At 33.5% G+C, this 70,952-nt stretch overlaps 9 protein-coding genes across 16 annotated transcripts in view; 4 read left to right on the forward strand and 5 right to left on the reverse strand.

The window, feature by feature from the left end:
* Positions 1–17,033: 17,033 nt before the first annotated feature.
* LOC119633903 (lipase member H-A) lies at positions 17,034–29,084 on the forward strand. Its single transcript, XM_038027718.1, has 6 exons — positions 17,034–17,279; positions 25,977–26,125; positions 26,190–26,305; positions 28,343–28,661; positions 28,718–28,919; positions 28,993–29,084. The coding sequence occupies exons 1-6, from the start codon at positions 17,059–17,061 to the stop codon at positions 29,057–29,059; spliced, it is 1,074 nt and encodes a 357-aa protein (XP_037883646.1). The 5' UTR covers positions 17,034–17,058; the 3' UTR covers positions 29,060–29,084.
* Positions 29,085–30,290: 1,206 nt separating this feature from the next.
* Positions 30,291–33,907, forward strand: LOC119633168 (zinc finger protein 182). The gene is made up of 2 exons (XM_038026522.1): positions 30,291–30,584; positions 31,574–33,907. Exon 2 carries the CDS (start codon positions 31,582–31,584, stop codon positions 33,793–33,795), a length of 2,214 nt encoding a protein of 737 aa, XP_037882450.1. The 5' UTR covers positions 30,291–30,584; positions 31,574–31,581; the 3' UTR covers positions 33,796–33,907.
* On the reverse strand, positions 33,890–35,918 carry LOC119633169 (replication termination factor 2). The gene is made up of 2 exons (XM_038026523.1): positions 34,914–35,918; positions 33,890–34,853 (listed from the first exon to the last, which is right to left on the reverse strand). Exons 1-2 carry the CDS (start codon positions 34,980–34,982, stop codon positions 33,987–33,989), a joined length of 936 nt encoding a protein of 311 aa, XP_037882451.1. The 5' UTR covers positions 34,983–35,918; the 3' UTR covers positions 33,890–33,986.
* Positions 35,919–36,245: 327 nt separating this feature from the next.
* LOC119633167 (protein SMG8) lies at positions 36,246–40,759 on the forward strand. 6 transcript variants are annotated; one of them, XR_005246858.1, is made up of 13 exons: positions 36,246–36,378; positions 36,448–36,586; positions 36,683–36,957; positions 37,015–37,145; positions 37,219–37,484; positions 37,542–37,820; positions 37,878–37,924; positions 37,980–38,079; positions 38,132–38,502; positions 38,574–39,241; positions 39,300–39,454; positions 39,533–39,964; positions 40,025–40,367. XR_005246858.1 is itself a non-coding variant. In XM_038026518.1 (12 exons), the coding sequence occupies exons 1-12, from the start codon at positions 36,329–36,331 to the stop codon at positions 40,733–40,735; spliced, it is 2,700 nt and encodes an 899-aa protein (XP_037882446.1). In that variant the 5' UTR covers positions 36,246–36,328; the 3' UTR covers positions 40,736–40,759. The 6 variants fall into 6 exon arrangements, 3 of the variants coding, with proteins under 3 accessions (XP_037882446.1, XP_037882447.1, XP_037882449.1); XR_005246857.1 differs by having other exon boundaries at positions 39,533–39,638; positions 39,698–40,367; XR_005246856.1 differs by having other exon boundaries at positions 39,533–40,075; positions 40,176–40,366.
* Positions 40,760–40,941: 182 nt separating this feature from the next.
* LOC119633171 (protein dpy-30 homolog) lies at positions 40,942–41,543 on the reverse strand. The gene is made up of 2 exons (XM_038026525.1): positions 41,320–41,543; positions 40,942–41,263 (listed from the first exon to the last, which is right to left on the reverse strand). The coding sequence occupies exon 2, from the start codon at positions 41,257–41,259 to the stop codon at positions 40,960–40,962; it is 300 nt and encodes a 99-aa protein (XP_037882453.1). The 5' UTR covers positions 41,260–41,263; positions 41,320–41,543; the 3' UTR covers positions 40,942–40,959.
* Positions 41,544–41,877: 334 nt separating this feature from the next.
* LOC119633170 (ER membrane protein complex subunit 3) lies at positions 41,878–42,881 on the forward strand. The gene is made up of 2 exons (XM_038026524.1): positions 41,878–42,126; positions 42,184–42,881. The coding sequence occupies exons 1-2, from the start codon at positions 41,978–41,980 to the stop codon at positions 42,788–42,790; spliced, it is 756 nt and encodes a 251-aa protein (XP_037882452.1). The 5' UTR covers positions 41,878–41,977; the 3' UTR covers positions 42,791–42,881.
* A 54-nt stretch (positions 42,882–42,935) lies between these two features.
* Positions 42,936–43,856, reverse strand: LOC119632911 (cilia- and flagella-associated protein 20). Its single transcript, XM_038026065.1, has 3 exons — positions 43,725–43,856; positions 43,479–43,670; positions 42,936–43,409 (listed from the first exon to the last, which is right to left on the reverse strand). The coding sequence occupies exons 1-3, from the start codon at positions 43,806–43,808 to the stop codon at positions 42,936–42,938; spliced, it is 750 nt and encodes a 249-aa protein (XP_037881993.1). The 5' UTR covers positions 43,809–43,856.
* Positions 43,857–43,991: 135 nt separating this feature from the next.
* LOC119633275 (nuclear pore complex protein Nup107) lies at positions 43,992–46,744 on the reverse strand. The gene is made up of 2 exons (XM_038026736.1): positions 44,445–46,744; positions 43,992–44,383 (listed from the first exon to the last, which is right to left on the reverse strand). Exons 1-2 carry the CDS (start codon positions 46,693–46,695, stop codon positions 44,022–44,024), a joined length of 2,613 nt encoding a protein of 870 aa, XP_037882664.1. The 5' UTR covers positions 46,696–46,744; the 3' UTR covers positions 43,992–44,021.
* Positions 46,745–52,065: 5,321 nt separating this feature from the next.
* Positions 52,066–70,952, reverse strand: part of LOC119633279 (protein phosphatase 1 regulatory subunit 14B) — a 40,664-nt gene continuing 21,777 nt past the window's right edge. For 2 of the 3 annotated variants that reach the window (XM_038026747.1, XM_038026748.1), the window contains 4 exons: positions 56,635–57,148; positions 56,394–56,468; positions 52,247–52,288; positions 52,132–52,173 (listed from right to left, as the gene is read on the reverse strand). In XM_038026747.1, the coding sequence (XP_037882675.1) occupies positions 52,132–52,173; positions 52,247–52,288; positions 56,394–56,468; positions 56,635–56,850 (375 nt within the window). In that variant the 5' untranslated portion in view covers positions 56,851–57,148. Of the gene's footprint in view, positions 52,174–52,246; positions 52,289–56,393; positions 56,469–56,634; positions 57,149–70,952 lie in introns of those variants that run through there. The other variant, XM_038026746.1, reaches the window with a different exon arrangement.

Consider the following 70,952-nt stretch of genomic DNA (forward strand, 5'->3'; position numbering starts at 1 on the left):
GAACAGGAAATCAGATATTTTTTAAATATACAAACGTGCAAAAAGCCAGCACTGAAATGAGGTGAATGCAGTTTTATGATGTGACAATTTCAGCACAAGTAGCTCAGTTAGTTTGTTGCGGCTGCGAAACGGAAGCGGAAACAACGCGACAGAGTCAAGTGCCTGCCAATATATAAACAGTTTGTCTGGGTGTCGCAGTTTATTTTCGTACCAACGATTTCTTAATGATATTTGCAAGACCATCTGAGCCTTTATGTCAATATTCGATAGTAATTTATTTATAGCACATAAATTCTTTTTTTTTTTTGCTTCACTCTCATAAAAAAAATTGTCTGGGCAATCCTTTCCCTTACAATTCAGATAGATATCGTTCGAAGTTACCAAAGGCAAGACAATAGGTAGTGGGGTGTGAATAGGTATCCAGCTATATATATATATATATATATATATAAATAAATGTATATATATATATATGTATACATATATATATAAATAAATATATATATATATATATATATGTGTGTGTGTATGCGTGTGTCTGTGTGTTGATAAAAATTGGCAAATCCCATTTTATGCCACCGCTCTATACCATAAATCTCTTTTAGGTTCTAACACGCATACCAATAATAACGAAATGGTTTATTGTGGTTGTTGTTGTTGTTGCTGCCGCTGCTGCTGTTGCTGTTGCTGCTACTACTGCTGCCGCTCCCCACATACTTCATTTAGTTAAGCAATGAATAGCATTTTGGCAATTTTTGTATTTTGTTATCCTTTAATATGCAAAAGAAAAATATGTAGAAACTTCAACTCCTTAATTCGTCTATATATCTCAACCGTTCTTGATTGGTTTGTTTATTGTGTGTTTTATTGATGCTGTTGTTTGTTTAGAAAGCATGAAACGAGATAAGGGGGTTATGTTTTGTAAATAAACCGAAAAAGTGTTAATTAACTCTGCCTATCTAAGGCGTGCAATAAAATACAAAAATAATAAGTTTAACGATTGTTTAAATGTGATTTTCGTATGTGAGTTTTGTCAGTCCTTTGTAAAGATTGCATTTTGCGTATACTAATATCATTTAAGAAGGATATAAAAGTCTTTATATAAATAAAATATCTATCCATAGGAGCACATAGCTGAAACAAAGGAAATAAATTAAGTTTACAACTATTTTCGACGCCAAAGGAGATATATGAACATGTTAGGTTAAAGCTGAGAAATTGCTTATTGGTAGCGCATTAAATGTGTACAAATAAATATATTTATGCGTATCTGTGTGATAATTTTTATTTTTCAATTGATTTGGAATGTCATCTTGAAATTTCTTGTTAAGTAGCTGAAATAAGCATAAGTAGCAAAAATAAGAAACGTTGATATTCGAAGCACGCTTTTTTGAAAAGGTTCCCCCATTTTTTGAACATAATAGCATAATATATACGCGGACGCCACTGATGGCTATGAGTCCGTTAGAGATGTGTTTGCGATTCATTTTTTTATTTGCTTACACATGAAATTCAACTAATTCAAAATAAGCTAAGCGTTATGAGTAAACAATTACAAAGCATATGAAAAAAATAAACAACAAATAAAAAAACTATAGTGGGCCATCGCCGACAGTAAAATTCCGTATATCAAGCTAAAGTTGTTCATACAAAAACTCTTTGAATTAATTCTTTGAGCTAAGTTGTATGGAAAATGGTAGAAAAAAGCCGAGACACATCACTGTACTAAACTTTATCAGAAAATTTTAAAAAAGCTATCTATAGATTGAACACAAGAAAACCAGATGGACAGACGAACAGATAAACTTGCTTGGATTCAGAAAATGATTCTGATTCAATTGGTAAAATAAAACGCGAATCTACTTCAAGTCCTTTTGCGTAATGCATATATCCGCACAAACTTCATATATCGTTGTATTACATGTGGTGTAGGTTATAACAATTGAAATGTTTGCTTTAAGAAGGCAAAAATTTTCTCATATATTTTTAGGCTAGAAATTCATTAATTCTTGTCTTCTTCTCTACTATGGATGTTTTATTCTCAACACGTAATTCAATGGCAATAATTACTGCTTACACTATTTACCTCTGATCGTTACAGTACACGTAGAGCACAAGATTATAAAACGGGCATATAGACAGTAAAGTTTAGCAAGCTTAGCTGAGTTCAGCAAGATAAAAAGTGGCTCCATATATCCGCACAAATTCAATATAACCTTATGCCGCAAGTGGTCTAGGGTGCAAAAATGAAGAATATAGAAATAAATTAAGTAAAAAAAAATTTTTTTTAAATAAGAGTTTATTTAAGTGAGATAAAAAATGGTAATTTCCCCATCACTTTTATGGGACTACACAAGAAAACTTATATCGCTTAGAATTTTACTCATTTTTCTTAACGTACCAACATCCTGTGTGCTTAAAAGTGACTTAGACAACATTTATTTTCCATTGTTTAGTTCATTTACATAAAAGTTTATTTTAAAACCAATTTTTTTGTCTAATTTGTTTTGTACTATAGTTTGCGTCCGAGTCTTTTTGTTTGACACCCATGTCAAGGGGATTGTTAAAGATTATCTGGTACGTCGTGACGGTTAAAGTTCTAAAAAGAGACGATCCATTCTGTAATACAGATTGTGCTACGTTGCATTCTATCGGAATTAATGGATGCACGCAATATTGATCAGGCATACGGAAGGGCGTGACACGAAAGCAGAGTAAATGAAATCGTGTAAAAATCAAATTATATATAATAAGATCATATGCAGATATATGAAAGCTACATTTTAGAAGTTTAACCAAGAAAAATTGTGCTGAATAAAGTAGAAAAGAAGTTAACTAAATTCTTCAAATTAAACAAAAAAAAACAAACTGAAAAATATTCGAATTTAAAAGTTATTTATAATCTCAAACTGTGAGTGTGAGAAACACATGGTTTAAGACTTAGCTAAACGTTTCGTACAGCTGTTATATTGACATCCAGATGACACCACTCTGCTCATAAGAGATTGAAATCAAATCAATTTAAATATAATGTCTAACTAAAGGGTTATAAATTTTGATTTTATCCGAAACAATTACATGACAAAATAGTCCAAGCCACTTGAATTTGTTTAAAATTGAAACGAGGATATTATTACGCCATTATTATATTTTTGTTAGAAATAATAATAAGAACGCTTCCGCTTTGTAATCATTTCACAGAATTTGACGCCATATTTTAAGAAATTATTAACAAAATATTTGTTTGCCCATACAAATAATGAGAATGAAACAGCAAGCAGTCAAATGGCTGGTAATTAACATAACGTCCGTAACAATCTTTTCATTTGAATTTTGAAATAAACTTTGAACCATCTTGTGATTTATTAGATGTGTGCAAAAGTTTTGGCTAGCGGCGAAAATGATAAAAAAAAACGGGAAATAACCGTATACATAACGGTTGAATTTTTTTTGGTTTTGATCTTCCTCTACATAAAATAACAAGTATTCCATTTAATAAGCGAAAGCCGACGCTAATCATGGAGTGCTCAATATACTTCTTCTTCCAAATTCATTACTTTTATGGTTTATTTGAAGGAAGCTGCTGCCGAATCCCACCAAGTACGTTCAGAAGTTTATGGTGATGCTGTTTCATTATTTATTCACTTCCACTTCATTATAGTACTGGGTGTTTGCAAAAATTTCGATCAGCGGCTTTTATAGGTAAAAAATGATAAAGAAATGGGAAACACCAGTGTACGCAACGGTTGAATGCGATGGCTTCGACATTCCTCTACATACAATAACAGTTTTCCATTTAATATTATTGATTTTTTCAGCGTGCGCCGACGCTAACCATGAAGCCCTCAAAATTTTTCTTCTTCCAACATCATTATTATGTTCTTTTGAAGAAATCTGTTGCCGAGGCCCACCAAACACGTTCAGAGGTTTAAGGTCAGGCGGCTGCATTTGAAAGAAATAATCTGCTCCATTATATCTCAATTGTTGGTTTTATGTTCAAGGGTTTAAAAGTGGCGACAAGGATTCTGTATATATATAGTGTACCAGTTCTGTTTCCAAGTGATAAAGTGATCAACATTTTTGCAAACACTTAATAGTAATCTTCGGTTCTATTTTACTCCATTACCGCACTTTAAAAAAGAATTTTGTAAGACACAAAAATCCCATCTGCAACTTTTATATATCACAGCGTAACTTTTTTATATGTATATGTGCTTGCCCTTTGCAACAAGAAAAATTCACATACATATTGAAAAAGAAATTATTGCAACAAAGATAATAAAATCTATTATTTACAAATTACAAGTGTTAATACAACCCATTTGAATAATGCTTGAATGTTTATAGCATTTCGTTACAAGATAAACTTAATTGATTTTGTCAATTACTCCGTTTATGAACATATTGAATGAAATGTTTGATTGCAGCGAAAGAAGAACGAGGAAAGTAAGAAAATGGCAAGAGTGACGAAAAAATGAAATCAGGGCTAAAGCGTATATGTGATTTTTATTTAATTATTTTGCGTGGCAGTAAATTCAACTAAACTTAGAAGGAATGCGACATACCTACAATATAATGACAATATTTTATTTGAAACTCCATTTCAATGTAGACGATGACATTCAATTCCATATCTACAGATATAATATAATTTACCTAAAATAATATTGAGAGCTAAGAGGCGGAGCAATGTGGGAGGAATAATTGGAATCCAAAGTAAACTCATATTAACCACAGCACTTTCTATATAAATGTAAAACTTGGTCTAATAAGAGATTTTCAATGGCCCGCCTTCAGATCCCATTTAGATTCCATTAATAAGTATAAAATATTGGCAATCTGTTTGCAATTTAAATGCTATGACTGAAGCCATGAGCGTCAAATTTCGTTCTAAGACATCTTGAGCAACTGTCTCAACGACAGAGTAAATAATGCAAAATTGGGACCAGCGAAGGGGGAGAGGGAATTCTTTGAAACCCGTGAAGGATCATTGAAATCTAGCGTACTGAGCAAGAATGGTGATGAAATACCTCCTTAAATAAGTATCATTAAAAAGATTATTCCAAGGATCAATCGTCTTTGCTCTAGACGATTAGTATCCCATCCCCAGCAAGGCAAATAGAAGAAATTGTTTTTGAATAGCCTCGGTCATGTCAAGGTAATCATTGCAATTGGCAGAACAAATGATAGAAGCATATTCTAAGGCTAACGGTCTTACCAATATATATAAAAAGACTCCTTTCGTTCCATAAGGATCGTCAAAGTCTTTCCTATAAAACCTAATTCCTAAGGCCTCGCCTTGAGCCGAACCAATTTGCCATGAAGCTTGAACGTTAGTTTAGCATCAAACACTACACCAAAGTCGTTGACCGATGAGACCAATTCCAAAGCGTCTCCATCTAACCTATAGTTAAAATAAAAGTAGTGGGAGGCACTCTCCCGAAAGACATGACTTTGTATTTTTTTCAATCGTTAGACTTGAAGTCTGTCATTAAATTTTATCGACACGAATTTTCTGCATATAAAGAATGTGATCAGTCTGTTGTGGACACTCCTATAATTAATATAACTTTAAACAATTTGTATGCATTTGCTTGACAAGATATCTATGCTGCTCAGCCAACACATATGGCAATCAATTATTCGACAATTATTCCGCTACTATTAGCAATAATGCCTTTGGTATGTTGCTCTACTATCAGTCTATTAGGCAATCAATTATTAACTGAACATATTCATTTTCCCGGCTGTTTCTTACCTTCTCGCTTTAAATACTTTGCCTTTTAATTATGTGAAACAGCAGCATCCGTCGTTATGTAATTAGTTATTTAATTTTTTATATTCTACATAAAGTAACATAAAGAAGAGGAAAATCGTATGTCTTCCCATCTGATATTTCTGATTATTTTACTTGTAGACCAAAAAGTTTCGGCCTTTAGTTGTTGACAAATGATTTTGTTGACTCCATTTTTTTTTTCCTTCATATGAAGTATTTTTTCTTATTTTTATTTTTTTATATATATATATATTTTTTTTCTTCCCCGACGTCATTTAAGCAATTTTGTTAATTAAGTACGAAAATAGTTTATTTACACATTTTCACTTCCAGAGTGCTGGCAGGAAGTTTTCAAAAGTTAAAAAACTTTCATTGAGTCAACTTTTCTCTTCTTCTTTCAACGTAAAATTTTGTTTGTTTACATTTTATACTTCTTTTACTTTTTATAATCCTAGTTTCCTTCGTTTTTATTTTTTTATTTTTTTTTTTTTTTTTTTTTTGTTTTTTTCTTCTTTAATGCAGAAGCGGGAAAGGGAGACAAAGCACAAAGACGGTTGTTATCAAACATACAAACGTGCCGTCGTACTCAAGTGTATAATTAATTTAGAAAAACCTCTTAATATGTACATAGACACACAACTGCACTAACCAAGACAATAGCACTAATCATAAAGTTATACACGCTTACAAGGACACCAAGCGAAAGACAGTTATTACAGTAAAACGTTATACTTATGGTATGAAATTGATAGTTGAGAAGAGGTAATTAAAGAAAGAGACTACAGGCACCTAAGAGGAGACGCATTTAAAGTGATGCAAAATATTTAAATTAATTAAACTCTTTATTTATTTATTCATTTACTTACAATAGAAGTTATATTCGGCTTAAATCGTTTTTCTTTACACTCCTTACCAGCTTTGATTAGACATACTGCAAATGTCTTTAATAAATCATGATTATTATTTGTTCATTCTGTTTCTGAGTGATGTCGTTCTAGAAATAAAACAAAATTACACTAATTTATGACATTTAATATTCTCTTGACATTTAAGACATTGTTGTTGCTGGGGGAATAGACGGCGACATATTTCGATCGTTGCTTTGTGCGCTATATAGCAAGCGATGCAGAACTACGGACAGACAGACTTACTTAGTTGCTATAAAGAGCGCTGTATACGTAATTTTTTCATACATATTTTTGATCAGCATGTCAAATGTCCGTCTGTCTACCTGTCCGTTTATCTGTCTGTGTCTGTAATTTATAACTGATAGTTATAAAGAATGGAATTCTTATAGGGAATATCATGCATCTCTCAGAAGATTCTCCAACCCGCAGTGCATAGCTTGATGTCAAAACCTTTAATAGTTAGAAAGCTCTTTTGACTGAAGCCGTGCGAAGGAAGATGACATCGCTAGGTATAAAGTAAACAAAGATGAGATTCCAATCTAGTTTTAATATACTCGCGATTGTAGCGGAAGTGTTAAATGATCTAAAGTTGCAGACCCTTTTTTAATTTTCGCCTTTACTACCATTTTTCACGCCGCTTATTACGTAAGTGGATAAACTGATAATCAAATGACGAACCGTTTTAAGCAACAGTTAACTGACTATTAAAAAAGTGAAAACTATGAGAAATGATTAGTTAGTTTGTTTTATTACACTTTTAGTTAACTTACAAAAATAATTAATTTCTTATCTATGAAAACAAACAGAAACGAACGAAAGAAAAGAAAAAACAAATTTTATGAAGTAACAAAAAGCTATTTTTAAAGAAATTATCGCCAACAGCCCAGCCCGGTCGGTAGACGTGCAATTGCGCCAAAAACAATTTACTTAAAATGGAACAAGAAAACGATCAAATCATAACGAATATCGCAAATCATTGTTGTTATGTTTGCAAGTGTTGCTAATACGTCACTATCAAAAACAAGTTTCATATCATTAAACAAACTAACCATGAGAAAGAGAAGAAAGAGGGGTTTTAAATGCTTCCAAGTCCTCTACATATATGCAATAATCGTATTGATAATTGTCGTTGATGTAGCTGTCATGGTCATGGAAACTGGATTTCTATAGAAATATAAGAAAACTTCCAGTTAGGTTAAACCTTTTATAATAATTTCATGTATGCGTTCAGATCGGAAACTTGCAGTAGTCGAATCTTTATGCTTTTCATTCATAGTACATTTCCCATATGTTTTTTAAAATACCTACCCTAGCCTAGTTTGTTATGTTGTTAGTATGCAGATCTTTCTAAAGCAAGGCAAAGATATTTTAAAGCAAAAGCTGTACATTTGTGTAGATAAGTGAAATTTCAAGCTTCTCTCCCTATGCTGAATATTTTTTCAAAGCTTTGTTAAGTTCTTTGCTAAATTGCAGGCTGAGCAGACTTTAGTTTTTGGCAGACATATGTCGACTTTGCGAGGATGCTATCCATTTTCAGACCTTAAGGATGCCTTTTAACGGAAGTAGTCTCACCTGAGTAGCCGAACAGGTAAAGAATCTCGACTGGCAAATAAATGATGGTGGGTCCAACTCTCAAGTGCGGTAGAGTTTTAAGTAAGGCTGATAGCCTTAGACGCTATAAATAATAATAAAATACATTTTCCGCAAATTTTTTTATTCTATTTAGCTGAGGCGGCCTTGCTACTATTTATTTTTGCATCATGACAATACAACCGTTTTGATGCCAAATTTTATGGCAAATTCATCCGATTCACTGGGCATTGAATTGGGTATTGAGTAAACGTGTACCTGGCTTTAGTTGACAGCAATTGTTCATCGACTATTGTGTCTGCGCCAGGTTTAAGACAAGTCTGGCTGTTCTCAATAAATTTCTCCTATACTTTATTATTTAATGAGTAAATTTGACTCATATCCGCCAAAAAAAGATATGAGACATATGGGCCTTTCCTGCTGAAGGGTAGGGAGGAAAGGCAAATTAGTTTTTGTATACATTTCTTAACTTTATTGAAAACCACCACAAAATTATCTTAGTGTTTCCAAATAGAGAGCATTAAAATTGTAAATAGATCGAATGGACTCGCTCCGACAATGTAGTCTTAATAAAATAATTAAAAAATTTTCCCGTTTTATTGTTATTAATTTCATAGGTTTGATCTTATATCCGCTTGAATAATTGGTTTGAATACATTCTTTCAACATGAACCTTAACAAATTTTTTAAGAGCAATGGCACATACAAACACAGCAATTAAATTAGGTTTCTTTGCTCTTAAGGCCTTTTCACATATATCAAGAAACTGTAATCTGGCACACGGCATATTAAGTTTGTGGGAATGTATACAACACCCAGAAGGACTTGAGCCCCATCTTTTGTTAAACTAATCGATTGAAAAAATGATACCGATGCGAAGCTGTCTGTTCTTTTTCCCGCCTGACCGCCTGTCCGTCTGAAAACTGCCCATGTATTTTTTGTTGTAATTTTTAAAATATTTTTACGAAATTTGATGTACTAACGTGTTTTGGTCCAATGAGGAACGCTATTGAACACTTTTCCTCCTCACTTTAACACCTTATTTTAGAAAGTTCATATATAGGGATTCTTATGAGAGGTAAACATTTATATGACGAAAAGTTAACATAAGAAAAAAAGGTGAAAATCTTCAACAAAATAATTAAGTTTGCTAGTTTTGGTCAGCTGATGTTTAGGGCACCCTCCAATAACCGGGCTTGCATGAAAAGTATGTCTTTAGATGAGAATAATGTACACGCTTTGTAGTATTATCACGAAAACGCATGAGTAACGATATTAGACGTAACGTCGTAAGATGTTTAGTGGTCGGCGTTACCCAAATGTGTTGTTTTTACTTATTGTATTTAGCATACCTTGTACACTATAATTTGCACACACTGCAAGCTATATGTAATAACAATACAAATTTTTGCCACCGCACTACGATGATTTTTACTTTGTGGTAAACCATTTCCATCGACTTATTTTATAATAATTTTGATAATAAACTGCCAAAATTAATTACAAGTGTTTTTATGTTAAATGATTTTTATCCGGATTAGATCATACTTATATATATATATATATACAATTCGTCTACCCAAAGATAAGTATATTGGCAGACGCAATTAAGCGCACTTCTTGGTATTATCAGAAGGACAAATTTAATATGCTTCATTATGGTTCCTTAAATGCATATATATAAGCATATAAGCAAGACAGCAAAGTTGGTTAAGTCAAAGCAAATAGAAACTCTTTATTTGTCTTAAAGCCAAGTGTAGACATTTACCACCTGAACTTAAAAGATTTTCTAGAATCAATTTATTGAACTTGATTACCTCATAACAGTTTTAACACCCTACAACGACCAATAATTTCAGAGTCAAAATGTCTCTCGAAACACTTGATTAGTCAACAATGAGATTCAGTACAGTCTCTGTAATAAAAAAATAAACTAACAATCATAAGAACGCACTACAACCTCATCCGGTTCATTTCCATACTCTGCGAGACGTGATGATGCGTTAAGTAGAGTCACAAAATTGTAAAACTTTCTTAATAAACAAAAGTTTCAAAATTTTTCTTTCAGTTATACATCGTAGCAAATGTTCTTCAGAAAATGGCCGCAAATATGTCAATGAGTTATATGAAGTTTGTAGGGGCCAAAGTAAATGAATTTTTCTTTTTTTGTCCCATACCTAATGATAAAGTTTCATATGGATACGAAGAGAGGGCAGTATTAGCCATACCGATCATAAAGACAGAGAAGAGAAGCTTCGATCAAGATTGAAGCGAGTGAAACATGTATCCATAGACAAGACAGACTAGACAGACTTTTTCCTAAATACATTAGTCTGTAATGCTTGCATTAAGCACGAAAGACAGGTTGACTATAAGAACCTAAGATAAGAAGGTATAAGACAGAATGGTAATAAAGCATAAAAGAAGGAAAACACATAAGTTTAACACTACAACACCCGTCAATTTCACTGAACTTTCCATTTTAATCTTAAAAGTTTTCCGTAAGGAAGATATCTTTAGATGTTATATACCGATTTTTAAGATATAGAATAGCAAATATATAAATACCTATTCGTTTCTTCTGGGCCATGGGCATTTTGTGGATGCGTAAGCAAACCAATCGGGACCGATCTGCACCGGACGTGCAGGTAATTCTTGTGAATATTTCGGTCACATTGCCCCAGTTATCATAGATGTGCAACGTGACTGATGAATTTAGTACGCTTTCATTTTATATAATGATCGATACTCATCCTCAGCTACTTCGTATATAAATAAATAATAAATTTTCTATATACAAAAAAAGAAATCTTTTGCTTTCAGGCGCACTGAGCAGAAAAAAGCAAAAGCAAACGCGACAAAGCAGGAAACGAAAACGAAGCTTCAGTGCCTTACAGAAATTGTCGCAAGCAACAGCGATGATTATAAACAAGAACGGCATTCATCTGTCACAACTCTTCAAAGTCGTCATGCGAAGAGAGCGAAACATGTACAAGAATTCGCTACCACTTCGCTAATGTAGGTGAAATGTACAAGATGACAAACGGACGGAATAACAAAACCCATATGAGTACATTCAATATCGCTTTGAATACTAATAGTGAACGAAAGGCATGAATGAAATGTATACGATAGCTTGTTAGATATTGACTGCACATATTATATATATACTCGGTAGTAAATCTTATCAACGCGTATGTGGTTATCGTGTATTATATATAAGTCCGGTTTTATTATTGCAGGTAACTCAAGTGCACATAAAAATAAAAAGCAAACATAAAATTATGCTTTATTTTCAATTTAAAAGATTTATTACGTCGAACCGTCGCCGTCGAACATAGAGGAAGTTCAGCACAAGTTCAAGACTTAAGTGAAAGGGGCGGGAGTAATAGCTTTATGTTATTGGTTTCTTTTCTTTTCTTTTTTTTTTTTTTTCTCTCTTTTATTAAGCGCACTACAACAGCTTTTTAACACGATATAATGTAAGAAATCATAACAACGCTTGAACACAAAAATGCCCCAAAAAAAAAAAAACAAAAAAAGAAAACCCTTACCCTAGTAGTAAATGGATGAATAATTTTGTATATACATATGTACTTAGTGATTGCGAAACTTTAACAAGATAACATTTTTTATTATTTTTGTTTAACGAATTTTTTTTTTTTTGTACTTACTTTTTGTTATATTGCCTTGATAATCATTGCAGCGATGAGAAATTTGAAAAGCGCTTGATAAGCGATTTTAAATGAAATCAAGTTTTGCATTGTCTTTAGTTTTGAGGTTACATATACCTCCGTCCAGTTATACTAGCAAGTTTTCCTTGATTTGCAACAGCAAGTAAACGGCTGCACCAGCCGGTTATTTTCAAGAATCATCTTCGTCTAGATATCTGTTTATATGCTTTTAGGACATTAGTTCAACAGTTAACATTGTATCGGTTCGCGGACAAGCCATAAGTAAAAGAACGAAACATTTTCGCTTAAAATGTTTTGTCTTTTAGTAATCATTATTTGCAATATTTCAAAAGGTGATTATTTTTTTAATAAATTCTAACAAAGTGTACTTATATGCGGTAATAAGTGTTGGGCTTTTTTTTTTTACTCAGCGCAGTTGTTGATCTTAAATAGAGAAGACATTAAATTGCTTATACAACGGCATATGAATATTGAACCGCTTTATTGTCAATTTTTGCGAGCTGATTTTTGTCCTCATAAATATTTGGATTTTAGGCTACATACACAGTAAGTCGACATTATTTATAAAACAAGAATATGCGAAAGTTGTTCGTTCACAAGTTATCCTTACTTTCCCCACCTACTTCAGCTAAGAGAAACAGCCGTAAATGCCGAATTTCAAATATGCCTCAGCAGTTAACTAATACCACAAAGTCAGGCGAGGTCGGCAATTAATTACTCTGCACTACTTCGTTTGCTGCAATTCGTTATTTATTTGCTTAAGAAAATACCAAAAATTATTCTTAGATACATCTTCCATGGTAGGCTTTGTATTAAGGAGGGGCCAAAATTAACCTTCACTCAAAGGCCTATTTTCATAAGAAGTAAAAAACTAGTTTTTGTTACCATAAAAGACATTTTTATGTACCGCATGCTTGGTATAATTAATTTTTATATCAAATTAATATTATCAACCGATTTTCATCAAAAAGGACCGATGCCATGGATTATGCAAAAAAGATTGAACGGACGTGAGACGAAAAAAGTTCGAGACTTGCTTAAATAGATATCAGAAAACGCTTTTAAACGGATAAGTATAATAAAAATTGGCTCTACCTTAAATCCTTCTGAATATTGCATACATCCACACAAATCAAATATATGCCCGCAGGTGGCATAGTGTATAAAAATATGATAACTTTCAGATTAATTTGATATCTCTATTTAAAGAGCAAAGAATGAATTTTAGAAAATCGAAAACTCTAAGCCTAATACCACCTTGGCATAGTAGAATACGTCTTACTTTCCTTTTAGAGCCATTTCGCCCCAAAAAAAAAAATGTGTTCCAATATTAGTAATCTGTGCAAAAAAATTGTGCTCCTAGTTCTCTTTACCTACTCATCTCACTGTCAAATGTCGGTTACTGTATGTATGTGTTGTGTAAAGTCAAAAAAATAATAAGTAATACAAAAATAAAGTTAATCGTATCAAGTAGTCTTCAAACATTTTCCTCTAGTCATCTCGCTTGTCACTAAGAAGAACAAAAGACTTAAGACACAAACGCGATCTTGTATTACAAAAAAGTTTGATAAAAAAATGTTTCAATTATTTATGAGCGCTATTTGTAACAACTACTTATTAACACAATGAGCACAATGAACAATCATTGCATCGTGTCAAAGTAAATCATTACAACATAATCTACATCTCATGCATACAATTAATAATATCTTACACCCGCGAAAGATGAAGATACACAGGTTTTATCATTTCGTTTGTAACACCTGCTAATATGAACCTAAAAAATGTGTGTTGGTTTATTCAATATGTGATTCTGAATCGATTTGGCACGATCCATATAATGAACTGTTGCTTGGGTCGCTCATACTAATACGACAGCAGGACATGAAACTAGGCTAGAACTCAGCGCTTAGGATCAAAGATTACAAACAGGTGCACGGGATTCATAAAAGAAATTGAAGAATACATAAAAGACAAAAATTTCAAAATTAACTTATCAGCCGCTTTGATATTCTTAATGATATATCGAATTAAAAATAGATGCTACTTGTCAGAAACGTCTGAAAGTTTAGTGCGAAAATAATCATGAGACTTATGATTTTTGCATATTTTCTTGACTTGGCGGATATCGGCGGGGTCTCTCGCCAAGCAAATATAAGTTTTTACCAATTTGCACTCACTACTAGAGAATACCAATTTTATCATCTAGCAATACACATAAGCGTAAGATGAGCATTAATTTCTATAACAATTTATTCGCTAGAGTCGGTCCCTTCTTTGTGAGCATTCTCCAAATTCCCCAAGAAGAAGAACTGAATTTTGAAAAATGTATGTCCTTTTAATGGCCTTACATAAGTTACATGATAAACAGCTGATGGAATTCGGAAGTCATAATCAAGTCATGCAGATACTTGTCAGTAAAAGCTAATGCAATCTTACAAAAAACTGAAAATTTCAAAATGTTTACTCAATATATCTTAAGCTACAATGGATATCGATTGGAAATTTGTTACAATCTCTTACGATATGAAAAAGATCATGATTGACCTACATTTGTGAAAAAGTCTTTCGATTTTTACCCGTTTGCTTGAGCTAATGGTCACACGCGATATGCTTCAGCATATATGTGTGTGTTTTCTCACTTGTTCACTTGAATTAATGCAAGTCAAATAGTTTATGAATATTTGAGTAATAATTTCGTAAACAAGTTATAAAGAAAAATATATAATTCAACTCATGGTTAAAAGAAATAAAACAAATGGGAAAATTATAATCGGATGTGACCAAATCTATTATACCCACCACCTCTAAGACTTAAAAGCCTATAGGAAAAATGGAAAAACTATTAAATTTCTACACATTATGATATTGGCTGGCTGGCTGGCCATAGCTGACTTTTTTCAAGCGTTACAAACTAACTAACTGGAATTTGGTCATGTATTTGCGATATTTTAGTAACAAATAATCCGAAAAGAAGAGTTGTTTGGGGGCATAGACTGTACCATAGGCGTGTCTTTCGACCGATTTGGTCCATTTTCATCACTTAACTTCATTTTTCCGGCCAACAGAATGTTTATCACAAACTACGCAAACACAGCTAGACGGACGGACGTACTTAAATCGATTCGGAATTGGTGAGGCGTTTGAAGTTTCCTTTTGTGTGTTTCAAATCTTTGAAAAAAATGAATATACCGCCATCTTTCAGTTGTTGGATATAAAAAAGTTCAGTTAATTAAATCTCATCACATAACAGCAAAAACTTTTTATATATTCGTATGTGAACACATATGTGAATAAAAAAGTTATAATGGTCTCAAGTAAAAATGAAATGAACGGGCTTCCTAACACGTAATTGTAATAAAATCCTACATTATATTCATCGTTAACCGGAATAAGTAACACAAAAATAAAGTTTGCGAGCCCAACTCATAATGCAACAGACGCACTCGCTCTGAACGAAAAATACCCTAAATTAATTATTTAAAACCTGCGCTTATCGCACACTTAGTCGCTGTAATTTCAGATGATGTGTATATGAAAGCTCTGACCCACTGTATCCCACTGTAATACAATAACCATGAGGATAAGCTATAAGTTTTTTTTTTTTAATAACAGGCAGACAAGCACAACTCTTTCTCTCTCTCTTATCTGAATACATTTGCGGGGAATGAAATCACCTTTCAATGAGGCATCTTGATCCAGGCTCAAATCAGGAGAACTTAAGCCTGCGGTCGAGTCTGCACAATAGACAGTAGTCAAGTGTGAACTACCTTCTTATGCAGCAACCTTAATAGCCAGAGATAAAAAATTTAATAAAATGTTTAATACGTTGCCAAAGCAAACGTTGTTGTCTTTATTTATCTAGAAAACGGACTGAAGTCTAAACAAGTAAGAAAATTATATTCGATTTTGACCGAATCTTTTACACTCATCTATAATCGGTAGAGAGCTCGGCTAATTTTTTCTTTTTTTTTAAATAAAAGTTTTTGTCGCACAGGTTTGTGGGCGCTGTAGGCATGTCCTTGGAAGAGTTTAATTCACTTTCAATTTCTTTTGCAAATTTTGAAGCGAAATCTTAATTTTCGTTAACGGGGAGAATGTTTACCGCAAATGCTATAAAGTCGCGCAGACAGACGGATGGACAGACGGACATACTTAAGTGCATTCTAAATTTAAAATTTGAAAGAATTTATGTACTTTAGGGTGTTTTTGAAGATTTTTGCTGTGCTTTATGAAGGTATTGAAATGATACACTATAACATTGGGTAGGCGTGGTGATTTTTTTCCATTTTTGTATAGGCAGCAGGGCATTTCAATTCGATAACTTGACGTTGGCGGCCAGGAGAATGTTTACAACAGATATTACCCGGCCAGAAGGACAGACAGACATGCTTAAATCGATTTAAAGAATATATATGAACATTGTCGAGTCTCTGATGGTTCTTTCTGGGCGTTGAAAATATTTTGGTAATATAATTATACCCCTCATCGTTCGGTATTGGGTATAAAAAAAATCAACGGATTTATTTGTTCAAATTCCGATACTTTTTGATTCAAGTGTACGCATGCGCCTTCTATACAAATGAACAGTTCATTCATGCCAACTGTGTCTGGGCCGATTAGCGGATGTCTTTTTGCAGATGAGTTGAAAAACAAATGCAATTGATTCGCGATGATGATGATGATGATTATGATCATGATCATGACGATAATGAGGTGATGATGATGATGATGATATTACCAACAACACTAGTTGTTATGATTAAAAACAAAAAAAAAAAAGAAGCGCTCTATCTGGAGAGACTGAGAGAAAACAATATAGCAGTGGAGCATTACCAGGAATTCAAGTGTATCGAGCAAAATTAGCCGCAAGTTGAGTGGCAATCAAATCAACTAAACCGTTGGGAAATAAACACTAAGTAACGGTAACTGAAGGAAAGCACACACAATATGCGATTTTAGCGGCAAAATTTCAAAGCGGAAAAAATTTCGAGTAAATACAAAAAAAAAAAAAAAAAAGACGAAAAAAAGAAAATTCGAAACTAAATTACGTGAAAGTGTTGTTTTTCCACAAATTTTATTAAGGATTATGTTTAGAAAAAAAGTGCAATTTTCCACAATCAAAATGCATTTTTCAACTGCAATATATACCGTCTTTATATGCATTTGTGCTGAAGCAATCATTTTGAATGATATTGACTTGAAAAATTTTGTTCGCAGCGGTGCTTTAGATGTAAATATTTTACGTTGTTTTCTTCGTAACCGCAACACCTGCCCAAGTCCTTATATTGAATATCGCTTATATACACCGTAAGTGAAAATTTATTAAAGAAATAATATAAAATATGATAGAAAATTACAAAGCAAACGAAGCGTTTATAATGAAAATCATGTGCGAATGAAAAGAAAGAAAGAAAGAAAATTAAAATTAACAAAAACAGAGCAAAACAAAGAAAAATTTTGGGGAAAAAATATTCTGCCCAAACTGTGTTAAAGTGTAATAACTAAATATGGAAAAATAATTAGCAAATAAATCAACAATTCATTTGAAGCTACTTAATTAATTAATTAATTAAAAAGTGTTTCCCTAAACCTGTTTTGTTTAACGCATGTTATTTACGAATTAACTTCAACTTGAAAGTGCAAATTTACCGATAAAATAATCAAAAAAAAAAAAAAAAAAAAAAAAAAAGAAAAGACCGGAGATTAAAATAAGTGGCGTCAAGAATTTCTTGCATAAATAACAATTGCGGCTCTTGCGGGTCCTACATTTTTGGGTTTTTCTTCTTTTATATTTAAATTTTATAATTTTTTGGCGTCTTTTTTTGACAAGGGTCTCATTCATAATCAGTGAACAACATGATTTGTAGAAAAATAGTGGTTTACTCCTCATCGCAACCTCACTAGTAATGTTCTAACACTCAAAGTCATTTCCCTTTATAATACTTTCATGCAAACGCCATACCCAAATACGTAAGGAAGATTGCGAGTGTTCGCAAGAGTGTGCGAGATGAGTCGATATTATTAGTCAATGAATCTGTAAGCAGTTTACGCTTTACTTTTACGACAAACTGCAAGTGTCGGATTGAATCGGTTTAAGAAAAATATGTGATAATTGGGCAAGTCCGACCTTTCAATACCCTAAGCAATTTGTCTAAAGCAATTCTTTATTTATTTCTTCGATAAAATACAAAAAATTCCGCCTTGTTCCCATGTAAAGGCACACTCATCATGGAAGGCGAACGGACATATTTTTAATCCACTAAAGTTAAGATTTGGTTGCCATGAAAAAACGTAGTTTTCATGAGCTACGTTTCAAGAAATAGATCTACATGGTCAAAATTGCGTCCAGTTAATTCTCGTGTCATATTACCCTTATATCAAGAAATTTTTATCACAAAATATTATAAATTAGACATTTTTCAAATACAAAGGCTTCCTTTTTGTAGGCTTATTGACCTATTCAATCCACTTTGTCTTTGAGGCAAAACAAGTTAAATGCAACAAATTTCATTAAAAAAGCTCAAAACCTGCGAGAAGAGACATCGGACAGAGAAGCAGAAAAGCCTAAACCAATGCAGATAATGATTCCTAAACGATCAGTGTAGTAAATGATGCGTCTACCTCAAGTAGTTCGAAGTGTCATGTTCAAGAGAGATATACCCTGCACCACAAGTGCTGAAGAACGTAAAACTTCAGATGTCCAGAACACATCGTTCCTTGTCTGAATAAGTGCCGTAGTCATTATCATTCAGATACAGAAAAATAAGTGAAAACATTATAAACCCTCGGTCACTTCACTTAACATAATTAAGTTCAAAATCAATCTAGCAGAGTTACTTAACCCATAAAGTTCTCATGTTAAATTTGGTCCACGTTCATCTGTATTTGAAATATTTCTCATATAGGCTTTTGTAATTTCATCTGGCTGCCAGATGACAGGTTGGTCTAAATTGAAAATAGCTTAAGACTAATAGGTTCGTTGATAAAAAATAAATAAATAAATTAATATACAAATTTGGACAAAGACGTCTCAAATTTTTAATTACTTCCTATATACGACCTTTTTAATCGTTTTCTATTTTTTATTAAATTCTTAACTTTGGAAAATAGCGGACCAAGGGATGTAGAATCTTGCTGCCTAACCTTAACCATCTTTTTTTTCATTTAATTTTTGTAAGACCTATTTGAGACGTTTTTTTTTATAGATCTGGTTCACGGTTAACATTAAAATATATTCTTTTTCACTTAGTAGGCTTTTTCGTTACTTTTTTTATTCATTATTCATTATTTTTTGCTCAAAATTATTATCAAATTATTCCTGGTCTCACCGATCGTTAATAACCTTAAGAAGAACTGGACAGTTACTGCACCTGTTTTCTTTACTCATTGCTATCGTTTGCAAAATTAGTCTTACGTCATGGGAATAACGTTACGTAGGTGAAAATATATTGAAGCTTTTTTTTTTTTTTTATTTTTTCGATAATTTTGAGTTTTTTTCAAAGTCTTGTAGCTATTGAGGATTGAATAAAATCTATATTTTTCACTTGACTCAATTCTTAAATCTCTAGCAGAATTTTCATGCAAAGGCATATGACTATATCGGCAGGGAAAGGGAGGAAAAGGACTGGAACGAAAAAGAATTAAAAAGACTTACCACCTAAGCGTATTAACTAAAAGCATAAGAAAAAGACTGCCAAGAAGAAATAGTACTACAAAGGAGCCTTTTTCAAGGTTACCACTTCTATCAAAATTCCTCGCATCTAAGCTTGTGTAAGGCCCAGACAGTGGAAACTGGGGTCGAAGAATAAGGAAAACAACAAATCAATCGTATGATTCTACTTCTTCAGCTTCCTTTTACTTTCGCAAGCGTTTCACCTGCACACACACACACACACACACACATGTCGCGCTACGAAAATCATATAAAAATAAATAAAAACCCAAAACATATCAAATCAAGAGTCGAGAAAATAAAATAAACTAAGAATATAATCGGAACTTGGAAAAGATCACTTCCCGTGAAATGATTACACCATCGTGGCGGGCATTATAAAAAGGAAAAAATGTATATAAATGCATATATATACATCTAAAGTCAAGCTGACCGCCAACGTTATTAAGGTTCAAACATAAAACTTTATGTTCACACTGAACCATTTTCACTTGACTCAGTAAATCATTTGTTGTTGACTTGGTGACTTGGTGGTAGAAGAAGAAGAAATAACGAGTGAAAAGTTATAATTTTTATTGGAAGCAATAACCTATTAACGTTAAAGGTTAGATTAGGAATCTACTACAAATGTATTCGAAAAAGTAACTGCCTCCGGAAGGAGGTTTTGCCGCAAATCTCAGGAAAACATTGCACAAAAATGAAAGACGCATGTAAGATTTCTTTTCCATAAATGATTGTCGAAAATTCAAGTTTACAAAATTTAAAATTCATTTAATTTCTCAAATATTTTTCCTCCTATCAAATCGGAAACTATGTCAACAAACGCGTTTCGTTTGTGTTAGTAGCGAAAACATTGCTCTTGACCATGCGAAATAAGGATTTTTTAGTGTATAGACACAAACAACTTCAACAAGTTTTTTTGGCATATAAAAGAAGAAAAAAAAAATTGAAAGTGCAATAACAACAACAACAATAGCAGTTAGTTTATAATAAGCCGGCTTAAATTGAAAACCAACGACTCAGCCAGCGAGTCACAAAATATTTCATTTCCATTTATGTTGTTTAATGTGCACACTAATCTCACTTGCAAATGTAAACAAGTGTCTCTTGATACTACTTTTTCTTTTGATCACTGTACTGTTTGAAGACTGTGCTGTTGGGATTTACAGTCGTAAGTAAATAAATAAACAAACAAGTTTTTGCTTTCGTTTATCATATAAGAATTTTTATTTGAATTTTTCTTTTAAACCAAAAACTTATCCATAAGAACTGTCTATGCATTGCAATCTGTATTAAAGAACTGCATGGTTCGCATGATTATGGACGGACAGTGTTCATGATCAAGGTAGTAGTAGTTTGGTGATGAAATACATTTACAATTTGGGATCAGTTTTAGAATTTTCACCTTAAACTTGTGGGAACATTGTGAACAGACAATGGAGCGGAGATCTTCGTGTTCAAGCATTATATTATGCCGATCAAAAGTGTTTATAAAAAATAGTCTTTCATTCAAGCATAGTAATATAGAATGTCTGTAAAGGTTGATATAAGATGAATAGTTAGCATTTTAAACGTTGGCAAATCGCGCAAGAATACAACAACAACTCAACATATGCATTAATGTCTTCAATTGATTTAAATACGTCAACGTCGTACAATTGCGTTTCTCTCTATTGCTAGTACGTTTACAACAGAAGCTTGAAAGCTAAACCAGAACTAAAACAATGGATTATTGCTCACTAATGCATGAACTTCTCACCCTATACACACTTAAGACAACTGGTAATGCCGGTAACGCGAGCTCGCGTCGGATGCGGTTCACTTATTAAAATCACTTTCCTGGGACATTGCAAAATTCATTCATATCAGTTCTAAAGTAATCAGTTAATCACTTTGTATATATATAGTGAAGAACCCTATCTTGAAATATAAGCAAATCATAAAAAAAGTTTGAGGTGCAAACACAATCACATTAGCAGTTAAATAGGAATAGTGATATCAAGAATGCGTATGCGGCCTTTTCCAAATATTAGAAATCAAATCAAAATAATCTTGACTTAGGTCATTGACTTTGTCGTTCTCTTTGTCAGTTAATTTATTCCTTTACCATCTTGCAAGTCGCACTAATTGAAAAGAAATTTTAATCTTAACTCATATATGCTGGGGTATGTGGGTTTCAATGTGCTAAGAAGAAGGACGCCCTGTTTCAGATATTGATCCAAAATAATAAATAGTAAAAATTGTTTAATTTTATGAAAGTCCCAGCAAGTCAAACCTTACCCCGCCAACAAGAATGGAGAGAATTCTTTACAAACTTGAAAACAAATTATAAAAAAATCATTTCATTAAATATCGTTTGATTTCTTAAAAAGAGATTGATTTGAAAATTTTTACACCCGCAATCAAATCAATAAAATGCATCAATTTTCATATCCCGTTCGTAATACTCAATCGCAATGAAATTTCCGGTTTTCAGCTGGCGTGAGCGACGCGTTTTGTGAACATAAATATTTAAAATTGTGCCTTTTTGTAACTTGCACGTCTCGTAGCAATAATAACCAGGCATAACATCAAAAATGCACAAATACTTTTTTCTAACAACAAACAGGTCAAGTTTTGTGCGCAACAAACCGCTTTGGCGGGGAAAGTAACTATTCCCTCTTTATTCGAAGGACATTGCACTGCAACTTTTCCATACTTTCATGATAAACACAACGGATGCATTACGATGTATAAAATGCCAATTATGCAATCTAAACGAACCATTAACATTAACGATAAAATGAAGTATTCATGGCAGTCGACGGTGGATGGAAAGCAGCGTGTGATGTGCTATGGTTTCTTCCAGCCAAAGAAAACCCTCGCACTACGACCGCAAAAGACTGTGAGTTTTTTGTCATGATGAAACTCGCAGAAAATGTTAGCAACGCTAGCCTGGAATCTGCTAACCTCACCATTGTTATCGACAAGCACTACTCCTTCCATTTAGCTCTGACTACATGCAATGACTCAATGTCTGTTCGAGTAGAACTTTCGTTCTTAAAACGATAACCAAAATAAGTTTCTGATACTGCACGACCCGAAAACATCCACAAGATGATTATATTCTCCCTAAAAGATAAAAGGAGGCAGCTAATCACAGACGATACTTTTAATAAACCATTCTTTGTAATTCTCTTGAAATTTTCAATTTTCAACAAAAAAACTGTAACTGTAAACAGAGTAATGAGCCTAATAGGTATTTTTCAGGGAAACAGAAGGAAAACACCTATGAGTTATTAATAGTAAATATATCAATAGTCAACTTAATTAACAAAAATGTTACACTCTTCATTTATAAACAGTTCGCGTCAAGATTTGCGTCTCAAGGTTTACACAGCATTCATATTTATCTCCCAATTGCAATTTTTTCGAGTCACTATCTCTTGATTTCTTTATTGATATTTAAAATCAAATGAAATGAATTCGTTTCTACACGAGATTACCTCAAATCGGATTGTTTCAGAGTCATTTGAAATCTCAATTACATAATCTTTACTTATCAAGGCATGAGAGATAATAAAAAAATTAAAAGTCATTTCAACACTTGACTGGCTATAAATGTTTTACTATATTTTTAATGTGAATCTCATTATCTGCTTATTAATCAATGTCAATAACTTTGTTCCTCGTAAAAAAATTGTTTGATTACATAACTACGTACATATATGTGCCTTTAATAACACAAATTTGCTTAAGGTGTAAAAACCATTGCAACTTTCCTGCATATTTCTCTAGACATAGACTAGACTGACTGCTTCTTCCCCTTTTTCAAATTCAAATTTGAGTCAATTACACTGCCTGTCCCAAGGTAGCGTAGTTTAAAGAGACAATGGCCCCGGTTTTGCCGTTTTTTACTATTTCTCAGAAATAACATTTTTTTTCAAGTACGTAATAACCACCTCGACGAGTATTTTTATTCTATCCAAAAAAAAAAAATTTCAAAAACTCTTTCTCTACACTCGCACCACTTCCATGGCCAAATTTCAATCAATTGCATCCAATTAAAAATAAAATGAGCTTAAGGCAATTGAATTAGGATATTTATAAGTTATCCCACATTAAGTAAATAAACGAGTTGTGCCGTTTGGTCCAATTGCCCATTATAGCTTATCTAGGCGCAATAAATAACAATATTGATATATTAAAATTATTCAATATTCAATAAATTGGAATAGAAATAAACGCAGTTCACTCACTCACCAATTCACTAGTAAGAGAATTACCAATGCCGGACGGATAAATACCTCCGTCCCACGCTCCTTTTCTTTAGGATCCCCCATATAAAATGGTGATGGAGACCATGGGTAGGGCAAGATATAGACTTGCCTTAGGTATGAGACAAAGCCGTCCGGTAAATAAGTTTCGTCCCTCCGTTTGTCCGCGCAAGGGTTTTGTCACGTGAATTTCTTGGATGTAAATGTCTATGGAGTGTCTGTAGGATAAGATTTGAAAGCCCCTCAGCTCTCCTAAACTAGCCAGCTTATCAATGATACGCGCATCCATCCGTTGGCAACCTGCGATTCTTTCCGCCCTTAGGACTTTTCCGACTTTTTGACCGTTTCTTTTTTCTATTTTACATATATTGTTTTATTCCGTTTACCCATACCACACACAAAAGCGACAAGAGTTTCAGATAAGGAGGCAATTCTAACTTGCATAAAAGTCCCCCCGAAGTGGGACCCGAAAGAGAGTAAACGTAAAAATTCAAATGATTAGCAGACATGATATGTTACATAAAAGGGGCCCAAGGGGAAGAAATTCGGTTTTGGAAGTGTCGAACCCTATCGACATCTTGAGTGTACCTGGAGAACAGAATATCAATAAAATATTTAACTTGTACTCTACCGGCCAATAGTTTTGATTGCTAATGCTCATCCTACTTTTTTTAACAATAGACTAATGAAGTCCATTTTTTGCCGAAAAGAAAAAATATCGAACACTAGCAACATGGGTTATCGGCCCTATTTTAGAAAAGATTGTCATAAATCGACAGTCACAAAACAAGTCCTTCATTGTAAGAATTTGTCCATAATTGCAGATTGGAGAGAAAGAGGTCTAATCTGAACACATATATTATTTTTATTAAATTTTTGGATCAATATTTGCCCCTTCTTATGAGCTTGTAATGTCAAATTTTTCAAATCATTTTTTTTTTTTTTTTGTAAGCTTTTCAGCATAACGGATGTGTATATAGTCGAATTAAAGTCATTTTGAATTTCAAGCTTTCAAGTACAACTCTATCTCATGGAGTGGCAATTGCGGTTTTTGTCTCTTGTAATTAGGCTGCCGGACGGTGCTATTTACTATTCTCTTTCTAACGGCAGAAATTTGTCTCTGTAAAAAATTGCCAGCAACTTACCACAAGCGGTTTAAGCAACTGGAATACACATCCATATATTCAACAAACGCATCTACAACTATTACTATATATATATATATATATATATACTTAAGGTTCGTACTCTACATCAATTTTAACGATCAGGACACGAAGCTAAGTAAAGACTAACATAAGTCTTGCTGGTCATTGGCACATGTGCATCTTGTAGCCTCGACAGAGTGTTTCTCAAGATTGCAAGCAAAATAGAATATCTGCGTTCTTCCAAGACGATTTGGATTTTACCCTAAAGGGCTTGCAACTTTCGGATTTTCTTATTTTTATGTGGGTAAGACTAGATCTTACAAGAAAAAATATATACGGAACTTTTTAATCCCCAATAATGACCCGCATTTCTCTTTAAATAATAAAATTATTGATGCGTTTAGTATCTCTACCTTGGTGCCATCTATTTACAAATGTACTGAGCCTCGTATATTGATTTCATTCATTCAACATAGTAATTAACGGTATTTCTATTACAAGCCCCATTATTCTTTTACACGACCTTCTATTTGCATGTAAGTATGTATAAACATTTATTCACTTATTTAGGCGTTTAGTTAAACATATCATAAAAACAAAACCGAATGTTGTTTATTTTTCACTCTCTCTTTCTTTTCATTTTCAATCAAAGTTTCAATGTCATGTAGCATATAAATAAACTTGGTTTCGCTTGTAAACGGAAAACAAAGACAAAGAAAGTCAAAGAAACCAACCGTATTGTTAATAATAATTTCAAATTTCCAATACGTACATAAAAGCAATTGTTTACATAACAGTTTAACATGCTTGTGTTTATGTACAGATTTTCAGTATTTTGTTATGATTACTTTTATTAATGCAATGATCAATTTTCATTTCTTTTATATATAAATATGTATGCGCGTACGTGCGCCCGTGTGTAATGTAGGAAATCGTCACGCCACGGTATCAGACTAAATATACACAATCCGTTTACAATGTATCAAGGCGGCTTTAGTAAACATCGCGAAACGGTATTTATAGTGCATGGATTCAACGGTACGTCTATCGATCGTCATCTGCAGTATTTAAGGGACGGTTAGTGAACGATAAAAAACAGAAATTTGAAAGACTTATTAAATTCTTATTTAATACATTTAAGCTTACATATCAAGGGACTACAATGTAATTACCGTGGATTGGATGCCCTTAGCACGTTATCCCTGTTATTTGCATTCTTTAATTAATACGCGATTAACAGCGCAATGTACAGCTCAAGTAAGTATAAAACAAACAAGTAAGTAATGAAACCATAGCTAGTTCTTTGTACTCATACTACGCATACTACGCTCAAGAAAATAAAAAAATCTATGTAAACAGTAGTAACGTAGCCAATGCAAATGAAACAAATAAGAATATTATAGTGGGGTAAGGCCGACCTTAGATATCTTACACCACTTCGTCGAGTACAATTATTCGATAGTTTCGGTAATAGTACAACAAAAATTACACATCATTTTCAAGCAAAAGTGAGCCCGCCCACAACACATGACATGGTCCAGATTACTTACTAACTTAATAAACTTTTCAAAAATTCTATTATTTCTCAGTTTCCTTCAGAAGAAACTAGAAAACAGACTTCCCTTTCACGATAACCCCTCTATATGTTTGAAGTCTAAAAACTAGACTGGATGCGATCCAAATTCTCTACCATTACTCTTTTTCGTTAGATTGTTACTATGCACCAATTTTCATCATAAAAAGTAAAACCTTTTTCTAAAAGGCTTACAATTCATGAGAAATCTTATGATCGGATGGGGTCTAAGAAATTGATCCATGTGTTTCAAATTTAGTCCACTTAACTTTTATGTCAAATTACTGCTATGGACCAGTTTTCATCATAGAACATCAACACTTAGGCTTTTTCGCCTCTAAGGGTTTTTATTTCTTGAGAATCCTTATATATGGCAGCACCCAAAAAATGGACCTACTTGGCCCAACTTAGGTAAGGCTGCTTCCTTTGTCATTTTACTATTATGGGCCAATTTTCACCATGAAACATTGATTTAAAGATCCGTTTTTCGTAAACACGGTTGCAGGAGAGGGAGTTCAAGAAATAGGATTATTTTTGTTTTTTTCTCAAATCATGTTTAAAAATTAGTTAGTTCATATCATAAGTAAAAATTTTAAAAATAAACCGCTAATCTCTTTGATTTGTTTACTTAGTAAGATCTTCGCCTTTGCTTAACTCTATTAGACTGCAACAGAGTTTACCATATTTTGGGTTTGCTTACTAAACTAATCTCCTAGGCACTCTCGTACTTCCTTTACATACTGACAAAGAAAATCCGCAAAACAGTTTCTAAAATTTATTTTCTACTCAAATCGAGCAACGCGTTCAGGCATTCGATATTTTCTTCGCCGTTCATGTAGCTCGAACGCAGTTGAACTATTTTGTATGTACCTATGGATTTACCATGCCGCTTTTTAACACGTCACATGTCCCTTTTTCGCAATACATTCCCTTTACGTTTTCCGTTATCTAGGCAGCACTATGAATTATGTAGAACTATTCCAGTATTTTGGCCAGAGTCTCACTCATTATTGTTATTAATTGCGTGCGCAAACCGTACGGCGACGTTCAAGATCTATTGTACTCGCCCATGCCCCTAGCCATTTAGTTTTAGGATTTTTGCAAATACCGTCAACTTGCTTGGATCGAAGCACCACACAATGTCCGGCGTTGTAAATTGCTCGTCAAACACGTGATGTCTATGTCTGTAGATTACCTCACATTGCCATGGAATATGACGAGACGGCGCTCTCGTCGCTTGGCAGAATCTGCCTGAATCGATGTCGAACATCCCCTTGTATTTTCAGATGTTGTAACTCCGTGACTAAACATAAGTCGCTTATTCTTAATTCCAGTAGTTAATGTGTTATATCGGAAGATTTTATAAATCCTTTGGCGTGCCGTTGCCCTGCATGTCCCATTAATATGGCTCCTTGGTACGCCAAAAAGGTTCAGGATATAACATGGTGTCTCGGGCTTCCCTGTTGGCTAGGCAGTCAGCCCTTTCGTTGCCCTCAACACCCGAATGGCCTGGCACCTCTATTAGTTACACATCATTGCGCCAGCCTACCTCATTCAAAGTTTGAATGCACTCCAAAAAAAGCTTAGATGTTATCAGTGGCCCCTTTAGGCCTTTCAGAACAAAGATATATCTTACTAATGAACTCATTCAAGCAATTCACGTAAATCGAGAAAAATGTTGTTTTTAAATCCTTTCTATGATTTCTTGTGGAAAATTTTAGATTTATTCGTTTCTTACACATAATGGAGCATTTCGAGAGAAAATGACTTGTGTCGGTCACTCGTTGGGAGCCCACATTTGCGGCATGGTTAGCAATCATTTAACTATTAAACAATACCGTATAATTGGATTAGATCCGGCCCGACCATTAATTGAACGTAAAAAAAGTAATCATTTTCGTTTGTCACTAGACGATGCCAAGGTAATACAAGTGATACACACGAACGCCGGTTTTCTTGGACAAGAAGGCAATAGCGGTCATTTAAATTACTGTATTAATGGTGGACGCGCACAGCCCTACTGCCGAGGAAATCCTATAAGTAAGTACGAATTATTTCTCTTCTTTCTTTAACTTAAACGGACTTTACAATAATAGGACGATCACGCTGTTCCCACTTTCTGAGCATTTGTTATTTAGCATCGGCCGTATTTAAACATAAAAAATATCTGGGTGTTCCCTGTCCAGAAGGCTGTGTAGATATCTCCGGTCCGCAACGTCTGCCCCTTAGCAGGCGAAATCCTTTGGCTTTAATAGCTCAACTAAAAGAATTTTACATAGGCAATGATGCACCAGACGAGTAAGTATTACGAGAAACTATTGCTCTATATCTGTCTTGGAGGTGTTTAAATCGGATTTTCTTCTCTTTTCAGTGCTATGGGTTGTTACTGCATAGATGTACCATTTGCCAAACATTGTCCATTTAGTGAAGTAACGTAAAAATTTTTTATGATAGTTGTAGTTGCAATTTTTAATATAAATTATTATTTATTTTATTAGTTTAATTTAGTTTAAAACTTTTCCTCTGAGATCTGAAATTAAAAAAACTTTAAGACCGTTTTTCTATAAATTGTTTAAAACGCAGGAATTCTCTAATCGCATAATAAATACATATGTTTTAAAAGAAACCTCTCAAATGGTGTGATGATAATTCTTAACAACTCTCCTTCATAATCTCCGGTGGTTTTAGTTACGCACGAGTTTGTTTTTGAATTTTGATTATATAGACTAGAATCACATAAAGCCTCACAGAAGTATTATGTCGTCTTCAATAAAATGTCCTAATCAAAACGCTATTCGAGGCGAGACTACAACAGGAGCATGAACTGGTAAAGTGTTCAAGCAGGGCCAAGGAGTGGTTACAAATTTGCCTCATTTTCCTCATTAATCTCATCGATGAAATCAGTAGACGGGATAGCGGAGACTTTTAATAAGTCTTATAGGTGCAAACGCCCATGTCACAAAGTTTATAAGTTCATAGAAAGCAAATAGAATGAAAATATTTAAATTTAAATGAAGGAAGGAACTGCCTGTAAAAAGTGATTACAAATGATAAAAATAGATCGAAGGATCAATATAATCAACTTGCTAGAGATTCTTGGTTAAGAACAATTTTTTTATTGGACGGCTAAGTAGAGAAGAGAAGAGTGCGACGTGGGTGAATGATTCGAAAAACCACCTTAGAATCACCGATGAATATCTGAAAACCGATTTTAAAAACCCAATCATTTTCTTGCAGACTGCAGAGCCTTAACTTAGCATCAGTTTAGCTCTCGTGTCTGGGCACTTACCGAATTTTCCGAATTATTTCGATTTTCTTCAGTACTTTAGCTAAAAACAAAAAACCCTAAAAAATGTCCCATCATAGTCAACCGAACATTTATTTTTCACATAAATTACGGCATGTCTACAGCACAAGGTTCATTTATATTTTAACAATTTCACATCTTAACTTTAATTTTTTAAGTTTTGCTTTTAAACGTCTACTTATTTTTTCTCATAAGTGGATTTAAATGCTTCTCCATGAGATTGTTTTGTTTATACTAAGAAGATATTTTAAAGAAAAAATAATAACATAACAGCCCTGTGCTTCCAACAAAAGCAAAGCGAATCTTTTCATTGACACTATCCAACAACAAATATAATGTCAACAAAAAAACAAAACCAAAAATATCCTTTTTTTGTAAATTATATTAATAGCCGCAAAAACGCTTTTAATTGTAAAAGAACTTCTTAAGTAAAAATCGAAGGAATATTTGATACAGTGAATATTTGAAGCATGAAAAACACACTTCACGAGATGAATTTGTGCAACTGCACAAAGAATTTATAAAAATCATTAAAATAAAGTTATGGAGATTGGCCACCGCTTTTATGTATACGGATGCAGGGAATTGATTTCATAAACTACTTTACTTTACATAAATTTATTCTTTCTTATAAACCCTACGAGCAAAGGTAGAAGGTAAGTCGAGAATTTTATATTTAATTCAAACTTTTTTGTATCGAACTTTTTGATTACTTTAAAAATCTTGAAAAATAGTGGAAAAAATTTCATAGAGTACTGAAACATTCGTAAGAATGTGAAAGGAGAAGCGTAGCAAAGCATGTACATTATAAAAACTTTTATTTAATTGAAATTGAAATAATTGCCTTAGATTGATTCTGAGGAATGAGTAGTAATTGATTATAGTTTAGAATATAGTTTTAGGCGTTTAGGTTTAAACAATAAATTTTTTTCTTTATTCATAAATCTAACTTACAATCTAAACGTATAATTTGTCCACATTCGATATTTTTTGTGATTTTCTTCAAATGTTGCGGATGCGTTATTTTAATTTTTATACTCAGCACAGCAACCAGTCTACTCTAGATATATGATTCCGTGTCTTGCGCCCACACAGTTTCAGAATAACATATGTTCCCCCCATTCACTTCCTCAGGTCGAAAAAAAAACCATTAGTTAACTTGAGAGTCCAGACATTTATTGACCATTAACAGAGATTTGGCCTTGATTTTTTAATGTTCAACAAAGATTTACTTACGGTAAAGGGATTACTTGGTAGAAAGAGTAAAAAATTGATGGAAATATGTAAGAAGTAAGAAGTATTACAGTATTACGTTACAAAATATATATAGGTGTGTATGTACATTTTGGGCATGTTGAGATTTAAGGAACTAAGCCAAAGAGAAGTGTGGCTTATATGTCCACGATTATTCCGTGAGATCAATATGTTAGGTTGTAGTAGTTTTCTAACAAAGCAAGTTAGTTCACAAATAATTTTTTGCTTAAAGGAGATCAAAGACTGCTACTAAGGCTTTAGAATTCACAAACCACCACAATGTTTACACATTCTCTTGCGAGGTGCACATCCACAATTTGTCTCATGTAGGATAGGAATATCTTTGTTGAAATCCAATTATGATTTATACATTTTTTTATTCTTTTCACAGCCTACATAATGACCTTAGAAATGAACGCATTTATGAATAACGCAGTAAACGTTAGTAAAAATTTGAATTATTTGAACCTACCGTTAACCATAATTCCAATCACTGAAGATGCCTTAAACAAAAGAATATTGGAGCAAACAGCAGCTCAACAATGCAAACAACCAGATCTAACATTTCATTGTATGTGTTGCGAAGAATATTTTGTAAATCCTTTACTTATGTATGAGCATATGAACACACAGCATGCAGACCTGCCTGAACCAGAAGAACCCGAAGAAGTTGATTCAAATGATGATAAAGATTATAGTTGGGTATTAGAACCGGTTTGTGAATTAGTCGATTTAGACGAGAAAGAAAACGGGACACTAGCTGAAGAGGAACCTTCCGATAGTGACACAGATTCAGATGATGATAGTTCTTCGACGTCGTCTTCTTCATCAAGTTCCACTTCAAGCGATACAACGATACAAACAAATTCGAATAACAATACACGAGACAGCGCTATTATAGATGAAGTCGAAGAAAAACAAATTGTTCTTAATCACACCGGGACAGAAAACTCTAATACGAACAATACAAATAACTATAGTATTATACACGGGAACAGTATAGAATTAAAAACAGCCGATCCTCACGAGTCTACATCAATCATTTTAATAAATCCGCAGCAAAACTCCACAGTTGCACGAATGCCAGTACCGATGAAGAGAGGACGTGGTAGAAAAAGCGCTGCAGAAACAGCTGCTATGCAGTTGTCATCACTAAACAGTAAAGAACCAAAATGCTTTCAGTGCGCGCACTGTGAAGCTTCATTTCTAAGTGCAGGGGACTTATCCAAACATGTACGTTGCCATATTACCAATAAACCGTTCCAATGTTCCATTTGTGAGAAGACTTTTACACATATTGGTAGCTTGAACACACATATACGTATACACAGCGGTGAGAAACCGTATAAATGTGAATTGTGCTCCAAAGCGTTTACCCAATCGAGTAGTTTGATGGTTCATGTCAGGTCCCATGCTGTCAAAAAACCACATCAATGTCATTTATGTGATAAAGGTTTTGTGAATTCCAGTTCTTTAGTTATGCATTTGAAATCTCATGAGGAGGGTGAACGATTTTCCTGCCAAGAATGTGACAGAACTTTTAAGCACGAAGCCCAACTGGAGGAGCACGTAAGGACGCATACTCAAGTTTTGTTGTATCAATGCTCAATATGCCGCTCGGCCTTCGCTAACTCCTCTCAGCTAGTGCAGCACATGAAATGCCACATGGGCGAGAAGCCCTTTACTTGCTCTATCTGTGATCGTTCTTTTACTCAATCTGGCAGTTTGAACATCCATATGCGTATCCATACGGGGGAAAAACCGTTTCAGTGCAAGCTATGCGAAAAGTCCTTCACACAGGCTTCCAGTTTAAGTGTTCACATGAAGATACATTCAGGCGAAAAGCCTTTTCCCTGCCATATATGTGGGAAATCATATAGCCAAGCGGCTTATCTCAACAAGCACATACAAAATCATTTCGAAACTCAGAAACAGGAACTGCTGCGGGCCAGGGGAAAGGAAACTTTACTGTGTATAGTATGCGGTGCTTTGCATCCAGATGCCGACTCCTTAGCATTGCATGTCACCCAACAGCATGCGACTTTATTGAACAATTTGCCCGAAAGGCCAAAGCCTTTGGAAAATTCGAATGCCTTAGAAGATGAACGTTTCCAGCAGCAGCAGTATATGCAACAAGTGGAGCTCTTAATGCAGATGCAACAACAAATGATGGAAGAAGTTAGTAGAAATGGTAGAAGCTTTGAAATGCAAAGATCAAAGGAGGCCCAACACATGCAGCAATCATTGCCAACAACGTACGGCGAAGATGAAGAAATTGAAAATAATAATAATGAAGATGAAGAGGAAATGGATGAGGACGAAATAGATGATGAAAGAAACGAAGAGGAAGAAGAATTGGATGAAGATTTAGAAGAAATGCCTGAGGCTATTGACGAATTAAACGATGAAGAAGACTTAAATACCGAGGACGAGGAAATCACCGCACAAGTCGACCTTGAAAGCACGCTACAAATGGAGCAAACAGAGGAAAATCCTGAAGCTGCCGATACTGCTACGCTAAGCGAAATGCAAGATTACCCTTTCACCGAGGAGGCGGAATTCGATGATTACGATGACTATGCAGCTGAAGAAGAAGTCGAGACGGCCGTTTAGCATACGGATAGAATATTTTATTAATTTTAGTTTCCCCGAGACATTCTTTGCTCGTAGATTGCGTCAAAAATTGTTTCATATTTCATATTAGTATACATCATTTAATAAACTCACTGCACTTTTACAAATTTGTAACTATTTTCACATTGATTGTATATAACGTTCCGAATACTTCTAGTCTATCTCTACTATTAATTATAAAATGGGTTGTAAGTAATCCAATGAGCACGTTCTTGATCTTTAGCACTGCTATGAGTAGTGAAGAGAGATTTGTACACATCAGTAGCTTTAGGGTCCTTAGCTACGCTGTATTCAGTTTTTAAACGCTTCATTTCAGGGTCTTCTAAGACATCTGAACCCGAACCCAAACGTTTAAGATTAGCCACAACTTTTAACTTGGCAAGATTACCCATTTTTTTGGCAGTTGCTGTTAAATCTTTGCTAGTCGATGGTTCGTCCGTAGATTGTTCATCTTCTTTGTTGTCTGTTTTTTCACTAGGCTTTTCGATTACACTTTCTGTTTTAGGATAACTATCTTTCTTGCATTTTTTATTTGCCTTCCGCTTCGTATTGCGCATTTCCATTTTCAAATGCATCATTTCCAAATCTTCGTCCACGGGATTGAGTACAATTACATCCTCAACATTAAAAGGTTGTTGGCAAAGCGGACATAGACTGCCGACACCTTTTGAACAACCTTTAATTTCTTTTATAGCTCTTTCAGACACAACACAACCACAGCTCCATAATGCTATAAAACGGAACTTCCCTGACATTTCCAAGCCAATAAGTTTACAGATATACGGTGCATGCCGTACCTCCGTTTTATCAGCTTCTGTAAACGCTGGATTGGGCGTCAACTTTAATTGTTTAATATCCTTCATACTTTTAATGTGTTTAATGGTGTCGGGCATTTTGTCTTTTTCTAGTAATTGCTCTATAACATTTTGCTTTGAATATAAACGGCCCAAACCACACATAACAATGGGCTCTTGCAAACGCTGTTGCGTGAGAGCACAATGTAGCCATCGAAATTCACGTTCAGCATCTTTATCTTTCTATGAAAATAATGTATTGAATGCACATTTTTTAAGAAAATTACTATCATAAATCACTACCTGTTCTGGTTTCTTTTTAACACGTACTAGTTCATCCCGTCTTGGTATTGTGCCTCCATCACATCCCATGTCTATTAGAAAAAGCTCTTAGTATCAAATTGTAATTAATTATTGTTTTCGTCGAATTTATAGCCTTTTTTGTCAGAAATGTTCTTATTTCGTTTCTAAATCGTTTGACCAGACAATACAGCTGGCTTTTTCATGTTCTAGCAACTAAGTTTTGTTTGCATGATATAAAAAAAAAGAATAAAGGCCTTTCGTCTTAGCAAAGGGTTGAAGCTGTACATGTTTTAATTATCATATTGTTCGTCTCTTACAGATACGCATCGAAAATTGATATTTGTATTCAGTATTGTTTTTGTCAAAACAGCTTAGAAATATACACAATTGCACAAAGTATAAGCACTTAAAATTCATTGCAAAATTAACGAATTAATTTTGACTACGTTTCGTGCACTACATGAAATTTATTGTCAACATAATCGAACTGTTGTGCCTACTATTCATGATATAACTGAAAAATTCGTGTTCATTCGTAGCCTTTGCAATGTTAAAAACATAAGCTTATCGCTGAAACCATCGATGATGTGATCCAAAGTGTTGACAAAAATCGAAAAGATCAGATAGTTACTCTGAATGAAAAACGCTACAACATCATGATCACCTATTTTTTATAGCATGCAGTTGGCACTTGGACGACGTGGTTTCAAGCACACTCAACATCCCACACGCCTCGTTACACAATCAATTTAATGAGATCTTATTTGATCACTTTATTTAGTTGTTATTTTTATTTAATTTGGCGCGTGTGTCTTTTTTTGTTTATACGAGTGTGAAATTTCTATTTCCTTTTTTTATAAGTCATTTTACAGGCTTTTCGATATGTTTAATATTAAAATAATGTTCACCTTTTTTTTGTTCTGAAATTCTAGAGGTGTTTATAATCGATCCATGTCTAATTCGAATATATAACATATGTGCACAATTACAAAGCTGTTTTATATTTTTTCTTTATTACTGAATGAATTATTAAGTTTTCTTACACAAAAACAAATGTCACGAATAAAGCTTGGGGAGGGAAATAAATTTGTAAATAAATTTTAATTTTCAATAATTAAATAAATTATGCTAATTTAACAATTATTAACTTTCCTAAGCGATAAGCGTAGCAATTGTGAAAACAAAAAAAAAAAGAAATTAATTTCTTTTTCATTTTCTGGCAATTAGCTTTTGCTTTTATTATTAGTCCAGAATTATGGATTACATGCAATGATCTCTTTACAATTTTTGATTTTAAAAAGCAGAAATACTACGGTTTGATTTGTGAAAGTTAAAAGATTTTCAAAACGTAAACAATTTACTTGTTAAGTATATAATTTAACCGAGAATAGTTGGTAGCGTAAAATAATATAAAAATGACAACATATCTATCGTGGGAATATCCGGAAATGCCGGAGAACGTTAAGTATATTTGCTTTCAAGTTTCTTGACCCACGAACAGAAAAGAAAAATATTTAAAAAATTTTCTTTTTAGCAAATTATTGCTGCAAAATGATAAAAAATTGGTGATCATAGGAGTTATAGGTAAATCTGCATTTCCTGATTGCAATAAAATGGTAGCTCTTAATATATTAGACCGGCATCCCGCTTTACTAGACCACGAAGCAAAAGAGGTGAGTACATTTAGAGAAAAGAAAATCCTCTGCGATCCATCTCCCTAGTATCTACATATGTACGTCAAAGTAAAATTTATATATATTTTTATTTAGGGTCAAATTCAATTTTATTATAATCCTGCAGAGTCCATATTGTGGTTGCATTTTGAGACCACTTTGGATGCGTTTTGCATGCAAAAATTGCTTTTGGAAGAGCTGCAGAACGAAACCTTTGATCAATTTTTAACTTTTCACCAGCGTATGCGTAGTCGTTTTGCACGCATGTTCCTCTTTGCTACTCACGTGTGCCACCTGATAGTATTTGTTGAGCTTAGTGTTACTTTTGATGCTTCATTGTTAGGCATGTTTAAAGCCTTGAAGATTATCCGGTAAATCAGAAATTATCGTAAAAATTGCCTTTTTACTAAGCAACAGTGTCATTTAAGAGATCGTCACGTTCTACGTTTTTTGCCCAAATTTATTAAAAATTCCAGAACTGGATTTATGTTCGGTAAAACTGCTCGCTTATGTTCGCCAAGAGTTCTGTTCCTTTTTGAAAACTTGCCAAAAGGCTATGGTAAGTTGGTTATGGTTAGTTGGAGTTGTCTTCTTTTTTAAATTCGAATTATTTCTTTGGATTCTAATTGCAGAGAAGTCTTACGAATCAATTTCCAAAATGGAGTTCGAAGTGGAAGATAATATCTATAAAATGTTACGTAATGAGTATATAGTGGTCAATAATAATGCATCTTCGCTATTCTCTATACCGGTTAACCAGCGTTTCGTTTATTATAATTTAAATGACAAGCACCGAGAAGATCCCGTATTAAGTTCGGTAAATTTTTTGCATGAATTACTGAAGAAACCAAGCTTATTGCAAACTGACGAAGAAATAGAGGAGTTGCTGCCGTATAAGGTAAAGAGATGAAAATAATTTTAAATGCAACTATAAGAATTTTGAAATTTTGATTAGGATTTTGGTAGACCTTTTTCGGACCTCAGTGACAGTGACCAAAAACCGCCCGAAGAAGAACAGTTTTTTGCCCACAATCGTAAATTTATGGATCTACTAAAAGAACATATCGATCAGGCTTTAGATACTGGCTTCAATGACAATTTGTCCAAGTATAAGGGCAAAAGTCATTTTGTTGTGTTGTCCGCCAAACCTTGGTTTGAAGCTTTTAAGTTATTACATAAGATTTTCATAGAAAATCCCGATAATGAACAATTTGAGGCAAACGATGCAGATTATGTAAGTGCTATACATTTGACAAATAACCGTTGATGGTAAAAGTCCTTTAAATTTCAGAAAGCTTACTTAGAAAACTTTGATAAAATTGTAAATTACGACAGCGAGTAAGTGTCTGGATTTTCAATACCAATAAAACTTAATTAGTTAGTGTATTTTCAGATTTTTTAAGGCTTGCTGCGATATCGGATTACAAAAAGCCTTTTCTATGTATAATAATCCTACACTTACATACTATAGTGCCGTGATCCATAAGAAAATGGTAAGTATTTCTAAGGCGGAAGCCATTGACTAAGTTCAGCTTATTTTCGTAGACAGAAGAAGCCGTTACACTTTATCGAAAATATGCCAGGGGTCCAGATAAATCTGTTAATGAATTAACTTTAAGAGAAATGTGCGAAACGTGTTGGAAATCGGGTAAACAACAATGCGAATATCCTAGTTTGCGTGGCAGTCCTTGTGCTCTTCCTAAACATATTGTTAAAGAAGCAACTGAACATTCTAGTGGCGTTGTGTACATATCCGCTTGCAACTGTGGAAAGACGCAAGGACGTCGGGAGGACCCTTACAGCATACGTCATGCCAATTATGAGTTCTATGAATATATGGCCAATAATTGTACATTGTGCGCAAAAGTCAAGCACATACGTTTCGCAATATTTGAACCTTCCATTAACGATTATAGGCAAGTCATTCTCAGCTTCATAAAAAATCCCTGTATTAAGTAATATTTTATTTTGAATGTCGTAATTTTAGGGCTGCTGAATATGACCGCGCGTTTTGTAAAACCTCTCTTAGCCTGAATAAAGAAGATGAGATTTATTCAATGAATGCCCATTCCGATGAAGATAATTATGAAGATGAAAACATGTCGCAACGATTAATGGCTTCTCAAAATTCTCACACCAATCTTAGTCTTTCAGTTTCTTTAGATAATTTGAATAAAATTGATGAGCGTGACAATGTTATGAACAGTTCGGACGAGTCTGTAAATGAACTGATTTTAAAAGTAAAAGACAAAGAGGTTCAAGACGAAGATAAAGAACGTTCCGTATTACGACAGCCTTCCACCACTGAATACCTTCCGGGTATGGTTCACACTGAAAGCCCAGTGGGCTTATTGCCGCAATTTCCTAGTTGGTCTTTATGTTGCGTGGGCGCAAGCTCGGTTTATAGTCACAATACTGGTTTAATGGAACATTTCCAAAGTGGATTTTTGACAGGCTCCAATTTTCTTTTACCTTGGGATGTGCACGTTCGCTTGGAACATTCAGCATCTTGGGCGGCTGCTTACGAAAAAACCCGCTATCGCAAAATGGGTGAAGTATTCGTGCTGAAAATATTTGTCGGTTTTGAATATGAATGTCCACGAGGCCACCGATTTATGATGTCCGCACCTGATAAAGTGCTAAGAGGAGGATCAGGTTTGTTATGATATTTTATATATTATTATCAAAAAAAAAAAAAGGTAATTATTTGAAGGAATTCTACGTGACAGTGGAAGTAAGGTTGTTTACAATAATATGCCGTTGTATTTTCCCTGCCCATGTCGCACGAAGAAATTTGATGTAGCCCAACTAATGAGAATACATGTGGTTACACCGAAAGCTCCCGTGAACGTTATATTGGATCCTAAGGTGCGTAAATCTTCTATTAAAAATTGAATACATATGTTGACAAATCCTTTAAAATGTATATTGCTTATGCAACAGTAGAATTTATGTGCTCTGGTATGACCATTGTTCAACAAGACTTTTTGAGAAAATTCAAAGTGCTTGACAAGTTTCATCCAATTTTTGTTGAGCTTACAGCAATCGTAAGGTAACTCTCTCTATAGGCCTTCTCTCCAAATAATCGCAATAAATTGCTAACATCTTTAGAAGCATTAAATTATTGTCCGCAACGAAACTGCATCTTATTTGGGTACCAAGTCATTACTGTCTTTCGCTCAATGAAAAAAAGGTGATGGTCTAACAAAGGAAGCAGTCCAATGATAAACGCTGAATCATGAATATCGCAGATTTTCAACTCATGTGAAAATAAATTGCTAAATCGCCTTCTAACAGGACACACATATGACAAAGCCTAGCTTCATATGATTGGGTCTGCACCTAGTGATCTTCGTGGCACATGCAGCTTAAGCATCAGTACCAGAAATTATGTTAGCTTTTTCTCATTCTTTTCGGATTTAAAAAGTATCTTTTTAGCAAGCGATGAATAGTTACTCAAAGAGCTGACTTCCTTTATTAAACTAACGGGTATTGAACTTTGATATACCATTCAATATAAACATTATCTGTTTATCGTCAATTACTCTTTGGTCTTTATTACAGTCGCTAAAAAAAATTTTATTTACAGGAAAAATTTTTAGAAAATTTTACAACTTTCTTTGTCCACATGTAAGAGGTTTAAAAGTCATGAAAGGATAAATTTTGTAAAAGAGACCGTCTCCATTTGATTTTCCTATATCCCAATATTTGTATTTCTAATCTTGCATGATTTTGTTTCAAATTAGACGGAAGGTGTCTTTGGGGAGATATTTGGTTGAGAGAATTTCTTCATAAGATCAGCTTCACAGCTATACCTTGATATTGATTTTCTGGACTAAACCCCAGAATGGACATTACTGAATGGACCATTACAACTTGAACCACAACTAATCAAAATTCAATTATCAACAAATCATTATTAAACATCAGGTGCGTACAGGCGAGCAGGGCTACATTTTCATATTGGGCTTACCTGATCCCCCCAAGCTGAGCCAAAGCGCGTATTGGATGTTGAGATTACCATACATCTATCAAGGCGACGAAGAACCCATATCACCGCCTACTGATATAACAGCTTCGAATGCTTTAAGTTATGGTTGTCTTATGGCCGGCATGTTCGGCGTTAGCGAAATGGAAGTGGATGATTAATAAAACTATTTTATGTAAAAATTAAACAACTACGTTTATTTTTTATACACCAAATGAGAGAAACCTTACGTGAACTAAACTAAAAGTAAATTGTTCGAAAAATTAATTATAGGACCAGCTTATTTCAATGTAATATTTGGCAGATATCATAATATATTCTTACTGAAAATTTGTTTATTGAAGAACTTGTAAGAGAAGTTTAACTGTCCAAGCACACTACACATTTACACATTTTCCGGTATAGCCTCCTCACAGCGATTCTTATTTTTCAATAGATAAGCAGCTAAAAAATTGATAGGATCTGCTGGACGCTCCCGTGCCAGAGTTTGTAATGCATGCAGCAAAATAGGTGCCACAGTTTGATCCAAGTATTGGCGCGTTGGTAATGCATTTAAATCGCTGCGATTCTTTTTACATTGCGATGCGGCGGTAGGATTACTGGCGTTACTGTTCGCAGATGGTATTGGCTGAGTTGATTCAGCTGTAGGCAAGTTTCCTTGTGAATTTGTATCAACTTTTTCCATTACCCTGGTAACGGTAAAACATTTTTTTCAATTACCCCTTGAAAATTATTCACTCCTCACCTGTATGGTTGTTTTAATTATAGATTGTAAAAAAATATAATTTATGAAGTATTTCTGAAGAAATCGTTCAATATTTTATTAAAACACCGCTTTTGCTCTTTATTGCAACAATCCAAGGAAAAATTATAGATTAATTGAAAAATTTTACAGTGTTGCCAAAACAAACATGTCATACAATATTTCAAATACTGAAAAATATTTCATTGCTTTTGATATGTTGGAATTTAAATTGCCAATGATTCTTTCTAAAAACTGAAATCCATTGCTTTCGACTTATTGCAGAGTGTCATTCAATATCGAAAAGTAAGCCGAACTAACGGTATCCTTTAAAAATGTAAAGGAACACATGTAGTAATCGATCAGATTACGATAAAAACTCTTCAAATACTTAGAAAAATGATGCCGTAGGTTATCTCATATCAACAAGCATCCATTCCTATAGTTTAATTTTAATAACTGAACAAATAAAATAATAATTTTAACTGAGAAATAAAAATAAGAAAGTTACTACTTAGTGTAAGTCATCGTGCAGTGATACATTTTTCATCAGCTGTTATTCATCAATTTGTATCGATTCTGTATAAACTCTGCTAATTCGTCTACACCTCCCGATATTTGCAAATTTGTTTTTAAAGCGTTTAATAAAAAGAAATAAAAAATGACCGAACTTTTAATTGATCCTAATATAAGAGTTTGGGTGTTTTTACCTATTGTGTTGATCGCTTTTTTCATAGGCATTTTAAGGCATTATGTTTCGACTTTGATATCTTCCCAGAAAAAAGCCGAAATGCTGCAAGTCCAAGACAGGTAAAAAAACCAAATATAAGTGTATTACGCCAACAATGAACTATATATGTATTTTAGTCAAGTTATGATACGATCCCGATTATTACGTGAGAATGGTTGGTATTTGACGGCTCACTCGTTTGCAATGCGCAAAAATTTCTTCAATAATGAGGAAAATGGCTATTTTAAGACTCAGAGAAGACCGCCAGTATCACAAAATTCCACGGCAGTTCTAACGGACATGGTTAAAGGCAATTTCATTAATGTTTTACCTATGGTTATAATAGGCGGTTGGATAAATTGGATGTTTAGTGGTTTTGTAACCACAAAAGTGCCTTTTCCATTGACGTTACGCTTTAAACCTATGTTACAACGGGGTGTTGAATTAGCGGCTTTAGATGCTGCTTGGGTTTCTTCAGCTTCTTGGTATTTTCTGAATGTGTTTGGCTTACGGTCCATATACACCGTAGTTTTGGGTGAAAATAATCAGGCTGACCAAACGCAGGCCCAAGCGGATGCAATGACAATGTCTGCAATGTCAATGTCTCAAGACCCCAAAGCTTCTTTCAAAGCCGAGTGGGAGGCGCTAGAAATAACGGAATACCGCAACGCTTTGCACAACGTTGAAAATGATTTACTGCATTTGGCGAACGAGAACTACAATTTAGTTGCTGAAGATAATTAGAAAATTTATTTAATATGTCAGTCAAGATTTAAAACGCAAAGAAGTTAACCGTTTATTTGTTGCAATAAAATTTGGAAAGTTTTTTTACAAATTATAAACATTTAATAGCAAAAAATACAAGATGGATAATGGGGAAAAAAAGCTTTTACTCGATTTTCTCCTCTTGCGGTGGTTGTGGTGGTGGTTGTAGTTGTGCTTCCTCAATTAGTTCCTCCTTTTTAACTTCAGGTGCTGGAGTTGTTGTTTTTGCGCTTCTGGCAGTAGCCCCGCGAATAGTTTGCGGTGATGGAGGTCGGGCAGCCGGAACGCGCCAACTTATTGGCTTCTTAGTCTTCGGTTGGCCAATTAAACGGTACTCATTTGGCAATTCGCTCTCTTGATATAGACGATCTGTGAAATAGATGCGTCGTATACGCACGTTGGCGTGAATTTGTAAGCGTACAGTTTCCATGTAGTTAGTACCATAAGCACGTCTTGTGAAATCAGCCAAATTGAAATGTATTTGATTCCAGCCGGGGGACATGCCCATGGGCATAGAGGTGCAAAATGGCTTAACTGAAGTTTTACTTTGGAAATTTGATACACGAAAACGGCGCATAAAACGCTGATCATCAACAATCTATAGAGAAAAAGAGAATTTTCATATTTCTTAACCTTTAAACGGAACAAGATGGGAAGTCGCTCTCACTTTAACTTCGAACGTAAAATATTTATGCATATTTTTAATTAATAACACGAGAAAAGGCAATTTTATACCCAGTTGCTGATTATTGCCTCTGGGTGTTGAAATGTACATGGTTGATACGTTTGTTCCCATTATTTCCAAAACCAAGGACTTAATATCTTCATCATATACACGTTTGACGTAACCGTTTTTTGTCTATAGAAAAATGCTTCTTATATAATTATGCAAACTTTTTTGGGTAATTCTTACATGTGTTGTCCATAGCTTCAAAGGATTACCGCCCACACTGTATAGGATAGAGAAACAACCCTTCTGATAGACCGTGCGGAACATGTGGAGTAATCTTATTAGTGAGGATATTAGGAGAACTATTGCTTATAAAATATGATTTTCTTTTCATATAAAAATATATTATAAAAATTGTGTCAAAATGACAAAATATAACCAAGTTATACTCTTTTTTCCCACTTGCTTTTCGAAAAAAAAAAATTTATTATCAAAAGGTTGATGTTTGAAAATATAAAAAAAGTAATTTAATTGTAAACATTATATTTGCGCTGAATAACCCCAAGGATCCAATTTTTTGTTGAGCAATTCCAAGGATGAATTCGCTAATTTTGAGAGTAAATCTGCCAATTTATGTTTCGTGTAGACTTTATAAAGTTGGCGTGTCTCTGAAGCTATGTCATCGGCTAATTTTATGCAGCCTTGAAAATCCTTTGAAACATGCAAAACCTTGTACAACAATAAGACAATTTCTGGTATATAAATGCTTCGTAACTTCTCTAGCTGCGTGAGACGTGTCTCCCAAATCACAGTATTACTGTCAAAAGTTTTCGGTACATCGGGATCAATAAGCCAACCCATTTCCGGAAATACCAGCACGTTATATAAAGAATCACGACAAACTGTAATGACAAAAAGAAGTTAAATTTACATCGATTAGAAAGAATACTGTTTCGTTTCAACCTTTAACGTGTTCCTGCAAAGTGATGCGCCAATGATTAAGTTCGGCTCTATAGACTTGCTCTCTATGCTCGAAAGCAACCCGCTCCGTGAAATTAGCTCCCGCCATCGCCGGTTCGGGTTCTTTAGGACGATTGTGATATAAGCGGGTCCACTCATTGAAGCTGTCAATAGCTGCGATATAGACTTTATAGCTTAGGTACTCTTTAATGCTACAATCTTCACGATATGGTATGTCATCCTTGGTGCTATATAATTTTATGATTTGTGCTAAGGAATCTGACGGTATCATATTGGAAATTGCTCGCACACATTCGTTCTTATTTTCAGCCAAGTAAGTACGAATCATGGCATTAGCCTGCCACAGCAATTCACCTCGCTGAGCTGGTAGGAATGTAAGCCATTCTAGACTCTTAATTTTTCTTTGATCGAATTCGCTTATTTCACCAGCCTGCAGGGAACCCGTCATCTCGCTGTCTGTTGGTATTGTATAACGTATCGTTTCGACTGTATGTCGAGTAATTTCTTCCACATTTAAACCAACATTAATGGCTTCTTCTAAAGCTATTGAACGTGCTTCTTTTTTATGAACCTTCTCAAGAAATTTCGAGTAAAGCGAAATGCGTGTTTTGCTTGGTAACGTCGCTGTATAGAAAGCTACCAACTGAGCATCACCCATAGTTATTAAGCATTCCACATAAGCTGCGATAATATGATATGCTGCGTCCTCTTTATCTACACGTCCGATTTGTCTCATAAATAATACTATATGTGTAAGGAATCGTAGCATATGTGGTGTCATGGGAGTACATTCAGTTTCGCACTCAGCATCTTCGTTGTCGATCCAACGCCGCATTTGTTGCAACAATTCCGAAATATTGTCGAGTATGAAATACTTCTGTGTGATACCTATTTTACTCTGAGCATAATCTCGTACGTCGGCGTCGTTGTGAACCAACAATTCATCGAAAATCTGTTCCAATGACATTTTTGAGTTCCAGTATTCTTCAGGCAAGGGATGATAGGGTTTCAAACAACAAGCTCTTATTTCACTTTCAACACGAATGTCCACTTGCACTTTAAGGTATGCCCACAGAAGATCTTCCCAAGAGTTGCCCAATAACGACTTCAATGAATCCAAATGACCCGAAAATGCGCCTGCTATTGCTCTCGTATATTCATCGAACTTTTTACTATCGGCCATAAGCCAAGCACATTTTTTCCAAATATCTCGCCGCGGATTACCTTCAATTGACAATTTTTCGCTTTTATTGGCACCGATAGTATCATCATAGTTAGGATCTTCATGCAAACGCCAACCCTCGAAAATAGCTGCACGCCAACTCTGCCCATAATATTTGCACATGACCGTGGCTTCGTCGATACGACCTTGACGTACTTCTTGGAATATGCAACGTGATAAGCGCATGCTGTCCTCCTCATCCAAAGCATGTAAGGGTCTTTTTTCTCTGATAGGAGCATCAGGGTCTATAGACTTTACTATTTCTGCCCCTGTGCCAAAAGCTAGTTGCTTCTTTTTTTTTAGTTGGAACAATGTATTCTCCCAAGATACGCTACGATCGGTAGTGTGGCCTATTAAGGGCCCGTAATCACGACACTCGTAGCAGGCTTCTAACCAATCTATGATCAATTGATATTCCCTGAGGGTGGAATTGCAATTATATAATTGGGAAATTACTTCCTTTTCGGAACCACCCAAGGTTGCCCCATCAAAACCCATAGCTTCATCTCCACATTGCACTAAAGTTCTATCTTTATACAAGGCATACAGCAGTTTCCAAGTTTTCAATTCTTGCTCTAACCATTTCCAGTTATTTGAGCGGCCTTTCTCCTCTCCATAACGCGACAATTCCTGTTTTGCTGTCTCCAACACACCAGCGCAAGCGAATATTAAATCTTGTATGGTGTCGAACACATCCGAACCATTCGCTCTAATTTTCCATACTTCTAAAAATTGTGAAAATAAGATATCAGCTTTCTCCTTTGGATACTCCGTGCTCTCTAGTGCTCCTGATCTTTCACAAATAGTGGTCGAATCTATTAACATATTCGCTTTAAACGAGTTGCTCAGAAAACTGCTTGCATTTGTATAATGTGATTGATGCAGAATTCTTTGCAATTCACTGGGTGCTAAATTCATGGATAAATTGTAAGCATTATCGCCGCCGCCGCCTTCGTCAACGTTGATGCTATCGCCGGTTTGAGGTTTGATTTTTGTTAAGTTGCTTGACATATCGAAATTGACCAATGTTCGTAAATTAGATGAAAGATATTGCAGAAGTAAGGTGGATTTTGAAAATTAAGCTTTATTATAGAAATTTATTATCAGTTTTTCTCACAAATCTTTGCTTTTGTTAAATTTTAAGTTAAAATTTATAAATATTATGTCTTCACACAAATCTGTTAAAAACGCGCAAATCGTAGTAGCAAAATTGTAGAACAGCTGTTTGGTTTTACGATATATAAAAAGCAGCTGAGCATAATAATGACCCCCACACAATGGTTGGCAATCCCCAAAATTATTATCCAGTTGCATGATTCGCTCGCAGAACTGTTCAGTCAACAAAATTAAAAACACGAAAGTTGTATATAAATAAATCTGTGTATGTTTCATATGCGATTTAATGATATTTACTAATGTACCACTGTATAAACATCAGCATTAATTTTTATGTATAGTAGAAATATAATATAATTTAGAGAGTTTAAGAACGCATAGGCGTCATCTCAAGCTTATACAAATCATGAAAAACATGGACCTCTTTATTATTATCGAAAAAAGAGCGAAGAAATTCGGCTCCGGGGAAAAAGGTTTGGATCAAAGAATGAGGTCCGTATATTAAGGGTCTTGATAAATTAAACTATAAAGAAGGCATATATCACTCCTGAAAGAGATCAAATTAATAAATAAAGTCGAATTTTGCGAAAGAAAACAGTCTTTTTGTTTTTTGGCCCCGAAAAGTATTATATAAAAGATACGGCCGTGGGCCGGTTTCAACCCCTTCTGCTGCAGTTAAGTATATATATGACAAGCATTAATCTTCCACGTAAAATTTTACAACCATGACCGTTCCAAAAAAAAAAAAGAATGCTATTGGATAGAGATAACAATTGTTTAAATCATGGAGTGATGATGATTGTATACATTTATATAATTGTAGAAGTCAAATCTCTTCTCAAGGAGAATTACAAAGATTCCTGACAAGCACAATCGCTTTTTATACCCATCATTTCGCCAAATTTTAAAGCAATGGCTGAAATATTGACTATACATAAATGTTTGGCTCGTTTTTCCGCAGCTGCTCAAGAGTATATATATATATATATATATATATATACCATAGAAAGATTTCGGTTTCGTAAGAAAGGCTATATGAGAAGACACTCAAAAAATTTCCTCAGCCGGTCCGAGTCTTCGCAACAAATTAGAATGCTGAAATGCTATTACTTAGCCGCTTTTGTCGAGAAAACTTAAAAAATTGTCATTTATTTCTTATAGCGACTTTTCAAAATAGGGCGTTACATGGGGACTGGTAGAAAAATTGGATCGATTCCAATCATTTTTGATAATTTTCATTCTTGCGTCAAAGCACGTCAGTGTACTAAATTTCATTGAAAAATCTCTAAAATTGCGACCTATAAGTGGAACACAAATTTTCACGGGCAGACATTAGACGAACAAACAGACGGACCAACAAGCTTAGATTCTGATTCTGAATCGATAGGGATAATAAAAGGTAGGTCTATCTTAAGTCCTGCGGCGTGTTACATACGTTCGGATAAACACAATAAACCTCTACCAGAAGTGGTGTAGGCTGTAGAACAGAAATTTCAATTTTTGGCCGTAGGTAAGTGCTAAGTTAGTTATCTTTATCTAAAAACGTTTAAAATACATCAACTATTTAAGGTAGAGATTTCATGGGGTTAGGAAGATTTTAATAGCTTTCCTAAATCAAGGAAAAGCAATAGTGTTTAAATTTTAAGAATCAATGAATGAATCATTGTCTTTAAAGGGAGCCTGATTAGTTGCTATTTGAACTCAGATTTATCTCAGAAATCGTTGTTTATCCTTCGATTTAGAAAAAGAAGAAGAAAAGTAGCGGAATTGTTTATTTGCAAAGCTTCATTTCTTTATTGTAAAATAATATGTTATGACAAATTGCTTATTAAATTTATTGATCTTTTGGTTTTTTATTTATTCGATTATCCTGCATATTACTTTATATACGTATGAATGATTGATTTGTTTACGAAATTTATTACTCATTACTTATTTTCATTTATTGAATGTTGTTGTTGTTGTTGTTGTTTTTTTTTTTTTTTTGCTTTATTCTTATTATTATTTCTTTGTGTGCATATAAAAAACACTTACGAACCACAAAGCCTTTGCATTATTTTTTTTTTTTTTTGCTTTTTAATGAACAAAAGAAAAATAGTGATATTTGAATGTAAGCAATGGTATGCCTATGCGATATAATTAATAATGTGTATGGATGCTTGTGTGTATATGAGCACCTATATCAAAAATGCTTTAAACTAATTTAACTAATTACTAGCATAAATTTTTGGTAGTACTTATTAAACAGAAATCTTTTGGATTTTCTAGAGTTTTAAGTGCAAATTATTATTTTTATCTTACGTTGTTTTATTATTATTATTTTTTTTTTTGTGTAACTTTAATTGTATTTTCATTGAGCTCAAGTTTTTTTTTTTTTGTTTTTTTTTCAATGTTTATAATATTTGAGTAAAGATTTAACTGCGTTGTTTAAGTAAATATAGTAATAATATATATGCGTGTAGAGATAATGTTGTGTTTAATGAAATTTATTGAGTGCTTGCTTTAAAAGAATTATTCGATATTTAAGTAATTTTGCAAAGATAAGTCTTATTAAACGAAAGTCAATTTAAAGTACTTGTGAAGATCATCTCAGTTAAAAACTGCGCTTTAAACTTTATTCAAGGGAACCTGGTGCTTTAGATAATATTTGATAAATGAATTGCTCTCCATTCTTGTTTATAGCCATCATCGAAGAATCCAAGAGGGTGGATTTCGCCAAAACGTTAGCAACGCCCAGAAGGAAGCTTCACAAATCTCATAAATTATATATATTGTTAATCAGGATCAAGTTGCGAATTGATTTAAGCATGTCTGTCTACCTATCTGTCGGCGTAATGTTTGCGGTAAACAGTCTAGTGGTCGCAAAAATAAAGCTATGACCTTCAATTTTGGCAAAAACACTAGAAGGGTATATGTTGAAAATGGACCAAGCCGAAGTGAAGTGAAAACATGTCTTTTTTTCAAAAGGAAAAAAAATTTTTGTGGTTTTTTGTTCATTAGTCATCAACAGATAAACCTATATAAATATAGGAATATATAGTCTATGGGTGATGCTATAATCCACGGTTGCCCAATATTGTAGAGTATCAAAATATATATTTTTTTCAATACCTTTATAAAGCGCCGAAACAAACTTCATAACCGTTATAAAGTATGCAAGTTCTTGGATACTTTCAAATTGACAATATGCCTAAGCATGGTTGACTTTTCATCTGCCCATTTCTTTGTCTCTTAGCCCGGCCATCTGTTCCATCTGCCTAAGTGTGTAGTATCTTTGGCAGATATTCTCCCGTCCCCGCAATAATAAAGATGTCGACTACATATTTGCAAAAGAGGTTGAAAATGACACAAACCAGTCAAAGAACACGCCTATAAAGTCCGAAAGCCTTTTATACAACCAAAACTGAGAACACCTTCCGTGCCTTTTGCCTTTTCCTCGTTACTTATAAATTGCAGCATATACACGATACATATTTCCACAAAATTATTCTACAAAAATGGGAGAAATCAGCCACGCCTATTCCAATGTATTCCAAAAAAAAAAAAAAGAAGAAAATGAAATTGTCTTCACAAATAAACAGATGGAGAGAGATTAACTTCTTTCGCATGAAATACGTATATGACTTGATTAGAAGGTATTTTGTATAATTTATGGCATTGAAAAAATATGTGATCACATATTCCCCGGGCACTGTTACATTAAACTTTTGACTCTTTTTAAACGTGGCTCTGTGTATTTTATAATAATAAAAGTGGCATAGTTTTGAATGAATAATATTTTATTCGTCAATGCCATATAATCGTTTCGTTTTTTTTTTTTTTTATTATTTCCTTAATTTTGCAAAATTACTTTTATATCTATCTCTTTTTGATTTGAAGAAGAAGCTTAAGAGTTTGAATTTTTATATATATTTAGTTAAAACAAAAAACTTACTTAAAATAGAAATTAAAGTAAATTTTCTGAATTTTTACGTACATATATATACAATTACATATATATTTTTTATATTATTTTTTTTTTGTTTTTTTGTTTTCTGTTTTTATGACGGTATTGTACAAACATTCAAATTACATATTTATTTGAAATGAAACGATACAAAAAAAAAAAAAAAAATACAAATACAAATAAACAGAATCGATATCAATTAATTGAAGTTATTTTAATTAACTTTATTGTGATTTATTGCAACATGCGGCTTTCTTTTTTTTTTCCTTTTTCTTTAATAAATTAAAATTTAAAAGAAAAATTTTTTCGTTTTTACGAAAATACAAAAACAAGGTGGATTTTGAAACTTTAATTTTTCAATTTGTTGCTTCAACCAAAATTTTGGCAGTGAACCTGAGCTTCTCATTAAATGAACTTAAATGGAATAAAATAAACTGTATATTCGCCCAGGAGCGAATCTTGGATGCTCACCATCTTAAGCAGTTTTCTTTGAACGATAATTTATTCGAGGAAAGCACTACACACATACACACACACACACATACACTTAGGAGTGAGAAGGTCTACGGACCTACAACTAGGCTCGACTAGGCGACGCACTTATTACATCGTATTCACATTTGTGGACAGGTAAAATGCATCAGCATCAGCCCTTGTGGACGATATAACTTGGAGTATAACCGTAAATTATAATTATTTTGTATGATTTTCATGACTATGGCATTTTGATCGGATATAGAGGGACAGACGGACTCCAAATTTCTTACACGTTAAGTAAGTGTGTGTGTGTGGCATATATTTCTAGCTATGAGAAACGGAATGAAAAATTTTATATACTCGCTGCGATGGTACGGGATGTAAAGATTGATTATTTTTTTTTTAAATTCCTTTGAAAAATAATATGTAATAATTATCTAATGATAAAATTTAACTAAATGTTTGTTTTTAACAAAATATTTTGAGATAAAGCTGTTTTCTTAATGGGGAAGAGATTAATATTTTTCTTTTCATTCTTTTTTCCTGCCTTACATTACTCTTCATTCATTCATTCATTTATTTAGTGCAACTTATATAGAGTTATAATGTATAAAAAATTCTATTTAAATATTATCTTTTGTTTTACTATCTTGCAAACTGTATTTATCATAAAAAAATAAACCTAAATATATGTATATTTCTTTCACTTTCTTTCTCTCCATCTCTATGCAGTGCTAAACTTAAATGTAAAATATTTTTTTCTTTCTTCGCAGTACATTAGAAATTAAATTAAGCTTTTTCTGTTTTTGCGTAATATTAGAGTTAATAAATAATTTAACAAAAAAAAAAAAAAAAAAAAAAAATTTATAAAAAAAAAACTGAATAAAGTTGCATCCTAGAAAGACAGTTTACAGTGTTTTAGCACGATCTAAAAGATCACTGATGAATTTCTGCAAGGAAAACATAAGCAATAGCGATTAAAGATAATTTTAGGAAAAAATTTTCATCGATCAAGATACTCACCGATATGTCAGATTGCGGGCGCTTACAAACGGATAATAATCTCTGAAAATGAATTTTTTAAAAGTTGAAAACTTATTTATGCAAATTATTATTTTAATATGCTTAAGAATTTAATTTTCCTAAGTAAAAGAATAATTTGTTAATTTTGCACTCAATAATTCAATGAAATAAATATTTGCCTTCAAAACATTTCATTTTTAGATCAGTGCTACCGCATATGTGTAATTATGTGACTAGAATTTGTCCATAGATGGCTATCCTATCAAATGAAGAGGACACATGTAGCTGAAGTTGTGTTCTTTTATAACATGAACATCTGGCATTAAAAACCAGACATAATACCAACATGTATGACGTCACAAAAATACTTTTTTTAATAGTTTTTTTTTTTTCCTAATAATAGAAACGAAAGACTTTTTGCTATCTATGCTAATTGTCGATGAAAAGTCGATCTATTTTAAGAGTCCCAGAAGTAAAAATTCATGGGCAGTTCCAGTCGCACCTTTAATATAGACGGCGAGACCGAATCGCTCAGGCAGAAAATCTTATATTCTGTTTTTGATGGGACAAGAAGATTGTCATCTGATATTAGCTTTTAAAGTGTGATGACAAAGTTAACGGTAAACGCTATCAAGAAAAGTGAATCAATTTGACCGGTTCGCCCTGCAACAAAGGAACGAAAAATTGAACAAGCAAGAAAATTATATATGGTTGTATCCGAATCTTTTATACCCATCACCGTAATCCAAAAAAAAAACAAGACAAGTAATAGAACTAAATTTTCAAGCTCTATAATATGGGGTGGATGCGGCTCGAAATAAATATTTTTGTCGTTTAGATGTTCAGACTTGGAAACGTGCCTTTCGAAAAGTTGAGGTAATTTTCTAATTATTTTGAAAATTTTTAAAGTTAACGGGAGAATATTTACCATGAATATTACACGGTTGCGTAGACAGACAGAAGCACTGGCGGACACGTTTAGGAAACTGGTCAGCAATTTATATACTTTATGGGCTTTTTCACCAATAGCTTCATTTTTGCGGCCAAGAGAATGTTTGCAACAGACATATATTGCAAACATTTTGACAAAATGAATATACCTCTCATCCTACGGTGACGCACATAAAAACGCAATATATTTTCTAAATGAAATTAGTCCATCCGTCCGTACACCAAAGGTGAAAAGCGGTAGCCCATGCGGTTTACTCATTAAACTTGAGTCCTTCGCATTACAAGTTGCTTGTGTCGATGTTGTTTTGAAAATTACGGTTCGATATGTGCTTATCTGGTGCATAAACATTACAAAGATAAACAAGAGATCTAACTTAAAAAACAGAGCATTGTTGTACGCATATCACTTGCACTCAAGAGAGCTAATACCGTGAACACTGTAATCTGCGTTTTGCAGGCACATTTAAGTTTATGTAAATATCTATAAGAAGGCATCAGAGATTATGATTGAGAATAGTTCCACTATGAAACCATAAGAGCCCTATTTGTCAATTTACCGGCAGAATGCAATAAGGATAAGCTGATCGATGCCATCATTAGTGTATATGAGGAGCACGACATAATCTCGTCTAGTTGCTACTAGATCGCCATTGTATGTGATCTGGTTTTTTCAGTAGTGGTGGTATTGCTTTTTTGACTATCCAGAACGAAGAAATTATGAAGTTAATAGTTTAACCGTCCATTTAGCAGCATAAGCTTTCTCAAAAACTAACGAGATCGTCCTGTTTAATCACCCTCTCTCAAGTGCTTTAAATCTAACCGTTTTTTCTCCAGCAAAGCTTTTCGATAATAAATTTTTACGTTCCTAGGGGTGCATTGGATGCTTGCCCACTGGCTTCCCTGATTTTTGATTTTGCACGCCTTACGATTTTCTCGCCTACCGCGAGAAACGTCTTTACTATGGCAGTGTATTGAAAGTAAAAACTTAAACATTCACTTGTCTGCTAGCTTTACTCTGGGCGTGAATATATGAAATAACATTGTGAAATTTATTTGAAATTTTGAGGAAAGTATGCTCCTCTTTGTGGCACCAACGCTTAGTATAAAAATTCCAACGAATTTTGCTCACTTACTAATTTTAATGCTCTATCTTCAAATGAGAGCGAGAGAGAGAGAGAGAGAGCCTTAAGCTCTTAAGCCTTATATAGATTGATTTTCTGATGTGCCCTGGAACGACTCCTTTAACACTAAAGTGCAAAATGCAAAAAGTGCTAAAGGTAGTGTGAATTAAACATGCGTGGCTAATATTAAATTTGCTAATTAATTAATAATTGGGAACGCAATGAGAGCTTGTTTTGCGGTAATTGTGGGTTAGCTGCCAATCAAGGTTTTTTTTTACAAAATTTGTAGAAAAGTTTTGTAAACGTCCCTGACCCCAACAGTTTGATAACTATTTACTTACAAGTTATTGTTATGTTTTACAATTTACTGACAAGCCTCATTGCACTGCAATTATTTCTCATAGCATTTTCACTGTTAACGCTAATGGAGTTGGCCAGAGTTTTTTTTTTTAACTGATCGATAGGGCGAGTAATTTTTGCGTCTTATAAACAAATTTATTAACCTAAGTGTATGTTAAATAGTCAATAGCTTGCCAAGCTACCGTCAATTATGAGATCGAGAAGTAACTGCCTCTGAAATAAGGCTTAAGGGAAGTTTGGGTTACACGGCCTCCTCCAATAAGAGTTCCATTTGTAGTACTACACCGCCTAACGTTGATAAGTATATTTATACTCATCATAGAGAAATGTATTCATCTTGTCAAAGTATTTGCGACGCCCAGAAGGAAGCTTCAGAAACCCCACCAATATATATACTGATCACTATCAAGTCACTATCGAATTGAATCGATTTAATCATGTCCGTCTGCCGCAAAAATGCAGCAATCGATTTCAAATTTGGCAGAAGGACTGTTATTTCTTGCACACAGGTTGGTACTAAAATTGTGCCAAATTGCTCAAAGGACACGACCATAGCACAACATAACCTGAGATCATCTCTGTTTTCCAAAATAAACCAAATTTTCGGTTTGTTTTGTTGCTTATAAATCCCAATATATACAATGAGAAAAATTTGCCCTTGTATCCTATGGATAGTTCTACAGCACCGGACCGCGTTTTACATAAACTTATAAACGATCAAACTTTTATTCTTTCAGTTGCTTTCTACTTATTACTCATAACGCAAACAAGACGGAATGTTGAAAATTATTTTATACATTCGTCACATGAAGATATATTATCTGTCTAGAAATGTAATTGTAAAATAAATATGCTGGCTTCGCTTTTTCTTAGCAATGAAAAGGTATGGGAAGAAGAATGCGATGAGCTAAGTATTTTAATTTCAAATTAAATATTGTGGACGTGACGACATGGTGGATTAATTTTTTCTTCACAATCCCGTCGATGTGGGTATCAAATATAAGGAGGCTTGCAAAGCAGCTATATATGTAGTATGGAAATTTTCGTTTTTTTTTTTTTTTTTTTGAGTGATTTTTAGTATAACGGTGTTGGTTAAATATAATTTTCTTGCTTGTATTGCATCGCTTTGAGTTTCTTTTTCGAGTGTTAGCATAAATCGCACGTTATTAATTTCACTTTTTCAATAAAGTCGTAAATCATGTCTGTCCGTACCCGGCTTTTACATAAACCTTTGTTGAGGGAAAGTTTCCAAAGTTTATTAACAATTCCTACTATATTTCTCATTTTCTAAAAACAATGCTGGTTTTCTTATAGAAAAATCAACAAAAGCCCGAGATCTTGATAGAACATAACTATCGCGTATCTTTTAAAATATTCTTAACGCTTTCATTTCCGAAATTCTCTTAGAGGTAGAAAAGTTGATGGCAAATTTTTTACTCTCTCTTTGCATTGATATTACAAATCGAGAAACCAAGTTAAATGTAAATAACATAAGCAAAATAACAGATCATACTCTAGATCTTAATATCATAATAATTTATTGCTCCACCAAGTTTCAGTATCGCATAATTGAAACTTTTTAAAAACGCAATTCCCAGCAGTCCTTTGCTCTATGCAAAGTTGGCAAAGCAAAATTTTTAAATATTATTAGCATTCGTGTCTCTATGTGCGCGGGAGTAGAAGTGTACAATTTTGATTTGATTTTCTGAACTTACAATTAAATGAGATCTTCGTATGTCATCTGTGTCCATATCTAGAATTTCATCGATATCAACATCAATGGCTTCATTCTATGTAAAAAAAAAATAAATATAAAAAAAAATAAAAGTAAATCAGAAGAGAAGCAAAAGCAAATAATCAGCGCATAATAAGTACTTTATATGCATCACTTAGCCAATATAAACTTCGTAATGCATATGCATAATGTAATGAGAGATTTACTGCATTTATACATACCGGCGGATCAAAGAGTTTTTGCAATTCATCATACAGCCACATTTCGACGGCTAAGCGTTTTCTGATTAAACTCATCTGATGTGAACCATATTTTGCTGTGAGGAACTTTTCGCGACGCTCTTTAACTTCGGAGCCCTTTTCATTAAAATTGACGCGTAAATTTGTTCGATTCGGTGAACGTTCACAATCATTCATTTGTTCTAGACCGCACTGCATTTTTTGGTTTTAGCCGCGGCTGCCTTGAAAATGTATACGCTTTGAAAAAACTTTTGCAAAACTTTACACTTTAGATAAGTGAATGAATGTTTAACGAAGTGCTCGTAATGAAGTAATGTGCACAAGAACCGTGAAGGGTTAACTATGTCAATCAGTGATGAATAAAGTTGTCTGTTTTCGTCACTTTAAACAGTTGTGTCAATCAAATTTATAGCCAGTGGGTGTGTTGCGTGCCGCCTCTCGCTTACAGACGTTGATTAACCGTTAAACGATTTTCAATGATGACGATTAAAAGCAGCTGAAATTTAAAATACAATTTTCTTATTAGTCTCAATACTTGTGTTCGCCTTGTCAATTAACTAATTGATACATTATTGATTAAATGATTCCTAATTAAAATCGTACTATGTATGCATTACTTAATGCTGGATAAAATATATATGTGCTTATCAGCGAAGGAAATATATTATTATATACCGACACATATATAAAATATGTCTTATAAACTTTATACATATACTTGACCGGAAAGTGATTTGGAATTGTTTTGGTTACATAAGTAGGTCAGACAATCCGTGAATAAATTTGAAAATGTATTTCTCCCACAATACCTAAGAGACTCGAAACGCTTCAACCAAAGGAAAAATAATTGATAATTTCTCTACCAACACATATGTAACTCAATATTTAGTTAATTTATTATCGGAATTTTTGGGCTCAAACGGGTTGAAAGTTGACACAAGCATTCTCGCCTTATTAGATATCTCATAAGTCAGATATGCAATGGATCAGGACAGGAGTGTGATTTCATTTACTTTTGCTTTTCATTTGAAGTCACGCGAAAATCGCGAAATAGAAAGTGAAGATTTTGCAAACATATCTTCAAGTACTGCCTTTGATTTATAGCCAGATTAAGCCAATAACTCATAAAAACAACAAAAATTCCATGGCAAACGTGTGCCCAGCAGAGGCAATCTTCCTTCGAAGAAAAACTGTACTAGTTCGTAGTATACGCCTGCTGTGATGGGTATCCAAGATTCGGTTCATAATTCTTTGCCTTGTTGTTTATTCGTTTGCTTTCTTAATCATATTTGTTGAGGTTTTCGGGTCATTTAAACTTTATTCTGCTTCAAATGACTCATAGACGTAGAGTTTGCATATTGCGATGTGTGTGAGGAATTCTTGTGCTCAACTCTTAATTTGCTTCTTTTTTTTTTTCTTAAATAACAGAATGACTTATCAATTTATAATTTCCACGCACTAATACAAACGGATGAGGATGTCTCAAGGTGTGTATGTAAAATTTACGCTGGATGGATGATTCAAACTCGTAATGAATTCTTGAGAGTCTTTTTTACGTTTAAGTATTTAAGAGGTAAGAAAACTATATTTAGCCGCGACCGAATCTTTTATACCCATAAACCTTTTATGCTGATCGATAATAGGTAGACACTCATGAAATATGCGAGCAAGTTTTTATCGTTCTATTTGTTGTGATCGATAAGTGATGAATAAAAAAGCAGACTTTTTTTATTCTTGACAACAAATGTGCGTTTAGATTATGTCGTACTATGCTCGCGTCCTTTGACCGATTTGGCTCAATTCCAATACGTAAGAACCTTCAATTTGAAGGCGTATTTTTGCGACCAAGAATTTGCTTACGACAGACATTACACAGCCGGCGTGCCACTTATCCGTGTAACACGGTGACTATCAGAAAGAAGATGTGAAAGAGAAAGAAATAGGGAGGTGGTGGCTGCAGTCGGGTGAGTGTTTTGCCAATCGACAAGGGCTACGTCCTTACCAACTGAGCACTCATTTTAGCTACGACCAAACAGAACTTTATCGTACACGAGACTTGAACCCCGGAAACTTGGTAGTTGTGGTTCTTACCTGCTAGGCTATACACTTTTTGGGGTCTCGGCGGCTTAATTCTAGATGTTACAAACGTTTTCACAAAATGAACATATCCTCCTCCTTCGGCGATGGGTATAAAAAAAGAACAACAAAATAATAAAAAAAACTAGCCAAAGCGTGCTAGTTGAAAAGTTCGCAGAACGAATATAATAAAATCTAAAAAGATTGCATTTTACGGTATATCTCTTTAATGCCTATTTATCCCATACCTTAGTGCTTATCGACTACTTTTATAGGATCTTCACGCAATTCAGCGATCGTTCTATAAATAATTGGACAAGTGCTGCTATCTTGCTGAAAGTAAGTGTCGTCCGCATACACAGTATCAATCTCAAGCCAAAAACATCGATCAGCACTGTAACCAGATCGAACTTGTAGCATTTACACCGCCACAGAGCTTATAATCTTTCAACGAGACTTTCTTTTTCGAAGTAAAGAATACCAATTTTTGGCCAACTATCAACTCTGCCCAAAACTTAACTGTCTGACACCTATCATATATGTTATTTATCTTCAAAATGAGTTACGATCAAGTTGAAATTCATGTGTTCCCCCACCTGTTGGTCCTCAAAACGTATTCTTCTCGAATTTTTCTCTCTGCAATGAATTGCTATTAACATCTCTTGTGGAAAGGTTTAGTGACTGAACGGTTACGGTTTAGAACTTGAGAATAGAAAGAGATTGTGCTCTTTTATAATATAAGCCTTTGATATATGGTACAACATGTAGTTTTTCTACTAGTTTTAATCTGCGAATTTTTCAATTATATGAACATTAGTCATTACCATAAAATGCCTTAAGCATTAATGTTATTAATAACACAGTAAAATTGTTTAAGGCTTTTACACGGACAATCGAATCACGTCAACCGTTGTCAACAATGAAATTGTTGAGTTCACTTTGTCTAAAAAGCAAATAGCAAATGAAAAAAAGGCATAAATGAAAGATGTCATGTTAATCTGACACATCGGGCACTAGGCGCATATGTGAACTGCATTTTTCTATTCATTTTCTTTTCCAGAAACTTATGCATATCAGCTATTTTTCAAATGTGTTTCTCATTCGTTGTAATGTAATTTGTTACTATTGCTGACATGCATACATAAACACACGTATACCCAAGTGAGGTCGTTGTTGCATTTAAAAGACAAAAAAAAAAAAAAAATAAATAAATAAATTTAGTTTTTTCACATAATTGTTTTCAAACAGAAGTAAACTTTGCGAAACTTTTCATGTTTCCCTGGAATTAAATTGATTTGAGAGTAATTTAATCCTTACACTCTACTCTCTAAGCTATACAACATTTAATTAAACTGCCTCAATATTTATATAAAATATATATATATATATATATATATATGTATACAACTATATATATACTCGCTTGCTTATTTTATTTAAATAAATAATGTATATATATATATATATATATATATATATAGATAAGTATATACATGTAATACTCTATACATATAATGCTATATAAAAATATATAATTACATAAATAGCTATATGTTGCAAGCAATAAACTCTCCTTCGTGTTGATATTACTGTTATCGTTGTGTGTTCAGCAACTACACTGTCACATTAAATGGCATTTAAAAAAAAAAAAAAGAAAAAGTTACAAAATCAAAGTTAATCGGTTCAGAGTCTTCAGCATTACAACAACGAAACTGCAGTAAAACAATTAATTTCTTCATGTTTTTAAAGTAGGGTGAGAGAGCTGCTAAGGTGTAAAGTATTCACTACACATACATACTTATACATATATATTGAAATGCCGTCATGAGCAGTTAGTTGTACGTCTAATGATTAACAATTTGTTTTGGATTGTGAATTCAACTATGGCAAATGATTATGTAATTAAATAAGTTTTCCTTTTACCTCTAACTAAAACGGAACGGAGCATCGATAAAATTTTCATGTTTCACATGTTCGTTACAGCCATCTTTCCTGGAGTTCACCAATATATTCTTTCACACAAATTTCTTGTTCTAACATTTGTTTTCAATTTTAACTTGTTGGCTATGTCTGGGATATCAAGAATTTACATATGCAACTTGAGAAGCTAAAGGAAGTGCTACCAACGGACTTTATAACAACGAAAAAGCCAACAGATACGATAGTTGTGCTTAGACATATCTAACATATCTGCTGATGATGGTATTTTTGATCCAGTTCGTTCTAAACGTGCACGCTTGTTGGTAAGTAGCGAGAGAATACTTTGGAGACTGATTTTTATTCCTAATTTGAATCTCAATATATATACGTAGTATGTACTTATGAACTGAATTTTTTAATTTGTTTCTTGTAATAAAAATCAATGATTTTCGTTTTATAGATATGTAAAATGGATCATGTCATAACTTTTTTTGCACGGTTTTTTTTGGGAAAGTATTTTTCCTAAATTTTTTCCCATCTTACACGTTTCTTTAAAGTTATGAAACCCTAACCCTAAATTTACAATAGGCCGCAAATATTTTTGTTAAGAATTTTTCTGGACGGATTTCTAAGAAATGCATCTACCGTGTAAAAAAAGCGATGGTTGTATTAAATTTGTTTGGATATGAGAAACTTAGAATTATTTGAAACGCAAGAAGATACGCATCGTAGATTTTATAAGCTACGTATGTTTGTTCTCAGTTCGAATAGCGGTTACATCTTTATCATGTTTGCCAGTCTATTTTTTGAACCTCAAGGTTTAAAACAAAAAAAAAACAAGCTTGTCTTTAATTTATTTTGCTTTTCGTTATAGGAGTTTACAAGAAAATAATCCAAATCTCACTCTATAAATTTCTGAAATATCTGATCGATAGCGATCAGAAAAAGTACTTTTAGTATACTAACCGGATTTTACGTTAGTTAACTCATTTCCGGATGCATATTGAATAGGAATAGATTATATTCGGAAACCGTCTGTGTTGGTAAAGCACTGAATATATCATATGGTAGCACCTTATTTATATACAATGTTATATGTCACACAATAGTTACGGGTAGGGTTGATTAATTGAATGTCAATGAGAGAAAAAGCCGATGAGTAGTAGGTTACAAGGACTCTCAGTTTGGAACGGGAGCAAAAAAACATTAAGAACGTTTGCTTGTTTTTCTTAATTCAGCAAAGATGGAAGATGATCGTTTTACGTTGCTCCAAGGGTACTCTTGTTGTAAGACCAGTTTTCCCGAAAAGGCACTATTTCAAGGCGAACAACTTTCGTTGGATTTGGCTCATCTTGAAAGATCCATACAGCCGACTGTTGTTCACTTTTCCGCTCATTCGCATAGATTCATGGTTTATCGTTTGTTACGATCTTATACAAGCCCTTCCATCCAACAATCGATGCAAGCATCTTTTTGGCATTTTGTAAAATTATATGGGATCCAAAGAGAAAAGTCTGTTAAGGGGCTTCAGGATAGGGCCTAAGGTTGCCACACAGAATGTCGCATGTCGACCATGCGTTAACAGTTTTTGGACAGTGTCAATGCTTCCTGACGCAATAACTGAATTTGGGTGAGTATTATGACTTTTGCTGGTGAGTGTGAACGGCAGTCACGATTTAATTCGTTACACCGGCATTTTGCAGTGGCAAGCCATAAGGCCTTTTTAGTAAAAGTAGAAGTAAGTTGTAAAGTGAGAGATGTGTTCCTTCCTCAAAAAGCAAAAAAAAAAAAAAAACTACAGCCGCCTGAAAGTAAGTGTACTCTTCTTTCAGGCATGAACGCCTGACTTGATGAAAATTCGAAGAACTTATCTATTAGTCGTCATTACTACCAATAGCAAAGGAAAAAATTGTATCTTAGTTCTACTCTGCCCGCAAAAGCAGACGTTATTTATTGCTGCCATATCCTAAGGCCCCACAGCTCTATTTTACGTGGTTGACTTAAAAAATTTGTATACATTTTTTATTTCATTGTTAATACTCTTTAGTTACTTGACTTATTTAACGGTAGCGTTGAATTTTTTCTTTCCCACATTCGTTAGCTTTATTGCTCCTTTATATTGAATTATCTCAAAAGTAAATTTTGTTTTCAACTTTATTTTACCGAGAAATGAAACATTGCTCTTTTCTACCAGCATGCCTTTCACATCCAATATGTATACATTTATACGTATACGTAAGCTCATGCTAAAAAAGATGTAAAAATTATGACGTTTCAATTTGCATAAACTATTTATACGGAGAGCGATAGATAGCACAGTCGTAAGAACTCACTCAGTTGAGTGCATAAAAAGCATGAGCCATGATAAAAAAAAAAAAAAAAAAAAAAAAAAAAAAAAAAAAAAAAAAAAAAAACAAGTACCTGATATGTAATTAATAAAAGAAATGAGTAAAGCAGAAAAACTATTCATTCCATACAAACATATTCTATCAATGTGTTTACACACAAATACAAACACAAATGAATATTAACATTCAAGCGGGCGAAGAATTGCATTAGTTTAACGCTATGCATGCTTTATAAACGGGTAGAATAAGCGGAAAGTTTTACCCGCTTTTGTACGCTCTTCTTACAGTTAGTTACAAGGAAAAAGGAGAAGAAAAACTTACTGGCATGAAAGGGGCTTTTTTTCGAATGAATCAGGGAATGCAACTTGTACCTATATATATATATATACACACACACAGACAAACATATATGCAAAGTTATTTGATTTCTTGGTAGAATGGTTGGCTTTTTTTTGCTTTTTTTTTTTAAACTATACTGTGTGGTGCTTAACAGAATATCAAGAAAAGAAAAGAAAAACTTAACTAAAGTACTTTGCATAAATATGCAGCATATGCCGTAATAAAAAGCAATAATAACAAAGACAACAACAACAACAACAACAATTGCAACAACAATTGCAACAGTAGTACATAATCATATTAATAATGATAACATGCAACATGTTGCATGTTGTAGGTATTTCTTGTGTGGTACTGCATACATAAATACGAGAATGAAGAGTTCATATCTAAAAAAAAAAAACAACAAAAAAAACAACAAAAACGATTGAAAAGAGGAAAAGCACATATTTATGTTTATGCATCTTGTCAGCTATGGCTTACAATTTAACGTTAAGACAATATATGCACACATACATATGTGTTTTATATAAACGATGTAACTCTTTCAAGTTTCGCTCTTTTTTTTGTTTTTTGTTTCTTCATAACGCAATGAATGACGCGCTTTAATTTCTGTGAACAGAAAAACTATTGTATAGAAAAGCATGGCTTTTTTGTCGGTTTCTATCATCTATTCATATACGTATTTAAGGTGCTTTGCGTGTATAAATAAATGTAAGCATATGTCTATGCAATTATTACAAACAGGTCGTGTACGTAATACACAAATGCTTTAAATAGTTAACGATGCAGAAACTTCCGGGATTTTCTGTAAAATGTGTGCACACTTTATCGAAATAGAAAATTTATACGATATCTACTACTGCGGGAAGGCAATATACTGACTTGGTTAGCTTATTTGTAACATTCAGAAGGCATCAAATTTGCTTGGGGGGGGCGTGAAGCTGAGCAATTTAAGCTTAATACTCTGCATATTACGTAAATTTAAACAGTTCGTAATTTGTCTCATAGATGATAACAGATTGATTGCCTAGCAGCACATCACTGTCAGCTATCTTACCACCGTTGTTGTGAATATTCAACAATTCAAAAAACGATTTCTTGAATAACTTTGTTTACACGTTTAATAGGCGTGCTTTGCTTTTCTTCTCCCTTAGTAAGCCGGCAAAAAAACATTTGATGGAATATGTTAAGGAACAATGTGCCTCCTACGGCAACAAGTTTCGGGTAGTGTTGTAGATAAGAATTACGGCAATCAAGACCGCGTTCGCAGATTAAAAATTCAGTAGAGTAGAGTTGACTTTGTCGTAGCTGTACTGAGCGCCCAGGCCAGGTAAAGGGACTCACCCACTTCTTTCTGACCGTCACTCTGTTGCAAGTATGGAGGGACACTCCCTAAGTAATTGACCATATTATGAAAAGAAAAAATTTTTGGACGACTATCTATTATCCTTGATAGACTATAGTATGGTGTCGCGGTCATACGGACCTCAAGTTTATAAGCATCACAATCAATCGGATCATAAGAGATATTTGCTTGTTTTCCAAGAAGATGCATGAAACTAAGAATCGCGTATGATAAACTGATATAATAAAGCGATTTAGCTGCGTTTGTCTGGGCGTTTATCTAGTTGTATTCAGAATAATAAAATTAAAAGTTTATTTAAATATTAAAAATTTATCTTTTAGCCTAATCAATTTATATGACAAAAAAAAACCCGTTCAAGTGACTCATTGCCTCGCTTATGGTGGGAAAAACTTTGAAAGCTAAAAACCGGCAATGGAGGTTAATATCTCTTGCTTATTTAAGGTTCATTATGGTACTCGCCGGTTATGTTATATCACAATATCGGTTTTTATTAGATTTATTTAATTTTGCTTAATTTTCTCGCTTATTATTCTCGATTTATTCCGATCTCATCGTAGGATTGTTTTTAATGACCTGGATTGTATCTTTCGCTTTTATGCGATGTTGTTCGACGATTTTCGTCAATTCACTTATTTTGACTTGTTTGATTTCATTCAAGACCTATTCAATTCTCTCCTATTTCTACTAGAATTCCCCGATTTCATGAAAAATGTTAAATGGAAAAATTGAGTTTGCAAAGTCCGACCGAAATACTTTAACTTTTCGTTATACATTTTTTTGGCCATCATTTGATTCTCCTCAACATCATTCGGTTCTTAACAAAATCACTTAATTTTGTTCATTTTTGTTTGATTTAAGGTTCATTCGAGTGTAAACAACACCCAAAAGCACTTACGATGGAACCGTCTTTTAGTATACTATAGAAAGAAGGCGACTTTGAATCGATCTAAGCTTGTCTGTCCGTCTGCCCATATGTATGTCTTGTGTTCGACACAGAAATTTTTCAGATATGTTTACGAAGTTTGGTACACTGGTGTGTGTGTTGGCCCAAGAAGAAACGACATTGGATATGGTTCAGATCGAACCACTTCTCGAGCACTGCCCATACAACGACTTGTTTTCAAAACACTTGATATGAGTAATTGTGAAGTGGTGTAGGCTATTTCTTGATCAGTCGCGGCGGCCCACTATAGCGTTTTCATTTTTTTTATTGGGATAGCAGACCGAATGTTTCGGTTCAAACTGATCGCAATTCCTTTCTTATTATTATTACATTATTTTTCATGTTAACGTAAAACACTTCTTTCTACGCTTGCAACATACATTTATGTCGTAATTTATATACGTACACATGCGGTTATGTGCATTAACCGCAATTAATCTTATAATAAACTTTTTAAGCTGCAATTTTTTGTGTGAGAGTTTTTCTTTCTTAAACGATGTCAAAGTGTTGGAAGTCTTACGAAATTGTAATAAAATGACAACTTAGTCAGTTTCAAAAAAAAACAAAAAAAAGAAGAAAACAAATTGACTGTGAAAAAAAAAATTAAATATTTGCTCGAATTTATCTACTATTGCAAAACAAATTTTGTAGCTGTGTGTGACCTAAAAATACTTTATTTGATGTGATAAATAGAAAAAAATTTAATCAAACAGTCTATCAAAAAAAAAAATGCATATGTTCTGTTTATTGTAGGTGGTAGCTTTCGTATGCAAGTGTGATTGCAAACGGGAACATTTGTTTGCACTTCCAGTGAGTCAACATGTGTGCACTAGTTTATTACAATTCTTGCTCAGACAAGTCTATGACAAGATAGTCGTCAAAGCTTAACAAATATTGTAAGTAACTACAAGAAATATTGGTTGAAGAGGATTGAAAGAAAAAAAAAAAACTTTTTTTTTTTTTTATTTATTCATTTAAGAAATCTATGACAGTTATGCATTAATTCTGATAGGTGTGTAAAAGCGGTTCTTAAAAAAAAAACAAGTATAGAAAACAGAAAACTCGTTCACTATCTATCATCACTTTATGTAGGAAACGATGAACAACAGTTGTAGATTTTACAAAATATATATCTCAATAAGTGTGATGCTCTTTTAATTTTTTTGAAATATAAAGTGGCCAGATTGGCCATAAAGTCAAAGAATGTACAAGTGGATCCTGATTCATGTCAATCACTGATCCACGAATTTTTTGGATTGATCTTCCCATCGCAGACTTTTTATAAAAATTGAACAAATTTTCGGATCATAAAGTCGGTCAATAGCATTCTGATGAGGGGGCTCTTATCTTAATATTCGTTTATATGACGCGGATGGGTAAATATTAGATTAGATGAAGCTGCTTGCGTGGAAGTAATTTTAAATTTAGCGCAAAAATACACTGTTTATGGGAACCGCAACGAAGAAGTGCGGTATGTGCTCCAGACCGCAAGATCTGCAATACAATATGTAACGAACGCAGAGCATGAAGCCGCCACCTTGACAATCCTTTCTACCATCATCTTTGCCAAGTACAAACATTCATGGCTTCACTTCTTAACGCGTCAAAGAAATTTGTGCAAGTAACAGATGAGTTTCTTTCAAGATCAAAAACTAATGAATGCAAAAAGATGATAAATCTTAGAGTTCGCCTCAACATGCTTCAAATATCGAGTTAATATCGGCCACAAATACAGAAAAAAAAAAAATAATAAAAATAATTGTTTCATTCAGCAAGGTCACAAAAAACTAGGCAAACGTAAGCACAATTCAGATTATAACTAACCTAGCTAAGCTGCCATCTCGCTATATAGCACAGTGTGTTAAAGAACACAAACAAGAAAGTGTTACAAGGATAAGTCACAAATACATACTTACACATGCGAACATTTTGGGGTACATGCAATTCGCAAACAGGTGCACTTGGAGGATAAAAAAAAAAAAAAAAAAAAACAAAAAAACTCGCACATATGTATATACAACTATATAACATGCAAATACCAATTTTCGTGTAATAACTTTGGCTGCAGAATACATGATTTTTTTTTTTTTTGTTTTTCGCATGCATTTTTGTGGTAAATTGGAAAGAAAATCGTTATAAATATATTTGTGTTTTTTGTTATTGTTCTAAGAGAATACAAAGAGGAAGTATATTATAAGCGTTCGCCTTGCAGCAGATTTCTTATCTTAAGGACACATCATTAGCATTCACAAATATTTATTATTCTCTTTAGGCAGATGATCATAAATGCAAAGAAAGCTTTCATTGCACTAACTGCAGCGATAAACCCAGTTTTGCATGTTATTATATTATATAAAAGAAATTATTTACTGCACATGCCATATAATCTTTGTATGCAAAATACCGACATAAAAATATGTATGCTTGTACGTATATTATGAAAGCAATCTTTTTTTTTCTCTCCTCTTTGTAAAGCATTTTACTTTCAATTAAATATAATTATGGCGAACAACAAAATATGTACACAAAACAGAGATATTGACCTTATATTTAGTATTGATGTAAATTTTAATCATTTTCTCCCCTACCTGCACAGAATTTCAAAGAAGCAATTTCCTGCATCTGCCAATAAATTCGTTTAGGCAATAATGTAAATTTTTATTGTGCTAAGAATAAAATTATATATTATCTTAAGCAGAATGAGTAAGAAAATTATATTCGGCTCTAGCCGAATTCATTAGATCTACCTATTCTTTAGATTTATAAGTTCCAGCACAGTTTTAATATTCCAGTTGGAATATTAAAACTGTTGTAAATATAAAGAATTTCACAGACTTCGCGTTTGAAAAAATATTTCTCGCTAAATCATTTGCGATGCTCCTTTGAAGAAGTTGCAAGCTGAATTCATTTAAAATATTCAATATTTGTTTTCATCAAGAATCTCTGGGACTTGTAGATGATGTTGACCTGAAGCCTCCGCCTGAACATTTGTTGCAAGCACTAAACAAACTTGAACGAAATGATTGCAATCGACTGGCAACCTAGTTAGAATTATTTATCTAAGCTATCGAGCCTAAGCATAATGGAGCGGCCAACCAGTTACATAGAACATCTGATATTAGAGATTGCTTCGTAAGACGACTGTATTTTCCTTTCCTAGCGTTTAATAAATTGTAGAATTGTAGAATTTAATTTTTTGCCTGCACTTCTGTAATGTTCAGCAATTGTTCAAATATTTTAATAAAATGCCATATCGGATGTGGCAACGTTACGCGCTATAAAAAATAGATAAATAGATACCATTCATAATAGTAATAAAGCGGTAATGGAGTGTTGAAAGAGTAAAGATAACACTAATAAGAATATCATCTACAGGTATTCTATGAAAAACTCCATAGAAAAGGACTAGAAATGCGAGGACAAAGGCCAAAAATTTACGAACAAGTGTCTTGTGCTCTAACACAACAAATGTTTAAAAGATTCATAGATGATTTTGAATAAAAATTTTGGCAACAAATTTTAAACATTAAAATAAATTCACTTTGAATTATACAATTGTGTATATGTATATAGCTAGCTATAGGTAATCTTTAATTTTGAAAAAGAAAGAGAGATAATAAAGAAAATAATAATAATTATAACATATATATATATATATATAACAATAATGATAATAACAAAAACAATAGTAATGATGCAAACCGATAAATTCAGATCTGAATGCCAAACAGCAGAAAATGTAAAGCACATTGCATTGTTACACGCGAGACACTTTGCGAATAGAGAATATGAGCACAAATATGATCCGATTGGATAATACATTGGAATGGAACGATCTTAACCGGCGAAACGATGGTTCATAGTCGACCAGATACAGTAAAGGCTGACAAAAATGGAAAAATTGCGCATCTTGGACTTGATGAGAGCACGTTTAAAATGTACTCAGCAAAGATAAGTAAGTATCCGACGTTGATAATACCAATAAAACAACAATGCATTTTTGAAAGATTTGAAGTCACATCAATAATACTAACATCGTCTGCAGGCACGTTAAAAGAAGAATTAAAAGAACTGAGAGCAAATCGTGAAAGCTGTAAAGGAATTCAATGGGCCGTGATATTACAGGCCTAAGGAATTCTAAAACGTATCATGGGTGACTTCGTATAAATATATATGCGCATTATAGAATTATGCATTTCTATGTGATTCTCTTTTTATTTTAAAATACAGAGATAATAGAGATAATAAAAATAATTATTATATTAGTAGACCTCAATACAACATGTATTCATTTTGTGACTGCGTTCATATAACATGCGAAAAGAGGCTCGTATAGCAGGATGAAAGAATGAGATAAACGTTCTATTTTATGATGTTTCAACTTCAACAGCTAATATAACGATTAAGTCCATGAAAATCCGCCTGAGTAGCCGAAGGCAAGGAATCTCGACTAGCAAGTCAATGGTCGTGGGTTCGAATCTCAAGCGCGGTCGAGTTTTTAATAAAAGCCGATAGCCTTAGAAGCTAGTGCTTTTAAGAGTTTAGTCTTAGAATTTATTTCTCTGGCGAAATTAATAATAATAATAATAATAATAATAACAAGTCCATGAAAGAAAAGCTGGAAGAAAATACCATTTATTTTTCAAAAGCTATAAAAATTTTATTTGTATAATCTAAGCAATCCTCGTACAACGACAATTTATGTAACACGGAACGAGTTACAGAGCGATCTCATGTACTGTTACTGTACTATTACGTTCCAATTATATTATCGTAAATGATTTTCAAGTGGTAAAGCTACAAGTTGGTTTCATAACTTCTTCATTCAGCAGAATGGTTGCGTTTTGTCAAAGAAATAAAATTATTTGCATCAATAACCTGTGATTAGCGTTATCGTGTGAAAAAGTTATACTTTCGGACAAACTGTATGATAATCCAAATAAGATAAACTGACAGACATAGCTTAATAGATTCAGAAATTCACGTTGATCAAGAGTATGTGTACTATATAGGGCCTTTGAAGCTTCCTTTTGAGTGTCGTAAACATTACGACAAAACGAGTATATCTTTCAATGGTGGGTGTAAAAATGCATTTATGTCGAAGTTAGTTTGCAAATAAAATTTCACTCAATATTTATGTTTACTTCTTTTTTACACTAGAATAAATTATATTTATCCAAAACGGTTTGTTATACATTAAAACGAAGGGTTCTGGAATGTAAATAAATTTAAATATTATCATTTCAAATGATATAATTTCAATATATCAATATTCGTTTGTTTTCTACACAAAAAACAAAACCGA

The sequence above is a fragment of the Glossina fuscipes genome, unplaced genomic scaffold, assembly GCF_014805625.2.
Source record: "Glossina fuscipes isolate IAEA_lab_2018 unplaced genomic scaffold, Yale_Gfus_2 2, whole genome shotgun sequence".
Taxonomy (NCBI): Eukaryota; Metazoa; Arthropoda; class Insecta; order Diptera; family Glossinidae; genus Glossina; species Glossina fuscipes.

Excerpts from the sequence above, each read along its gene's own strand:
- LOC119633171 (XM_038026525.1), bottom strand. The coding sequence starts at position 41,259 with ATGGAAAAAGTTGATACAAATTCACAAGGAAACTTGCCTACAGCTGAA.
- LOC119633168 (XM_038026522.1), top strand. The coding sequence starts at position 31,582 with ATGACCTTAGAAATGAACGCATTTATGAATAACGCAGTAAACGTTAGT.
- LOC119633167 (XM_038026518.1), top strand. The coding sequence starts at position 36,329 with ATGACAACATATCTATCGTGGGAATATCCGGAAATGCCGGAGAACGTT. Across the intron at positions 37,925-37,979 it reads ATTGTAAATTACGACAGCGA|ATTTTTTAAGGCTTGCTGCG; the intron begins GTAAGTGTCTGG and ends GTGTATTTTCAG. Across the intron at positions 39,242-39,299 it reads AGTGCTAAGAGGAGGATCAG|GAATTCTACGTGACAGTGGA; the intron begins GTTTGTTATGAT and ends AATTATTTGAAG.
- LOC119633275 (XM_038026736.1), bottom strand. The coding sequence starts at position 46,695 with ATGTCAAGCAACTTAACAAAAATCAAACCTCAAACCGGCGATAGCATC. Across the intron at positions 44,384-44,444 it reads TTTGCAGGAACACGTTAAAG|TTTGTCGTGATTCTTTATAT; the intron begins GTTGAAACGAAA and ends TTGTCATTACAG.
- LOC119633170 (XM_038026524.1), top strand. The coding sequence starts at position 41,978 with ATGACCGAACTTTTAATTGATCCTAATATAAGAGTTTGGGTGTTTTTA. Across the intron at positions 42,127-42,183 it reads ATGCTGCAAGTCCAAGACAG|TCAAGTTATGATACGATCCC; the intron begins GTAAAAAAACCA and ends TATGTATTTTAG.
- LOC119632911 (XM_038026065.1), bottom strand. The coding sequence starts at position 43,808 with ATGTTCCGCACGGTCTATCAGAAGGGTTGTTTCTCTATCCTATACAGT. Across the intron at positions 43,671-43,724 it reads TGAAGCTATGGACAACACAT|ACAAAAAACGGTTACGTCAA; the intron begins GTAAGAATTACC and ends ATTTTTCTATAG. Across the intron at positions 43,410-43,478 it reads ATTTTACGTTCGAAGTTAAA|ATTGTTGATGATCAGCGTTT; the intron begins GTGAGAGCGACT and ends TTTTCTCTATAG.
- LOC119633169 (XM_038026523.1), bottom strand. The coding sequence starts at position 34,982 with ATGGGATGTGATGGAGGCACAATACCAAGACGGGATGAACTAGTACGT. Across the intron at positions 34,854-34,913 it reads TTAAAAAGAAACCAGAACAG|AAAGATAAAGATGCTGAACG; the intron begins GTAGTGATTTAT and ends TTATTTTCATAG.
- LOC119633903 (XM_038027718.1), top strand. The coding sequence starts at position 17,059 with ATGTTTAGAAAAAAAGTGCAATTTTCCACAATCAAAATGCATTTTTCA. Across the intron at positions 26,306-28,342 it reads CAGCGCAATGTACAGCTCAA|ATTTATTCGTTTCTTACACA; the intron begins GTAAGTATAAAA and ends GGAAAATTTTAG. Across the intron at positions 28,662-28,717 it reads CTGCCGAGGAAATCCTATAA|GACGATCACGCTGTTCCCAC; the intron begins GTAAGTACGAAT and ends TTACAATAATAG.